This window comes from Vipera ursinii (assembly GCF_947247035.1).
Source record: "Vipera ursinii genome assembly, chromosome: 11".
In the NCBI taxonomy this organism is placed as follows: Eukaryota; Metazoa; Chordata; class Lepidosauria; order Squamata; family Viperidae; genus Vipera; species Vipera ursinii.
The window spans coordinates 5419018-5491106 of record NC_139524.1 but is presented as its reverse complement, the minus strand read 5'-3'; the positions used below and the strand labels follow the sequence as shown (position 1 = coordinate 5491106).

Sequence of the window (72089 nt, the reverse complement as noted above, 5' to 3'; positions counted from 1 at the left end):
GAACTGCATTAGATATTCTTGTAGCAAGGTTGTCTGCTAGACCGTAGGACTTGTGAACTTTCATGATCGAAATATTTGCTTTGGAGCTTGGTTTTTTTTTTACCATTTAACTTACTCTAGACTTCATCCTTTGATCATATGGATGATGGTCATATTCAAAATTAGCTGGTTGCATATGCAAATCAATGGCTGATTCTACAGTCAGACTGACTGTTAAAAGCATTAAAAGTCAACAAATCAAATATTGCATGTGTCTACCCAGAACGAAGCCTCATTGGCTTCAACATGAAGAAGGTTCAGGATTGTACCATGGTATCACAGGGCTGGAAGGGACCTTGGAGATCTTCTAGTCTAATGCCCTGTCCAAAACAGGAGGCCTTATTGCATCCTGGACAAATAGCTGTCCAATCTTTGCTTGAAGACCTTCAGCACTGGAGCACCCACAAAGCCAAGAGGCAAAGGACATTAATAATTAATGATTTCAGATAGTACAAATAATCACTTTATAGGTTTTCTTTTTCTGGCACATCTTTAATCCTGGATGGATGACTGGCTGCATGGATGCATGGATGCATGAGGGTGGGTAGATGAGTGGATGGATGGATGGATGGATGGATGGGTGAAGGGATGGATGGATAGATGGGAGCATGAGGGTGGATGAGTGGATGGGTGGGTGGGGGGGGTGGAGGGGTGGAGGGATAGATGGAGGGATTGAGGGATGGGTTAGGGTTAGGGTTAGGGTGCAAGAGGGGTGGATGGATAGATGGATGGGTGGGTGGGTGGTGGGTGGAGGGATGGATGGATGGATGGGAGCATGAGGGTGGGTGGGTAGATGGATGAGTGGGTGGGTGGGTGGGTGGAGGTGTGGAGGGATGAGGGATGGAGGGATGGATGGTTGCATGAGGGTGGGTGGGTAGATGGATGAGTGGAGGGATGGATGGGTGGGTGGGTAGATGGATGAGTGGATGGATGGATGGGTGGGTGGGTGGATGGGTGGGTGGGCAGATTGGCAAATTGGCAGATGAATGGATTTTGTGGTTTAGCATGTTGTGAGAATCCAATCCTTTGGGTTGTTTTTTGATTTAAGCTATTATACAAACTCAGAAAATGGCTGAATTTAGAAAGTTGGAGAAGCACCTTCCTTCACGACAGCTTGGACTGTGGCGGGGGTAGCTTTATCCTTTTGCATCCCCTACTGTTTGCATCTTTCACATCCTGATTACACTTTACTTACTTCCTTATCCAATTTAGACATTAATGTTGATCAAGGGAAACACAGATTTAAGGCAGGCAGGGGAAATTAGCATGTTATATAGCAATACACGCAGTGTTTTAGATGCTTCTAAACTGAGTTCCTGCAACAAATGCATTCTAAAAATTAAAATAATGGCAGTTTAAGTTCTTTTACAAAAAATGTATTGCAAATTTGATGGAGGCATATCTAAATGGGGGGAAAAAACATATTCCTACCTGCTTTCAAAAGCAATTGAAGCTTATTACAAAAAAAGGAAGTATAATACATCCTAGCTTTTCCTTAATGGCATGGGCTAAATTATCCATTATATGGGAAGGCGGCATAAAAGCCATTTTGAACATGAAGCGATGGATCAAAGTGAGGGGTGATAACTTGTCCATGGGAACAAGCCACACTTCTCAAAGTCAGAGAACAAGGACAAGCAGTCTGCATTTTAAGTACTTCTCCCTGACTTAAAAAGCTACTCACAAGTCTCCTACTGAGATGCAAGTCAAGAACTATAAGCTACATTTTTCTTCTTTATCCACTTTGCTTTTCTCTTAGAAAGAACATTTTCCCCACCGGTTTCAAGTGAATTGAAGTTATCTTTTTTTTTAAAAAAAATCAGCTCTGCCTGTCTCTTTTTATAATACTGAGTAGACAGACATAAGCTACCGTGATGACACTCAACTTATTTTGGGCATCAATACAATGTGGGAAAATCTCTTGAGATTCAGCCACAGCTTGCGGTCCCTCGATTGCAGAGCTATGTTCAAGCTTTCAATCTTTTTATTAGTCCAGCTTCCAAGGAATCTAATCTTCCCACCCATTTTTCCCACTCTGTTTATAGGGATAAGCAAGCTATTGATATGGCTGGAAGCTTGTTAAAGAGAGGTCCAATCTAGAGCTAAGGAGAAATTCCCTGACAGTGAGAAGAATTCGTCAGTGGAACGGCTTGAAGATGGACCTCCAGCGATGGAGCACCCAAAACTGCCTCCTGAAACAATCGGCCAGACAATTGTCGAGGTTGGAGAAAAGTCTCCGATCTTAAGCAGCGGATTGGACTAGAAGATCCCCCAGCATCCCTTCCAGCCCTACAGTCAATGCTGCAAACATTGGGTGTTTTTGCTCTGATAATACAAGAGGCAGCCTTTTCCTTTAAACTGTTTTGCTTTGGATCAAATGAAGCTGGGGGGAGGAGAATGCTAACCCGGTTGTTTTAATAAGATAAGGAATGGCATGCTACAGAGAGGAAGTGAAGCTTTACTTGTTAAACTAATTGGAGAATGTGATTTATGACGTGTAAACTAAGGGAGGGAATTGTGTTTGATACAATGTGTTCAGGGGAGGAGAATTCAGATTCTGGCATCCATCCATGAATGCCGATGCTTCATTCTCAATATTATAGACTTTTTAGAAGAAACAATGCCTGAATGTTCTTTGATCTGTCTCATTATTGGGAACCATGACACCTACACTTCTATTGTGACCCTCACCTGACGTGACCTTCCCATCACTACTGTCCACATGAAGCCTTTACAAGCAGAAGAACACCAAGACTGACGTCCCCTAAATTCCACTGACGATGTTTCCTAGCCTGGTAACAAAATGTTTGGAAACCAACCCACAATCTTGTGGGATGAACCTTCACCCTCATCCTACAATTCTCTGTTCTGTGTAGGATTTAATTTTTATTATATTAGTTGCAGAGACAAGAGATTAAAGCTGTTGAGATTGAGTGGTTCTTCTCCCCAAGCTCCCCCCCCCAGGTCATTTGCTTTCCTGCTTTATTCTTAGGATGCTGGAGAAATCCTTCGAATTTGTCTTCTTGCCACTTTTGACCTGCCTTTAAGAAAACCATATTCGTCAATATTCAGAGGTAAAAATACAGTTTGCAACTCTAACTACAGCTAATCATCAGCTTACAACTGTTTGTTTTGTGACCACGTGAGGTTACAACGGCATTGAAACAGGGGGCATATGACCGATCTTCTTACCTAAGACCATTGCAGCCTCCCCCTGGTCTTGGGATAAAAAAAAAACCATGCAGCAATAGTTGCAATGTCCCGGGGTCATGAAATCGCCATTTGCAAGCTTCCTAGCCAGGTTCTTAAAGGCCAGGTTAATGGAGGAAGATGGAGTGACTTAAGAACTAGGTCAGGGGTAGGCAACCTTGGCTCTTTTATATACTCGTGGACTTCAACTCCCAGAATTCCTGAGTCAGCTACTGACTCAGGAATTCTGGGAGTTGAAGTCCACGAGTCATAAAAGAGCCAAGGTTGCCTACCCCTGACTGATTCACTTAAAAGTTGCAGTTACCCACTTAACAACTATGGCGAGAAGGTCCTACAATTGGGGGTGATTTACTTAACAACCACTCTGCTTAGCAACAGAAATTCTGATCCCAACTGTGGTCTTAAGACACATTTGAACTGAGACGTTGAACTATAATTTGTTATGCAATTCCAAAAGTTGGGGTTTTTTTAAAAAAAATTCTTGAGACTCACTGCCACACTCTTTCTTAATGGTGTTTCAGGACTGGCGGGACTGTTGAAGTTGGCAGATGATACTACTGCTGCAGGGTGGGGGAGGGTAATTTCTCTTGCTACGTAGCCCCCCCCCTCAGCTGAGCACACTTTGAAAAGGCGCCATGGCAGAGTTCCTTCTTGAGGTCTTTCCGTAGCATTTTGGGGGGATTCCTTGGTTGCAGGAATCGGGTAGGTCAAGTCTAGAGAACAGAAGGACTAGGGATGACATGATAGCAGTGTTCCAACATGTGAGGGGCTGCCACAAAGAAGAGGGGGGGGTTCGACCAATTTTCCAAAGCCACCAAACAAAATGAATTGTAGTATGGGTGACATGATAGTAGTATTCCAGTATTTGAGGGGCTGCTACCAAGAATAGGGTATCAAGATACCAGAGATATTCTTCAAGATACCAGAGGTCAGTCAAGAAACAATGGATGGAAACTGGAATTAAGGAGAAACTTCCTAACAGTGAGGACAATTAACGAGTGGAACAACTTGCCTCCAGACATTGTGGATGCTCCATCGCTGGAGGCTTTTAAGAAAGAGACTGGACAGCCATTTTTCTTGAATGGTACAGCATAGGATTCCGGATTCAACATTAAATTAGTTTGGTCAGTGGAAGAACAGTTTACTCGCCCACCCCTCGCCCCAATATATTTCACGAGGGCATTTCAAGTTCAGTTCCTTATTCTTATGATGAAGATCAGACCAACAATGCCAGGTGAAAGATAGAAAACTCAAATACTTTATTTAGTACGTAGAACATAGAATAACAAAGTTGGAAGGGACCTGGAGGTCTTCTAGTCCAACCTATGCTCGAGTAAAGGTAAAGGTAAAGGTTCCCCCGCACATGCATGCTAGTCCTTTCCGACTCTAGGGGCCGGTGCTCATCTCCATTTCAAAGCCGAAGAGCCAGCGCTTGTCCGAGGACATCTCCACGGTCATGTGGCCGGCATGACTAGACGCCAAAGGCGCACGGAACGCTGTTACCTTCCCACTGTAGTAGTCCCTAATTTTCTACTTGCATTTTTACATGCTTTCAAACTGCTAGGTTGGCAGAAGCTGGGACAAGTAACAGGCGCTCACTCTGCTACGCGGCACTCGGGATTCGACCCGCCAAACTGCCGACCTTCTGATTGACAAGCTCAGCATCCTAACCCACTGAGCCACCGCGTCCCTCTGTATGCTCGACTAGGAGACCCTATACCATTTCAGACGAGTGGTTGTCCAGTCTCTTCTTCAAAGCCTCCAGTGATGGGGCACCCACAACTTTTGAAGGCAAGCCGTTCCAACTGGTTAATTGTCCTCACTGTCAGGAAGTTTCTCCTTAGATCTAGGTTGCTTCTTTCCTTAGTTAGTTTCTATCCTTTTTTTTTCTTCTCTTGTCTTTGTGGCACCATCTCAAATATTGGAACACTGCTATCATATCTCCCCTAGTCCTTCTTTTCACTGGACTAGACAAACCAGTTCCTGCAGCCGTTCTTCATATGTTTTAACCTCCAGTCCTCTAATCATCTTTGTTGCTCTTCTCTGTACTCTTTCCAGAGTCTCGACATCTTTCTTTATATTGAGGTGACCAAAACTGGATGAAATATTCTAAGTGTGGTCTTGCTAACACTTTATACAATGGTACTAATACAGTAGTATGGCGTCTCTTAACGTGGCTTTAATTATCTGAAACGTGTGGGAAAGGGGGGCTGGGGATGGATAGAGGGACTGTCCTGTCCTGCAAAGCAGGTGAGCGCCTCGAATTGAATCATTCGGGGTGATGACTTGAACCCAAGATTTTTTTCCAGAATAAAAGCATCGAAAACTCCAGCCTGATCACTTTTGACAAACGCTTTGTGGTTCTCTCTAATTGGAACCATTTGTGCAGCTTTATTAATGTAATGAAACCTATCCTCCAGTGAAAACAGAACCCAGGGGTTGACATCAGTGCTGAAGGGCAAAACTGAAACCGAATCTGCACGGAGATCTCTTAAAGAAAATGGAAAGCTAATGAACTCCAGACGTCTTTCTTCTTCCTTTGTTCCGTCTTCCCTCTCCCCATCTCAGGCCAGTTCTCCCTACCGCCTATCTTCCTTTTGCCCATCGCCACCACCAGATAGAATGAGATGTTAGAACCCATTCCAAAATTGGTGGACAGTTCCTGCTCTGGGAGGCACACCGGGTCCCCCCAAAATGTCAGAGTGTGCTGGAAACCACCACTTTCACAGCCCACGTGCCAAAAGTTTTGCGTTCCTCCAGTCCACTTCGTTCATGTATAGTAGCAAAGCCTGGTTGAATTGGCCATCCTCTTGGATTTTTGCCGAATTGTCGACGAATTTCAACGGACTCCCAGTCAGATTATATGTGTGGGGTTGTCATTTCTGCAGGCCTTATAAATCTCCTTCACCACTCTGAATCTAACTTCAAACGTGATTTTATCCCATTGCTATTAGTTGGAAAAGAATAAAATACAGGTAGTCCTGGACTTACAACCCTTTGTTTATTGACCGAAGTTACAACAGCACTAAAAAAAATAACTTATGACAATTTTTCACACTTATGGCCATTGTAGCATCCACTTGGTCACGTAATCAAAATTCAGACGCTTGGTGACTGACTCATGTTTACGACGGTGTTGCAGGGTCCATGGGTCATGTGATCCCCTTCTGCGACCTTCTGACACCCAAAAATCAATGGTGAAGCCAGATTCACTTGACTGTGGCAAGAAAGGTCGTAAAATGGGACAGCACTCATTTAACAACTCTCTCGTTGAGCATTGGGAAGTTTGGGCTCAACTGTGGTCGTATGTTGGGCACTACCTGTATTTATAATGTATTTTTCTTACGAGAAAGACTGTCTTCGGGTGCAGATAAATATTTCACTACTGCTTGGCTTTAAAAAGCGGCAGCTTCTGGGTTGTCATTTCGCCTTCTCTGTCTCTCCCTAGCAGCTCTAAGAAAGGAACATATCCTAAAATAAGCCAAGTGCTCGTCGCTGGTGGAAGAGGAATCAACTTTGCGAGCCTGCGTTAACCGAGCTTCCTTAGCAAAGAGTTTGAAAGCACCGCGTTTCTCAAAGCTTGCGTTCACATTTCGCGTTCCTGCCCCGGAGGAAGGGGAAAGCCGTGCAGAAAAAATAAAGAGAGATCGCTCCGCATTTTTGTAAGGTCTCGCCTTCCAACTTCTAAAGCAGCAGGTGGAGAGCAGCCAAAAAAGACCCCCGAGGTGAAGAAGAAGGAATTTCAGAGTCCTGTTAACTCCTTACGTTGGAGGGGGGAAATAAAGGATGAAAGGCTGGCTTGGGAAGAATTAAGGAAATACCTAGGCATGGGTTTACAGAGAGAGAGAGAGAGAGAGAGAGGGAGAGAGAGAGAGAGAGAGAAATAGAGATAGATGAGAGAGAGAGAGAGAGAGAGAGAGAGAGAGAGAAATAGAGATAGATGATAGATAGATAGAGAGAGAGAGAGAGAGAGAGAGAGAGAGAGATAAATAGAGATAGATAGATAGATAGATAGATAGATAGATAGATAGATAGATAGATAGATAGATAGATAGATTAGATAGAGAGAGAGATAAATAGAGAGAGAGAGAGAGAGATAAATAGAGATAGATAGATAGATAGATAGATAGATAGATAGATAGATAGATAGATAGATAGATAGATAGATAGATAGATATGTAGGTAGGTAGATAGATAGATAGATAGATAGATAGATAGATAGATAGATAGATAGATAGATATAGATATAGATATAGATATAGATATAGATACAGATACAGATACAGATACAGATACAGATACAGATATAGATATAGATATAGATATAGATATAGATATAGATATAGATATAGATATAGATATAGATACAGATACAGATACAGATACACACACATATATTCTCAAAGTCAAAAGGTTTAGCAGGTTGGTCTCTGCCATCTGGGACAGATTAAAGGCATTGGTAGGGGCAGGTGGCTCTGGGAAAGGGAATCCTTAAAGAGCTTTTAAAGCAGTTTGACACTCGGGCAGCCGGTTTGCATTCATACTTGCCAAAGTCCATTCCGCAAAGAGACGACAGAGATGGTTCCTCTTTGACGCACTTATTCCACATTCTCGGGTTGCTAACCTGTGCCTAAATTCATTGCAGTTCCATCGCAACCTCCTGATGCAGGTTCAACGGCACAACTTTGATTTATAGCGTTTTAACTGAGATCTCGACCAGCTTTTGCTCCTTGCTGGATTTGGTTGGTTTTGCGCTCTTGCCCGCCTAGGTGCACAAAATAACAATGCTGGGTTGTAGGCGTTTGGGCGTTTGTCCAAATATTTTCCCAGCTGTGAATTCTTTTCCCCAGCTTCACTCCTGGCCCATCAGATGTCCTTGGAGACTACTGCTGAGCTATGCCACGTTTTGATCGACGAGATTTTGCTAAGGAACGACGTTTCTTTCCCTTTTCACTGAACTCAGTCTTATGACTCTGCATTGATAAGGGGGAAACAAAAGAATGGTGGTCTTGAAAGGAAGCTGTGCATCAGAACACCAACCAGCTTTGAGAGTTCCTGTCAGAATCCATTTATATCCCATTCATATCATATCCCTATCTGTATGTTCTAAAATCTTGCATCCCTCACTGGATTCTGCCATTCCCGAGGAGGAGAAGAGAAGATGTTAATTGGCCCTCCTCATCCATTTGTTGCAAGGGTGTTTATTTCAGCCTGCCTGGAGGCCGTCATCAGACCAGGGGAAGAACCTTTGAACTGAGAAGAACAAAGAAAGGCAGGGGGGGAGAGAATCTGGTTTGTATCTCCGATTAGAATCTGAAAGGAAGGAGGTAATCGTCATAAAGGCATGGGAAGATCCCTCTTCCCTTGGAAGGTTTGGACACCTGAACCTTAATTGATCTGGGACTGACCAAATGGACTGAGGGGGGGGGTTTCACTCGGGGGCACTTTAAAAGTACCAACCTGTAACACAGTTTTCAGATCCTGTCTAGATTTTCCACTGACAATCATGTTTTAGTAAAAGTTCCTTTTTGGACAATTCTGTCCGCAAGAGTTCTTCTTTCCTAAGACGTGGATTGGGGTGGGACCTTACATTAGACAGGATCTGAAAACTGTGTTACAGGTTTCCTGTGAAACCACTTTCAAATATTTGTAAGCGTTGAAAATGTTGACATGGAGGGAGGTCATCTCTCTTATCTTGTGCAGCTCTACTAAGGGTGTGATTTTGAAAAACATTGTCGCCGACCTTCCCTTTAATGAAACAAAAACAACAAGTGGCAAGCAAACAAAGTCATAACTAGTAGCCGTGTTTTTTTATTAAAAACAGATCATGCCAAACCAATCTTATCTCATTCTTTGATAAAGTGACTAAACTAGTAAATCAGCGAAATGCTGTGGACGTAATGGACTTAGATTTCAGTAAGGCATTTGATAAAATAGACCACAACCTACTCCTGGGTAAGCTAGAAAAAGGTGGAATAAGTAACATCACCACCAGATGGATCTGTAGCTGGCTGACAAACCATATTCAATGAGTAGTCCTCAATGAAGAAAAGGATAAAGTTTTGTCCGCAATTGTTTTTACTGGGCATTATTACTGATACTACTGTTGTGGACACTAAGTTGATGTTGAATTTAATTTAAGACTTAATTTAATTTAAGACTTTTAGTAGGGCAATATTGGAAGAAGGAAGAACTGCCAACTATAGAAGAATGGACTTTAAAAGTTTCCAACCTGGCGGAAATGGCAAAGATCTCGGCGTACTTGAAGGACCATTCGCAACAGAGATATATTGTGGAGTGGAAAAAATGGATTGATTACATCCAGAATAAATATGGGACTAAAAAGTTTCATTTAGCATTTGAATAAGTACTGATGTGATATTTATATGGCTTGTAGTTATTTTATAAGAGTTAAAGTGCGATAGATTTAATAGTTTATTGTTGTTTGCATAAGGTAGATTATGATTGTATTTTTATACCCTGTATTTATTATTTTATTTTATTTTAATCCCATTTATATCCCACCCTTCTCCGAAGACTCAGGGCGGCTTACAATCTAAGCACAAATCAAATGTGCTTAGCAATAGCCCCGGGAAGTCAGGGAGGGGGGAGGGGGAAGGGAGGGAGGTGTTGGGGAGGGTTGGGGAGAGGGGAGGGGGTTGGGAGGGGTTTTGTTTTGTTAAAAATAAAATGTATTGTAAAACTTTTCAATAAAAAAATGAGTAGTCCTCAATGGCACTACATCCACATGGAGAGAAGTAAGCAGTGGGGTACCACAAGGTTCCGTCTTAGGCCCAGGACTCTTCAACATCTTCATCAATGACTTAGATGAGGGAATTGAAGGGGAACTCATCAAATTTGCAAATGACACCAAACTGACAGGAGTAGCCAACACCCCAGAAGACAAACTCAGGATCCAAAAAGATTTTGACAAACTTGAACAATGGGCCCTGTCCAACAAAATGAGTTTCAGTGTGGAGAAAAGCAAAGTTTTATGTTTAGGCAGGAAAAATTAAAAGTACAAGTACAGATTGGGCAAGACCTGGCTTAAAAACAGTAACTGTGAGAGGGGCCTTGGAGTCCTAGTGGACGATCACTTGACTATGAGCCAGCCGTGTGCAGCAGCCGCCAAAAAAGCTAATACAATCCTGGCTTGTATAAAGAGAGGCATAGAATCAAGATCACAGAAAGTATTAGTACCGCTTTATAAAACTCTAGTAAGACCACACCTGCAATACTGCAGCCAATTTTGGTCACCGTATCACAAAAAAGTTGCTGAGAGTTTAGAAAAAATTCAGAGAAGAGCAACTAAGATGATCAAAAGCCTGGAGACTAAAACATACAAAGAACAGCTACAGGACTTGGCTAGTCTAAAGCAAAGAAGAAATAGGGGAGACATGAAAGCAGTGTTCCAGTATCTGAGGGGCTGCCACAAGGAAAAGTGGGGTCACCTTGTTCACCAGAGCACCAGAGGGAAGGACAAGAAACAGTGGCTGGAAACTGATCAAGGAGAGAAGCAACCTGGAATTAAGAAGAAACTTCCTGGCAGTGAGGACAATCAACCAGTGGAACAGCCTGCCTCCAGAAATTGTGGGCACTCCATCACTGGAGATTTCCAAGAAGAAAGAGACTAGAAATTCACCTGTCTGAAATGGTATAGGTTCTCCTGCTTGAGCAGGGGGCTGGACTAGAAGACCTCCAAGGTCCCCTGCAGCTCTAGTCTAGTCTAGTCTAGTCTAGTCTAGTCTAGTCTAATCTAACTGGAGAGGAGAGGGCTCGCATGGTCAATGCTGTGCATCTGAAAACTGGAATTATCCAGACAAGAGTCAAGAAACACAATTAAGGCTTGCGGTATTGGTTGCCATAGATGTTATCTGCTGCTTACCCAGAGTTTTCCAGAACAGCTCTTGCCGCCGGGCAAGGCCATTAAGCCGTAAAGGTTGGAGATCACTAATATAGGGTTGAACTTGAACAGGGGGTTGGACTAGAAGACCTCCAAGGTCCCTTCCAACTCTGTTATTCTGTTATCTCCAATGATGCAAGTAGTTGCTGTAGTTTGGCAAGATTTCTGTTTGTGGGTGAGGAACAATAAACGAAACTGCTCAGATGTCTTCTTTCATGGTTCTTGGGGCCTGACAGTCCTCCAGGTTGAAAGGTCATACCAGCTTCTGAATTGTATTTACTGGAAGAACATTAGAGATCGGAGAGATCATTTCTGTGATTCTCCAGAGTCCTATTTTACAACAACATACTAGGCAGATGCAAGGGACTTCAAGCTGAACACCTTGCCCTAAAAGTTGGGATTTTATCCTACTCTGATGTCCTCAGTCCTTGATTCCTCTCCTTTCTCTCCCCTGCCCCTCCAGTGTAGCAGGAATAATCTAATTTTCCCGTGTCATATGTTTCCATGAATGGATTGCTAAGGGACATTTCATGTGTCAGCATCAGAGGAAACGACTTCTGAAGAAGCTGTGCATCCTCGTAGAAGCATGGAATCCAAATTTCAGTAAAGCTTATGCATCCATATGCTCTGCATTTCACTCCCGCATAATTTATTCCTTTGCCTCGGAGGGGAAAAAAGGGATAATCTCTCATGAATACAGATACCAGCAACCAGCCGAGGGAGGATATGTAAAATTAGGAATATTCAGGTGATGCCCAACCACATTACTAGTGTATAGAACAGCTTAAAATTAGAGCTAGATCCAAACAGGAGCTGCAGAAACTCAACATTTTTATCGGAACGAAATGAAAGTAACCAAGTGGAAAAGAAAAGAAAAGAAAAGAAAAGAAAAGAAAAGAAAAGAAAAGAAAAGAAAAGAAAAGAAAAGAAAAGAAAAGAAAAGAAAAGAAAAGAAAAGAAGAAAAGAAAAGAAAAGAAAAGAAAAGAAAAGAAAAGAAAAGAAAAGAAAAGAAAAAGGGCATCACTAAACAGCAAGGTGGAAGGTGAATCTCCGTAAGTGACTTGAGACTTCAGAAAGTTATTCTCGTGGCTTTTCCTCAAGCAAAGTAACTTAGTTCATCCTCCAGTCAAAAGATAAGAGGAAACCCAAAGTGTACAGATTGAGAGAAAAGATAAGTTCCTCCATCTACATCAGCGTTTCTCAAGCTCAGGAACTTCAAAGTGTTTTTTTTAAAGGCAATAAAGCCTTAGACTGGATCGACAGAGGGATCAAGTAGGAGCTGTGGTGGCGCAGTGGTTAGAATGCAGTATTGCAGGCTGACTCCGCCGACTGCCACAAGTTCGATCCTGACTGGCTGAAAGTTGACTCAGCCTTCCATCCTTTGAAGGCCGGTAAAATGAAGATCCAGATTGTTGGGGGCAAGATGGTGATTCTATAAACAGCCTAGAGAGAGCTGTAAAACATTATGAAGTGCTATATAAATCTAAGTGCTATTGCTATCACGTGAAGTGATAGTACCACTTTATACTGCACTGGTGAGACCATACTTGGAATGCCACATACAGTTTTAGTCATCACAATACAAAATAGATGTTGAGACCCTAGAAAGAGTGAAGAGAAGAGCAACGAAGGGGACCGGAGGCTAAACCATGCAATGAATGATTGCACTAAATCAGCACTATGTCAGAATTACAAAGCTCCGATTAAAGCTTTGTTAAGCTAAAAAAAAAACCTCATCAAAGCCTTGCAGACTCTTAGAGATTATATTGAAGACAGCAAACAAGAAAAGAACAGGAGAAATAATAAAGAACTGCAAAGTCCAAGGTCCAAATTTGGCCTTCAAACAACCTGTCAAATAGCCTTACTCCAAAAAGTAGTGATGAGTAAGGGCAGGATAAAAATTAAATAAGGTTTGAATTCCTTTCCAATGATTGAAAATTAAATCAAGTAAATTTAAGTCTCCAGTTTTATATTAATCTGTCCACCTTTCCTAACATTAAAAAAAAATCTGAACATCTCTGGGAGCAACATCAAAAGTTTTGGAGGGATGCAGACCTCAGATTGTGGATCTGTTTAGCAAGGAAAAATCCATTGGATCCCTTCCTCTTGTGAGGCAGACATTCTGCAACTACAAGATCGTTTAGAAATTTCACCCAATTGTCCCAATTTTATGGAACATCACCCATTTCATGGTGAGGGGAAAGATTTTTACTACCCTAAACTGCCAAGGGTTCTATCTCAGAGTTGCACAGATTAGCTCCTCTCTTAGTAGGAAAGGCACTGTGAGTTAAGTACACACTGGTTGTGTTAAACTGCAGAGCCCATTTTCCTCAACTGCTCTGGCGTGTCCCTTGCAGCTAAAGGATTCTGCAGCTGTAGACTAACGTAGCCAGAGGAAGCCAAATTTTTTAGAGCTAAACTAGATGTACCAGCCATGTGGTCCTTCTGCTTTGGCACTTCTCCAGTTAATTTTCTGATTCAGAGGTGGGGGGGGGAGAGAAAGCCATTATACCGTTGCCAATTATTTGTACTCACTGGATGCATTAGAGGCTGGTCTTAACAGCCTCCCTCTTAAATGACATTGCACGGATGCTATTGATGCATTAGCTGTTTGGAAATCAAGAGTAGGTTTTTAAAAGCAGTTCCATTGGCTTTATGCCTTTATTGTTGTTTGCGGTTGCTATATATTGACTTTTGGGAGGGGGGGTGGAAGAAAAGAAAAGAAAAAAAGGTGAATATAAAAATATTAGTGATGCCAATAATCGATGTCCCTTGCTAGGTTTCTTCTTCTTGCAATTCCAAGTTTTAGTTACATTCTGTTGAGGGGAACTTTGCATGAATTTGTCTAGAGCCAAAACGCCTTATGAATGGTTACAGGAACTGGGTATGTCCAGTCTGAGGAAGAGAAGGACCAGGGGAGAAAGGATAGCAGTCTTTCAATATTTGAGGGGCTGTCACAGAGAAGAGGGGTTCAAGCTATTCTAGAAAGCACCTGAGGGTAGGACAAAAAGTAACTGATGGAAACTTATCAAGGAGAGATCCAACTTAGAACTAAGGAGAAATGTCCTGGCAGTGAGAACAATTAATCAATGGAACAGCTTGCCACCAGATGTTGTGGGTGCTACATCATTGGAAGGATTTGGCAATGGGGCTCCTGCTTGAGCAGAGGATTCATTAAACTAGACCACAGGTCGGCAACCCGCGGCTCCGGAGCCGCATGCGGCTCTTTGAGCCGTCTCTTGCGGCTCCCAGCCGCCCGGTGCGCGCGCACCTCTTCCAACGGGCAGTGGTGCGCGCGCACCTCTCCAAATGGAGAGTGGCACCGCCCGTTTGGAGAGGTGCACGCGCACCTCCCCAAACCTTTGGAGAGGTGCGCGCGCACCTCTCGGAATGGGCAGTGGTGCCGCTCTTTGAGGAAGCTGCCGTGGCCCGTCTGTGAAGCTGCCGAAAGCGGCAGCTTAGCAGACGGGCCGCGGCAGCTTCCGCAAAGAGCGGCGCCCCTGCCCATTCCGAGAGGTGCGCGCGCACCTCTCCGAACGACCGGAGGTGCGCGCGTACCTCCGCGCGAATGGGCAGGGGCGCCGCTCTTTGAGGAAGCTGCCACGGCCCGTCTGCAAAGCTGCCGAAAGCGGCAGCTTTGCAGACGGGCCGTCGCCATCGGGCAACCGGGAACCAGTTGCATCTCATTTTTTAAAAAATGGCAGCCGCGTGCGTCCGCGCATGCGCAAAAAACCTTTTTGCGCATGCGCGTGCATGGACACACGCACGCGGCTCCCTCTTTTTTTAATTTGTGATGGAACCGGTTCCCAGTGGCTCTTTTTCTTTTTTAGGTTGCCGACCCCTGAACTAGACATACTTAGTTCTCTCAATCGTTCATCAGATGCTTTAGCCTCCAGACCCCTTATCATATTTATTTATTTATTTAGTCATTCATTCATTCATTCATTCATTTATACCATTAAAGATGGTGCCGCTAATGGCAGCCTCAGTGAAATCCTCTCTAATGAACGCTTAATTCCCACGGCACCGTCTCATTTCTCATCATTTCTCATTTTCTCATCTTTCCTACTATCTTCTCTTATTGGCTTCTTATGATTTGTTTGTTTGTAATTTATGATTGATTGTAAATATGATTTATGACCTATGACATATTACTTGTTGTTTATATATATACTGTGAGCTTATGCACCAGAGACAAATTCCTTGCATGTCCAATCACTTGGCCAATAAGGAATTCTATTGTATTCCATTCCATTCCATCCCATCATACCACATCACATCACATATATTTTGTAGTTTTATTCTATTCTATTTATTTTGTAAATTCTATTCTATTCTATTCTATTCTTCATTCCATTATTCTATTCTATAATAATAATAATAATAATAATAATAATAATAATAATAATAATAATAATAATAATAATAAAGTTGGAAGGGACCTTCAAGGTCATCTAGTCCAACCCCCTGCTCAGGCAGGAAACCCTATACCATTTCAGACAAATGGTTGTCCAGTCTCTTCTTAAAAACTTCCAGTGTTGGAGCATTCACAGCTTCTGGAGGCAGGTTGTTCCACTGGTTAGTTGTTCTAACTGTCAGGAAGTTTCTCCTTAGTTCTAGGTTGCTTCTCTCCTTGGTGAGTTTCCATCCGTTGCGTCTTGTCCTGCCTTTAGGCACTTTGGAGAATAGCTTGGCTCCCTCTTCTTTGTGGCAGCCCCTGAGATACTGGAAGACTGCTATCATGTATCTGTTCTATTCTATTCTATTCTATTCTATTCTATTCTATTCTATTCTATTCTATTCTATTCTATTCTATTCTATTCTATTCTTCTATTCTATTCTATTCTATTCTATTCTATTCTATTCTATTCTATTCTATTCTATTCTTCTATTCTATTCTATTCTATTCTTCTATTCTATTCTATTCTATTCTTCTATTCTATTCTATTCTATTCTATTCTACTATTGTATTACATTACATTCATTTTGTAATTTCTTTCTATTCTATTCTATTCTGTTCTATTCTTTGTTACTCTTCTCTGCACTATTTCTAAGGTTATTACTTAGTGAGATTATTCCATAGCCATCCTCGGGATGTCTCCTGCTTCTTCATTAGGAGTTCTTGGAAGAAAAAACTCGCTCCACCAGGGAGATGGGATCACCGAAAGCTAACTGTTGATCTTCAGATGGCTCCAGGCCCACAGTCTGTGCTTCGAGTTCTCCTACTTATATTTTCTTTTTTTAAAAAATTAGACAAAAAGATAATATGATACAAGCAACTGTGCCTAGCTAATTAGGCCCTCGTGGGCAACACAGAGCAGGCAAGGAAACAAACAAATACATCTCCTTGCATGATTAAAGTTTAAAAGACGTTTGTCGCCCCAAAGGGTACACTGGAAATTCAGAGGTAGCTTTCTGTTCTAAAGGACTTCGCTGCAGCCAATGGCGTAGCGTTGGAAAAGGGGAAGCGTTTTCATCTTGAAAAAGAGCAATGTGGGGGATTTTTTGCCCCCAAACCTAAGAAATCTCTTAGAAGTTGGTAATTAGCAGGAGCTGTTAATGGAGTTTGGCTGTGATTGCAATGAGGAGAAACATGATTGTTGGTTTTGTCAGTGAACAATACCTGGGAGACAGAGGGGAATTTAACAAGGTTTCAGTTGTCAAATGCACCCAGTGGGCATTACCGCAATTGAACAGCATTCGTATAAGGCAGGGCAAAAATCATGTTAGTGTTGCAAGCAAATCTTCAGACACCATAACATAAAGGAAGATCTTATAATAATAAATAAAGTTGGAGGTCATCTAGTCCAACCCCCTGCTCAGGCAGGAAACCCTATACCATTTCAGACAAATGGGTGTCCAGTCTCTTCTTTAAAACTTCCAGTGTTGGAGCATTCACCGCTTTTGGAGGCAGGTTGTTCCACTGGTTAATTGTTCTAATTGTCGGGAAATGTCTCCTTAGTTCTAGGTTACATCTCCCCTTGATTAGTTTCCATCCATCGCTTCTTGTCCTGCCTTCGGGTGCTTTGGAGAATAGCTTGACTCCCTCTTCTTTGTGGCAGCCCCTCAAATAGTGGAATACTACTATCATGTCCCCCCTCGTCCTTCTTTTCTCTAAACTAGCCAACCCAAATCCTGCAACCGTTCTTCATATGTTTTAGTCTCTAGGCCTTTAATTGTCTCTACATCTTTTTTTTAAAGAGACGCGGTGGCTCAGTGGGTTAGGACACTGAGCTTGTTGATCAGAAGGTCGGCAGTTTGGCGGGTCGAATCCCGAGTGCCACGTAACAGAGTGAGCACCTGTTTACTCGTCCCAGCTTCTGCCAACCTAGCAGTTCTAAAGCACGTAAAAATGCAGGTAGAAAAATAGGGACCACTCCGGTGGGAAGGTAACAGCGTTCCGTGCGCCTTTGGCGTCTAGTCATGCTGGCCACATGACCACGGAGACGTCCTCGGACAAGCGCTGGCTCTTCGGCTTTGAAACGGAGATGAGCACCGGCCCCTAGAGTCGGAAACGACTAGCACGCATGTGCGGGGGAACCTTTACCTTTTACCTTACATCTTTTTTGTAAAGTGGTAACCAAAACTGGATGCAGTATTCCAAGTGTGGTCTTACTAAGGCTTTATAAAGCAGTAGTAATACTTCACGTTATTTTGATTTATACAACCAAGGATTGTGTTAGCTTTTTTGGCTGCTGCCGCACATGGCTGGCTCATGTTTTAAGTGATCATCCACTAGGACTCCAAGGTCTCTTTCACATTTATTGTTTTTGAGCCAGGTCTCGCCTAATCTCTACTTGTAGCTTTGGTTTTTCCTGCCCAGGTGTAAACCTTGATTTTCTCCACATTAAAATTCATTTTGTTACATAGATAGGACCCATTGTTCAAATCCGTCAAGATCTTTTTGGATCCTGAGCTTGTCTTCTGGGCTTGTCTTCACTGATTTATTTTCTAACCCCTTCTCTTGTATTTTTTGCATGTGTTCGGACAACAACTCGCAGAATTCCTAAATATAATCATGGTTAGGAATTCTGGGAATTGGAATCCCATACACATTTGTAAGAGATCTTGTGGAGAAAGGGATACATGTACTTATTAATTTCATTTGGACCTGCCTCCCAGAAATTCAAGGCTTTTTTCTCCTTTTCTTTATGTTAACAGCATTGTTAAACTCTTTAAGAATAAAAAGGGTGGCAGAGGGCAGAGATCTTGTGTTTAATGATACAACCTATAAAAGAGCCTCAAAACGTACAGATCGAGTAAAATACTATAGGGAAAGTTATGACCAAACTGATCTTACTTCATATATTGTTACCCTGGTTACTGATTCATTTCTGAGCAAACACCAAGGGGCTGCTTGCTTATTTTTAAAGCCCTAAAAGCTTTGGCACTAAGATATCTAAAGAAGAAGCTATGCCCATAAGCTCCTTCATGTCAAAGTGATTACAGATTCTACTCTACCAAGGGCAAATTTACGTTTGATGGTGGAAAAGCACAACATCTCTACATTGGGAGCGGACAGCAGAATAACAGAGTTGCAAGGGACCTTGGAGGTCTTCTACTCCAGCCCCCTGTTCAAGCAGGAGACCCTATAGCATTACAAACAAATGGTTGTCCAGTCTCTTCTTAAAAGCCTCCAGTGATGGAGCACCCACAACTTCTGGAGGCAAGCCGTTCCACTGGTTAATTGTCCTCACTGTCAGGAAATTTCTCCTTCGTTATAGGTTGGTTCTCTCCTTGATTACTTTCCCTCCATTGTTTCTTGTCCTTCCTTCTGACGCTTTGGAAAATAGGTTGGCTCCCTCTTCTCTGTGGCAGCCCCTCAAATATTGAAAGCCTGCTATGCTGTCACCTCAGTCTTTTTTTTTCTTTTTTCTTTGTTAGACTACAGACATACCCGTTCATTCTACAGTTCATCCTCTGGTTCAAATGAAGATCAAATCAATACAAATCCAAGGAAGAACATTCGCAAATGACAGCTTTTCTTCCTCAAGCAAATTCTCCTCCTATCCAATGCAAGAGAGAGAGAGAGAGAGGGAGGGAGGGAGAGAGGGAGAGAGGGAGAGAGGGAGAGGGAGAGGGAGAGAGGGAGAGGAAGAGAGGGAGAGGGAGAGAGAAACTGAAATATTAAAATGAGACGGGCAGCTTTTGCCAAAAGCTAGTCCCAGCCTTGGCAGATTCTCAGGTGGAATCTTGGTTGCCTTGAAAGATGAGCAATCCTGTTTCCTCATCCTTCTTCTAACCTGAATCTCCCATTTGTTGACCAGCAGGTGGTCCTGAAAGAAAACAGGTTGTAGAAACTCATTAAGCAGACCATGTTCACACTCTGGCTTCACAATTAGAGCTGCCCAACTGTTGCAGCATTGACGACATGTGATAAACAAAGCTCTCCTCCCATTCTTCCAGGACGTACTGTACTTCTCGGGCATATGCTGTTTCTTGTTTAAAGCATTTATTAGGGTGAGAAAGCAGTGAGAGATGTTCTCAGAACATATATACCCAATAGTTAATCAAACTATTGCACTGGCAGACACAGAAAGCTCTGTTCTGGCCAAACAGCACATGTCCCACACTGCAGAGAGGGACCCCCTTAACCTGTTTATTGGAGATGTGAACCACTGGAGATCCATGGGGGCTTAGTGTGAGATCTTCTTTAATTAGAAATTACAGTTGGTAAATATTAGAAAGAGAGAGAAACAGAGACAGAGAGATAGACAGATAGTGAGAGAGAGAGGTGGAGAGACAAAGAGATAAGAGGGAGAGGGAGAGAAAGGGAGAGAGAGATGGACAGATGGAGAAATAGTGTCAGAGAAAGAAAAAGACAGAGAGATAGACAGGGAGAGATAGAGAGAGACAAAGATAGAGATGAGAGAGATGAGAGAGAGAGATGGACAGATGAAGAAATAGAGAAAGAAAAAGACAGAGAGATAGACAGAGATAAGAGTTGAGAGACAGATTTTAAATTTGTTCTTTTACTAAACAAGAAAAATTTTAAAGAACAAGAAAAATGCAAAAATGAAAACACATCGTCAAGGAAAAAACACATAGGAAGTGTTTTTAAAAGAAAATACAAACAAAAATACCACTAATAGTAAATTATTACAATTCTATATAGAGTAGTATAATGCAATTATTATTCAGGCACATATGCAGAGTCATGTTCAGTGGCTATATAAATGTATTAAATAAATAAAATAAAGCTAGTGGATCTGGGATGACCATGAAATGGCTATAAAGAGTTAGATTTTCCCATATCTTCCATCTAGTGTGTCTGGATTTTTGCAGCCCTGATATAGAAATTTAACAGATATAATTTCAATAGATGTAATTCAAGTGATCCTCCTCATACGTTGTATGCAAGATTAGTAGTTTAAGAACTGAATGTACACATGGTGCAAAGCCATGGTGCAAAGTTGTAACTTACTGGGTTTACTGTACATGACACATTCACATCCCTAAGCAAGGAAAGTTTGCAGCCACAATGGATAGTTTGCATAACAGGCTAAGCTCATTAATATATATAAAAGGTAAAGGTTCCCCCGCACATGCGTGCTAGTCGTTTCCAACTCTAGGGGGCGGTGCTCATCTCTGTTTCAAAGCCGAAGAGCCAGCGCTTGTCCGAGGACGTCTCCGTGGTCATGTGGCCGGCATGACTAGATGCCAAAGGCGCATGGAACGGTTATTCGGGTTTTTCCCCGCGTAGAACTAAAGGTGTAGGGGCGACATTTCGACGGAATCCCATCCATCATCATCAGGCTGGAGGCTTCTGCTTCCTTCTTCTGGGAGAAGCATGTGGCTGTTTGTTCCTCTTTTTTAAACTGCCAGAGGGGGTGTGTTCTGTGGGTGGAGGTTGCTCTGATTGGGTGGGGGAGTAAGTGTGTTCTGATTGGATGGGAGTGTGTTTTGAATGGTGGGTGTGTTCTGATTGGGTGGGGGTGTGTTTTGAGTGGGTGGGCTGGTCTCAGCTGCCAGCCTTAGACCTGAGCTGGTGAGTTGTGCTGCTTTTGTTCGGCTTCGTGTTTGTGGTGGTGCCATGTTTTTATAGTGGGTGTCAGTTTGCTTATTGTGTGGTTTGGAGGGGTTTAAAGTGGCTGATGTTGCAGCTGTGGTTAGGTTTCTGTTTTGTGGTTGTGCCTCGTTATCATTGTGGGTTCGGATTTGCTTTTTGAATGGTTGTGTGGTGGTGATGTCATGTGTTATCATGAGTTTGGGTCTATCATTCTTGGTGGTTGGGACTCGTCTGTCAATCAAGGCGGGTTTCCAAATGGTTGGTAGGCGAGAGGTATCATCTCGTTTGTTTATGCTGTGGGGGCGTTTTTCTATCTCAATGGCTTCTCTGATTATTCTGTTGTTAAAATGTTCAATTTTGGCGATAGTTTTGGTTTTTTTAAAATCAATTTCATGTCCCGTGGCTTCAAAGTGTTGGACCAGGGATGAAGTTTGTTCTCCTTTTCTGAGTGAGTTTTTGTGCTCTTCAATGCGTGCACTTATTCTTCTGTTGGTCTGTCCGATGTATGTGGTGGGACAGGTGGAGCATGGGATTTCGTATACTCCTTGGTTTTCTAAGCCAATTATGTCCTTGGGGTTTCTTAGGATGGTGGATATTTTTCTGTCTGTGTAGAATGCTGTTTTGATGTTGTGTTTTTGGAGGACCTTGCTGATTCTGTCTGTGGTCCCTTTTAAGTATGGGAGGAGGGCTTTGCCATTTTCTTGTTCTCTATCTTGGGTTTTTGTGGGTGTCTCTCTTCGGATTAAGTTGGTAATCGTGTTTCTTTGGAATCCATTGGCTGTTAGTACATTAGTGAGAGTGTGTAGTTCGGTTTTTTGGTGTTGTTCATCAGCTAGGTGTTTTGTTCTGGAGATGAGTGTCTTGGCTACGGAGTTGATCTGTGCTGGGTGGTGGTGTGAGAGTGCATTCAGATAGCGGTTTGTGTGTGTGTTTTTATGGTAGATAGTGTGTCCTAGGGAGCCGTTGGATTTCTTGTAGACTAAGACATCAAGGAAGGGAAGTTGATTGTTAGCTTCTGTTTCCATGGTGAATTGTATTTTGGGGTGTAGGCTATTGAGGTGTGTGAGGAAGTCATCCAGTTTTTCTTTGCCGTGTGGCCAGATTACGAAGGTGTCATCTACGTATCTGAGCCAGAGTTTGGGTTTGTGGTTGGATTTTTCTAGAGCGAGGGTTTCAAAGTGTTCCATGTAGAGGTTTGCGATGACAGGTGAAAGGGGTGATCCCATGGGTGCTCCTTCCATTTGTTTGTATCTTTGTCCATTGTAGATGAAGTATGTGTTAGATAGGCAGTGGTTGGTCATATCTAGGATGTGTTTTGGGGGGTTGTATTTAATCCGAAGAGAGACACCCACAAAAACCCAAGACAGAGAACAAGAAAATGGCAAAGCCCTCCTCCCATACTTAAAAGGGACCACAGACAGAATCAGCAAGGTCCTCCAAAAACACAACATCAAAACAGCATTCTACACAGACAGAAAAATATCCACCATCCTAAGAAACCCCAAGGACATAATTGGCTTAGAAAACCAAGGAGTATACGAAATCCCATGCTCCACCTGTCCCACCACATACATCGGACAGACCAACAGAAGAATAAGTGCACGCATTGAAGAGCACAAAAACTCACTCAGAAAAGGAGAACAAACTTCATCCCTGGTCCAACACTTTGAAGCCAAGGGACATGAAATTGATTTTAAAAAAACCAAAACTATCGCCAAAATTGAACATTTTAACAACAGAATAATCAGAGAAGCCATTGAGATAGAAAAACGCCCCCACAGCATAAACAAACGAGATTATACCTCTCGCCTACCAACCATTTGGAAACCCGCCTTGATTGACAGACGAGTCCCAACCACCAAGAATGATAGACCCAAACTCATGATAACACATGACATCACCACCACACAACCATTCAAAAAGCAAATCCGAACCCACAATGATAACGAGGCACAACCACAAAACAGAAACCTAACCACAGCTGCAACATCAGCCACTTTAAACCCCTCCAAACCACACAATAAGCAAACTGACACCCACTATAAAAACATGGCACCACCACAAACACGAAGCCGAACAAAAGCAGCACAACTCACCAGCTCAGGTCTAAGGCTGGCAGCTGAGACCAGCCCACCCACTCAAAACACACCCCCACCCAATCAGAACACACCCACCATTCAAAACACACTCCCACCCAATCAGAACACACTTACTCCCCCACCCAATCAGAGCAACCTCCACCCACAGAACACACCCCCTCTGGCAGTTTAAAAAAGAGGAACAAACAGCCACATGCTTCTCCCAGAAGAAGGAAGCAGAAGCCTCCAGCCTGATGATGACGGATGGGATTCCGTCGAAATGTCGCCCCTACACCTTTAGTTCTACGCGGGGAAAAACCCGAATAACCAAAGATCCACATACGAACACCCGCGAAAACCTCAGAAAACATATATATATATATATATATATATATATATATATATATATATATATATATATATATATATATATATATATATATACATATATATATATATGTGCAAATTATTCAAATTGCTAATAAAGAATTTGGGAGGCTAAGATGATCATTTCGAACTCATTTATGTTCTCATCAGTTAGTCATACCCTTTATCTGAGATTCGAACCCGGGCTGATTGTATATCAGGCAGTGTTTTAACCTCCTGAGCCACGGGGTTCTTTCTCTCTTATATTAGCTGGAAGGCAAGGCAAATGTATGTTTAAGTATTTGTCAAGGCTTTTTGAATGGACCTTGCTAATTAACTCTTTCATTCCTGTTTTGGCCCGGCTCAGGGCTTATCTACAGGAACTAGTCAACTTATGACAGCTCATTATTTGTGCAAATTATTCAAATTGCTAATAAAGAATTTGGGAGGCTAAGATGATCATTTCGAACTCATTTATGTTCTCATCAGTTAGTCATACCCTTTATCTGAGATTCGAACCCGGGCTGATTGTATATCAGGCAGTGTTTTAACCTCCTGAGCCACGGGGTTCTTTCTCTCTTATATTAGCTGGAAGGCAAGGCAAATGTATGTTTAAGTATTTGTCAAGGCTTTTTGAATGGACCTTGCTAATTAACTCTTTCATTCCTGTTTTGGCCCGGCTCAGGGCTTATCTACAGGAACTAGTCAACTTATGACAGCTCATTATTTGTGCAAATTATTCAAATTGCTAATAAAGAATTTGGGAGGCTAAGATGATCATTTCGAACTCATTTCGAATCTCAGATAAAGGGTATGACTAACTGATGAGAACATAAATGAGTTCGAAATGATCATCTTAGCCTCCCAAATTCTTTATTAGCAATTTGAATAATTTGCACAAATAATGAGCTGTCATAAGTTGACTAGTTCCTGTAGATAAGCCCTGAGCCGGGCCAAAACAGGAATGAAAGAGTTAATTAGCAAGGTCCATTCAAAAAGCCTTGACAAATACTTAAACATACATTTGCCTTGCCTTCCAGCTAATATAAGAGAGAAAGAACCCCGTGGCTCAGGAGGTTAAAACACTGCCTGATATACAATCAGCCCGGGTTCGAATCTCAGATAAAGGGTATGACTAACTGATGAGAACATAAATGAGTTCGAAATGATCATCTTAGCCTCCCAAATTCTTTATTAGCAATTTGAATAATTTGCACAAATAATGAGCTGTCATAAGTTGACTAGTTCCTGTAGATAAGCCCTGAGCCGGGCCAAAACAGGAATGAAAGAGTTAATTAGCAAGGTCCATTCAAAAAGCCTTGACAAATACTTAAACATACATTTGCCTTGCCTTCCAGCTAATATAAGAGAGAAAGAACCCCGTGGCTCAGGAGGTTAAAACACTGCCTGATATACAATCAGCCCGGGTTCGAATCTCAGATAAAGGGTATGACTAACTGATGAGAACATAAATGAGTTCGAAATGATCATCTTAGCCTCCCAAATTCTTTATTAGCAATTTGAATAATTTGCACAAATAATGAGCTGTCATAAGTTGACTAGTTCCTGTAGATAAGCCCTGAGCCGGGCCAAAACAGGAATGAAAGAGTTAATTAGCAAGGTCCATTCAAAAAGCCTTGACAAATACTTAAACATATATATATATATATATATATATATATATATATATATATATATATATATATATATATATATATATATATATATATATATATATATATATATATACACACACACATATATACATACATATATATATACTATAGTTGTGTTCATGCAACATACAAAACCCAGCAGCTGTATTCTCAATTCAATCTAAGATTGGTTAGTTTCAACGTTTATTTGCTCTAACACTTAGCATGTTGTGTTTGGCTAGCCAGCTTGGCTAGTTTGTGATTCAAGCCAATGCAGAAAATGGATTAGTTCAGTTAAACAGGTCCAAAGTATTGAATGAATTCAGTGCTATGTGCCAGCCCTGACGCTTAAGTCAAAATGGAGGGAATCCACTTGAATCAAGCCATGGGTGGAAGCTCATCAGAGGGACATCCAACCTAGAGCTAAGGAGAAATTCCCTGATAGTGAGAACAATTAATCAATGGGACAGCTCGTCTCCCAGAGTTGTGGGTGCTCTTTCACTGGAGATTTTCAAGACAAGATTGGACAGTTATTTGTCTGAGGTGAAATAAGGATTCCTGCCTTGGGCAGGGGTTGGAAATGTGCGCCCTGAGATGCCAGCAATGTTTCCCCAACTTGGCAACTTTAAGATGCCTAGATTTCAACTCCCAGAGTTCATGCTTGCTGGGGAATCGTGGGAAATGAATCCAGGCCTCTTAAAACCACCAAGATTGAGAAAACCAATCCAGAGTGCTTGCCAGGTGGTTTTTTTTTTTCAATCCACTCATAAAAATGCCAACAATTGAATTTGGGCCATGCCACCTATACGACAGTTGCTCCACCACAAATCATGGTTCAATTCTTCCATCATTTCTCATCTTTGCCCAGAATAAACGTTTAGTGAAAGCAGGAAGGAAGAAAATATAATATTCCTCTGAGGTTTTGAGGAAATAAAACAGCAAGTGGCCTGAGCAGCATGCATTGATGCTAGATGGACACCAGGTGGCACTTCTCTGCAAGGAAGGTTGACCCAGTTTATGCAGAACTAGCCAACCTGATTTTGTTTTTCATTTAGAAATAAAATTAACCCGATTTTGTCGGGATTATGCACACCACCACATGCAAGAACCGTATCTTCAAAGCAATATTAGGGCCAGAATTTGGGATTTGGGATTGACAGCAGAGTTTTCAGAAAGGAAAGAAAAGGAAAGAGAGAGAGAGAGAGAGAGAGAGAGAGAGAGAGAGAGGGAGGGAGGGAGGGAGGGAGGGAGGGAGGGAGGGAGAGAAAGAAAGAAAGAAAGAAAGAAAGAAAGAAAGAAAGAAAGAAAGAAAGAAAGAAAGAAAGAAAGAAAGAAAGAAAGAAAGAAAGAAAGAAAGATTTTTTTCCTTTTTTATATATATAACTTTTATTTATTCCAAAAAATAAAATAAAAACTGCAAGAACAAAAAAAACCTACAGAACAAAAAACAAAGGCGAAAATGACAAAACAACCACAATAATAGTAATAATTGTGCAGTTATGGGGCTGATTTGATTGATAGACATCAGAGTTCTATAACATATTTTTCAAAGAATTGTGATGTAAAATAGCAATTGAATAAATACTGCAAGTATAAATATGAAATTTTACAATTATTTGTAGACCCACTGTGTAAGGGGGAGACTCTATTAGATTTCTTAGGGGGGGGGGGGGAAATGATAGCAGTGCTCCAGTATTTGAGGGGCTTCCACAAAGAAGAGAGGGGGTCAACTTATTCCCCAAACACCAGAAGGCAGGGCAAGAAGCCATGGATGGACAATAATCAAGGAGAGGACCCTAGAACTGAGGAGAAATTTGCTAACAGTGAGAACAATCAACCAGTGGAATGGCTTGCCTCCAGAAATTCTGGGTGCTTCATCACTGGAGTTTTTGAAGAAGAAACTGGATTTCTACTTGTCTGGAATGATATAGGGCCCGCCTGCTCAATCAGGGGGTTGGACTAGATGACCTCCCAGGTTCCTTTCAACTCTGTTATTCTATGATATCTTGAAAAATATCTCTCAACATTCAACCAGGGTGGGTGATGTATGTTTAATGTTGGCCTTATACAAGAGAGTGTGTGTTTTTTTTCTAATGGCAGGCTGTTTTTCTTTATTCAGGAGCAGGAAGGATGGGAATCAGACCTACAGATCGGTCATTCCCGTTCATTTGTGCCTCTGAAACGTAAGAGAATTTCAAAAGCCCATATGGTGCCCTCAATCCTTGCACAGATTTTGCTCACCGATGTGCGTGGGAACTATGTGAATAGATCAAGGTTTGTTTGTTTTTCAGATCACTTCAATATTTTAGGAAGAAAGAGTTTGTATAAAGCCAAGGAATTTAGAATCCTTTCAAAAACAATGCTCTTTTTCAATTAATGGGGAACCTTTAGAGGTCACTTTAGCATTGATGATGAAGGAAAGGAGATGATGGGGGGGATTTAAAAAGCCAATCCAAGAATCTCTAAGGAGGGTTAGAGAAAGTCTTGTTTGAAATCCTGATGTGCCGTGGTTAGAAATTTAATAATAATCACAATCACAATCATAATCATAATCATAATCATTTAATTTAATTTAATTTAATTTAATTTAATTATGGGACTTATATGCCGCCCTATCTCCCGAAGGACTCAGGGCGGCTAACAACAATAGAACAACAATAGAACAATAAATACAAATATTTAAAAGAGATTAAATTTACAAAGCCCCACTAAAAACCAATAAAAGTTAAAAACAAAATTATAACCCCCGTCTTCAGTCCAGGTCGGTCAGTTGGAAAAGATATATCTTTAGGTCGCGACGAAAGGACCGGAGATCTGGGGCCATCCGAAATTCTCGGGGGAGCTAGTTCCAAAGGGCAGGCGCCCCAAAAGAGAAGGCCCTCCCCCTGGGGGTCGCCAGCCGACATTGTCTGGCTGACGGCACTCTGAGGAGACCCTCCCTGTGTGAGCACACAGGGTGATGGGAAGTCGTTCCTGGCAGCAGACGGTCCTGTAAATAATAATAATAATAAAGTTGGAAGGGACCTTGGAGGTCATCTAGTCCCAACAGTGAGAACAATTAACTAGTGGAAGGGCTTGCCTTCAGAAATTGTGGGTGTGCCATCACTGGAGGCTTTTAAGAAGAGACTGGACAGTCACTTGTCTCAAATGGTTTAGGGTCTCCTGCTCAAGGAGAGGATTGGACTAGAAGACCTCCAAGGTCTCTTCCAATTTCATTATACTATGTTCTGTGTGAAGGAAATGAATGTTTGTTCTCTGGAGTTCAGACTTTTCAGAGTCCCCTACTACTGATCCAGGGCCATTTGCCACTGAAAAATGAAGAGGAATTCTCATTGTAAGAAGCATGCAGGGTGAAAATAACAACAACAACAAAAACCTGATGATCCATAACTTGCTATCACAAACTAAGAATGGTAGCCGGCCAAAATTGCTTTCTGTAAGGTTGCATGTTAGCAGGGCCACACAGGCAGTGAAAATGTGGGGTCATGTCCTATTAAAAATAAAAGCAGGGATGCCATTATTTTATTTAATGGAATGGCAATGCTCTCCTTCTCTTCCTTAACAGTCCAGGGGAGGTGATTAAAATGTGGGCGAGGAAAGAGAGTGGAACAATTTGCCCATTAAAAAAAAAGAGGAAGGGCAAAAAGCCACCAATTTTCATTAATCCCCCGATGGCAAATTGTAGGGTTATCAGCAGCATCCTGGCCACCACCATCAGTAATGGCAAGAGCTGAATGCTTGAAGCCACTTGTTCCCAAACCCTTTCTCTGTGCCTATGGCTGGCTGGTGTGTAATACCGAGATATAATATAATAACTTTGATTCTCTTTACTGGGGCAAACAACCAGTGATGAATCTACCTTCCATAGGTACGTTCATGTCTCTTCGCCAGCAATGAGTTCCACCGGTAATTTTGTTGTAGCATTTCCTCCTTGTCTGTTGTTAGTTGGTATGCTAGCCACTGTGCACCTGGTACGCTTGCAATTCTCTTTTATCGTAAGGAAGTATGGATCCCATTTCTACAGGCAGTCCTTGACTTAGTAAGCTAAAGGTAAAGGTTCCCCCGCACATGCGTGCTAGTCGTTTCCGACTCTAGGGGCCGGTGCTCATCTCCGTTTCAAAGCCGAAGAGCCAGCGCTTGTCCGAGGACGTCTCCGTGGTCATGTGGCCGGCATGACTAGACGCCAATGGCGCACAGAACGCTGTTAGCTTCCCACCGGAGTGGTCCCTATTTTTCTACTTGCATTTTTATGTGCTTTCGAACTGCTAGGTTGGCAGAAGCTGGGACGAGTAACAGGTGCTCACTCTGCTACACGGCACTCGGGATTCGACCCGCCAAACTGCGGACCTTCTGATCGACAAGCTCAGCGTCCTAACCCACTGAGCCACTGCGTCCCTATGTCCTTGACTTACAACAGTTCATTTAGAGACCATTTAAAGTTACAGTGGCACTGAAAGAAGTGACGTATGACCGTTTTTCACACTTACGACCATTGCAGCATGCCTGTAGTCATGTGATCAAAATTCAGATGCTTACCCACTGACTCACATTTATGACGGTTGCAGTGTCCCAAGGTCATGTGATCTGGGGGAAACCAGATCCTTAACTTTTGTTACTAATTCAACAACAGCAGTGATTCACTTAAAAACTGCGGCAAGAAAGATCGTAAAATGGGGCAAAATTCACTTAAGAAATGTTTCACTTAGCAACAGAAATTTTTGGCTCTATTCTATTCTATTCTAAATTATATTATATTACCGGTATATCCATTCCCTTTTCTATTCTGTTCTGTTCTATCCATTTCCTATTCTATTTTATTCTATTGTATTCTATTCTATTCTAAATTATATTATATTATATTATATTATATTATATTATATTATATTATATTATATTATATTATATTATATTATATCCATTCTCTTTTCTATTCCTGTTCTGTTCTATCCATTTCCTATTCCTATTCTATTCTAAATTATGTTATATTGTATCCATTTTCTATTCTATTCTATTCTATTCTATTCTATTCTATTCTATTCTATTCTATTCTATTCTATTCTAAATTATATTATATTATATCCATATTCTATTCTAAATTATATTATATTATATCCATTTCCTATTCTATTCTATTCTCTGGTGTTGGGGTGCAATACCCCTCAAAATCATTTCAAAAATGGCTCACCACACAACTGGCAGCCAAATGTGACACACTTGAGCTTTCGTTTTACCAAGAGCTGTGTAAACAGCAGCTTAACATATAAGGCTGAGAAATGGAAACGCTTGCAGATGCTAACAGCTGCACAAGCAACTTTGTACGTTTAAAATCACATAGTTAAATCATCAAGGATGGGGGGAAGCATTTATTTTTGTTTTTAATCTACCACAACACAGCTGGCAGCATGAAATTATCATTAAAACATTGTATTTAAGATGATTTAATGAGTTGATTGCCAAGTGAGAACTATAGCAGTTTACTCAACTACTGACTATAAAAAAGGGTGTGACAGTATAAGAGGGTTTGAGTGAGAGAGATGATTTTCTAAAAAAAAAAAGTAAGAACAGGCAAAGTGAGTTGGGATAGCTAATTTTTATTCTTTCAGAAATGGCTTTCACTCAGGGATAATCTGTGCAATGTGAAGAATCAGAGAACGTCTACGAAGAGTCACCATCTTCTCCCGCCCTTCTGACTTGTTGGTACCCTTTTCCAGCCCAACATTCTTTTTTCACTCCTTCGCCCTCTTTTTCCTGATCCAACGGGGCGGGGGGGCAATAGATTGTTTTCACCAGAACCCAGCATTTTCAGAAGGGATCAGATCCAGTGGTGGGATTCAGCCGGTTTGCACCACTTCGGCAGAACCAGTAGCTGTTGCCCAGGCCCAGAATGGACTCCCAGAAGCGGCATCCACCCAGAGAACCGGTTTTTCATGTATTTGAATCCCATCACTGATCAGATTGTCTTCCTCCTTCCCTTAGGTATTCAAGATGGACAGTGAATAATATTTATATGTTACTTATATTTAAGGGTATATGTCTATACATATGCTGTATACTGTATGTTTTAAATGTGTATGTGTATACTTTGAAAGGAAGCAACTAAATTTCATTTTTAATGTGTGCCATTGTGCCCACAGGAAAAAAATGACAATAAAGATTATCTATCTATCTATCTATCTATCTATCTATCTATCTATCTATCTATCTATCTTCCACTGTGGGAGGAGGAAGGGGGAAGAGGGAAGGGGGAAGGAGGGGGTAAGGGGGAGGAGAAGGAGAAGAAAGAAAGAAAGAAAGAAAGAGAGAGAGAGAGAGAGAGAGAGAGAGAGAGAGAAAGAAAGAAAGAAAGAAAGAAAGAAAGAAAGAAAGAAAGAAAGAAAGAAAGAGGGAGGGAGAGAGAGAGAGAGAGAGAGAAAGAAAGAAAGAAAGAAAGAAAGAAAGAAAGAAAGAAAGAAAGAAAGAAAGAAAGAAGAAGAAAGAAAGAGAAAGAAAGGAAGGAAGGAAGGAAGGAAGGAAGGAAGGAAGGAAGGAAGGAAGAAAGAAAGAGAGAGAGAGAGAGAGAGAGAGAGAGAGAAAGAAAGAAAGAAAGAAAGAAAGAAAGAAAGAAAGAAAGAAAGAAAGAAAGAAAGAAAGAAAGAAAGAAAGAATTGCATCCTTGGTAGAGTCACAGAGACAGAGAACAGGTTACCAGTATTGGTTTCAATCAAGTCAGAAGTTAATTAAATACATTAAGCAAAATTTTTGCTTAATTTAGCCACGATTACAAGGCTAAAATCTAAAAACAACAAGCCCTAACAGTTGCATTGCCCCTCAAATCTTGAAAGTGCTTATTGTGCATTGGGAGATACTATTCTCACAAAAAGGGCACAGAAGTCAATATTATTACTGGCCCCAGAGAGGTTTCTGGCCAAGTTTTTCCATGCAATGCGTATTTCACAAAGCATAGCAAAGAAGTCAAGCCAAAGCAATAGATTGCAAACATTACTTAATAAACTGAAATACTTCTGCATGATAGGACAGTTTCAACACTTAAACATGAAAGAACATACGTTGTCGCTCTACGAGCACCTAACAGACAATTTCCAGTGCCAGGGACTGACAGACAGAAGGGAAGAGAAGGAGGAAATTGACCCCGAATATTCTAGCAAACAATCGCTGCTCCCCACTTCTTCACACTGATAATATTAAGGGTTCAGTGAGTATGTGTGATCCTTCAAGTCATTTTTTTTAACTCCTGGCCTGGACAAGTCCCTGTTGTTTCTTGGCAAGGTTTTTCAGTTGTTGTTTGCCATTGCCTTCTTCCTGGGGCTGAAAGAGAGTGGCTGGCCCAAGGTGACCCAGTCAGCTTTGTATTTAAAGCAGGCTTCGAACTCGACATCTTCCCCTTAACCACGACACCAAACTGGCTTGATATGAATATTGAACAATATTAAATGATCTAATAAAAGCATGCCCCTAGCTCAGGGGTAGGCAACCTCGGCTCTTTTATGACTCATGGACTTCAACTCCCAGAATTCCTGAGTCAGCATAGCTGACTCAGGAATTCTGGGAGTTGAAGTCCATGAGTCATAAAAGAGCCGAGGTTGCCTACCCCTGCCCTAGCTTAAGCCCAACAGGGGTGGTTAAACTCGGTCTCTCCAAATGTTGAATGAATGAACGAACCTTTACTGTCAAAGTACAACCATGTATACATTGAGATTGGCTGAGCCTCCCTTCGTGCCCCCTCCCCCAACTCACAGTGACAACAACCCCTCCATCTTGTTACACCATGTGAGCTAATTGCACAACACACCGGCCTCGCAAGTCAATCATACATAACATAATAAAATTATTTCCCCTTCAAGAGCCTAACAGCCCATGGATAAAAGCTGTTCTTCAGCCTGTTGGTACGCCTGGCTATACTCCTGTATCTCCTACCCGATGGTAGGAGAGTAAAGAGATACTGACCAGGGTGTGAGTCATCCCTGAGAATTTTCCTCACCCTTCCAAGGCAGCGGGCCCTGGCGAGGTCATCCAGTGGTGTCAGGGGACAGCCCACAATGTCTTCTGCTGTGCTCACCACCCTCTGTAATACTTTCCTATCCGCGGCTGTCAGCCCAGCATACCAAACCACAATACAGTGCGAGAGGACGCTCTCTATAGTAGACCGGTAAATTGATGGGTTCTGCTTCCTACCATTCCTTAACGCTGATCAAAGCCCCCGCACTTCACAAGTCAACTCAACTCAACAACATCTGCACAGCAGTGGTTTCACCAGCCTTGGCTCAGCAGTCAGGCATCCGTATGGATACCTACTGAGTTTACAGCAGAGTTGAATGTTGCAGTTCACAAAAGATACCTGCTGAAATTTTTTTTAAAAAAAAGAAAAGAAAAGAAAGACAAAGAAAATTAAAAACAATGCCTTCAAAATGGGGCTCTTCTCTTTGAGCGCTGGGGACGTTTGCAATCCATTTTATAATCTTTTCATTAACTTTGAGATACGTTGAGGGCAGGCTGGATGGTAATCTCTTGGGGTTTTTTGCATTCTAAAATCAGCTTTACTTTTGCCGCAAGAACAAATCCCGGCCAAGATTAAAACAAGCGAAATTCAGCTCTCCAGCCAGTTACCTAATATTTGTCTTTCGAAAGAGGGTGCGTACCACTCACCGGCACAGTCTCTTACATGCAGCATGTTGTTGACAGGCAGGGATCAGAATCGGAGAGCATGGTGTGTTGGCCCCAGCTTTGAAAAACAGCCCTTCTTGGCTCCTGTGTTCAAATGTCACCTTGCTTTTCCGAGTAACAACCCACTGCTCTTCTCAGTCTTACTAAATAAAACCAAGGAATTTATTTATTTTTTATTTATTTTAATTCCATTTATATCCCGCCCTTCTCCGAAGACTCAGGGCGGCTTACAAGCTTAGCAGTAGCCTTCATTCTATGTATATGCCTGCTTATTAGGGCTTTCACACACACACACACAAGTGGCATTATTACAAAGTCAGCTTATTGCCCCCAACAATCTGGGTCCTCATTTTACCTACCTCGGAAGGATGGAAGGCTGAGTCAACCTTGAGCCTGGTGGGATGCGAACCTGCACTAATTGCAGGCAGCTGGTGTTACTTAAGGAGGCATTAGCCCACTGCTCCACCAAGGCGAGAGAGAAAAAAATCCCAACTATAGTGTTGTGTAGTGGGTTCTGGAGAGCAGGAAGGACGCCAGGCCGATGAGTACGACATATTTGGTGGAAGTGACTGTACTGGGGAATAGGGGCTAACTGCACTCTTATATATACCTGGCCAGTACCTGGCCAGGTACTCAACCAACCAATCAGATTGAACCTCTGTTTCCCACCGAAAACGCTTCCCGCCAAAACAGTTACAGTTCAACGCCTCCTGGTGGTGACTCTTATACAAGCTTTAGGTGTTCCAATAAAGCCTAATACATAACATATAGCACACAAAAAAAATGTTGAGACCCCAAAACAGCATCAAGAAAAGCAACGAAGGTGATAAGGGATCTGGAGGATAAATAGTGCGATGAACAGCTGAGGATGAGAGCACAATAGCAGTCTTTCAATATTTGAGGGGCTATCACAGAGAGGCAGGGTCAACACGTTCTCCAAAGCACCTGAAGGCAGGAGAAGAAGTAACGGATGGAAAGTTGTCAAACCTATCCCCTAGAATTTTCAACCGAGAAATTTCCTGTCAGTGAGAACGATGAATCAGTGGAACGGCTTCCCTCCAGAAGTTGTGGGCTCTCCGTCACTGGAGGTTTTCAAGAAGAGATTGGACAGCCATCGGTCTGGAATGGTATAAGGTCTTCTGCTTGAGCAGGGGGGGTTGGACTAGAAGGCATCCAAGGTCCCTTCCAGCCTCATGTTTCTATGATTTTATGATTCTATTTTCCAAAGCACCAGAAGGCAGGATGAGAAGCCATGGGTGGAAGCTCATTAAAGAGAGATCCAGGCTGGAAAGAAGGAGGAATTTCCTACAATTTCCTGCAGGAATTGTCCTACAGAACAATTAATCAGTGGACCAGCTTGCCTCCATAACTTGTGGGTGCCCCATCGTTGGAGGTTTTCAAGAAGAGATTGGACAGCCATCGGTCTGGAATGGTTATAGGGTCTCCTGCTTGGGCAAAGGGTTGGACTAGAAGACCTCCAAGGTCCCTTCCTATTATTCTATGTTCTATGTGTCTAAGGAGCTACTTCTTTTAGGCTATGCTGTTTTCCAATAGTCAGATCCAATCAATGGCTTCTTCTACAAACTTGCTTTCCTGCCCCCCATGGCTGGAAACACCACTCCGTTTCCAATCCTCCCCTGACAGCAGTGGCTCATTAGAAAAGATGTCTTCTACCAGAAAAGCAGTGCTGAGCTGAAGCAGCCTTCCGTTACAGAATCAGCCAAAGAGCTCTTGGCAAAGTTGATCCATCAATCTAAGGCAGCATTTCTCAAGCTCAGCAACTTCTAAGGTTGGGAATTTCAACTCCCAGAATTCTCCAATCAGAGTGAATCTGATCCTTCGTCAGAGGAGCAACTGATTTTTCCATCCCTTACCTCGCCCTCTGCGCTTTCTTCTTCGCTCTCCTGGAAATGATTTCAGTTGCTTGCAACACATCTATTTCCACATTTTTCCACTTCCTTTTTTTCCTCTCTCTGCCAACTGATCTCAGATGTTGTGCCATTTTGCAATGAATTCCTTTTGCATGCATCTAAGATTTCTTCCTTCCTCTCCTTTCTTTTTCTCTTTCCTTTCACTTCTTTCCTCCCTCTCCTTTTTGTCTCCTTTCTTTCCCTGCTTCCCTCCCTCCCTCTCTTCGCTCTTCTCCTTTCTTTTTCTCCTTTCTTTCTCTTCCTTCCTTCCTATCTTCCTTCCTTCTCTTCCTCCCTTCCCTCTTCTGGTTCAATTCTCCAATGTACTTGACCAAACGTTCCTTTTTTTCTTAAGCTTCAATCTACCACTCTCCGCCACTTTCAGAGATAAATTCCTTCCAGTATCTGTCACCAATCTGGTGCACTTGTGAGTCTGCTGCAGCAATGTATGTAAGAACATGTAGCATTTACAGGGTTAAACGTTATTTCCTCAAGAGATGCCTTATGGGAATTGTAGTCTAACTGTTTAGTGAATACCATGCTTACTTGGTTAAGTGGGTGGAGTTTTAAGTTTTATGGTAGGACTTCCTGCCTTGGTCTTTGTTCTACATCTCTTCAGGGATGCACGCAAGGAGGCTTCGCTCCAAACAATATGGGGTAAATTTACCTTCAATCTTTTACACTGTCAGGATGGACAGATATGCATATGTTGGAGGATCTTAACAGCAAACGTAAGTCTGCCTAGGATGCCTGACCAATAAAATTTGCTTAACACCATTCTAAAAGGGACGCAGTGGCTCAGTGGGTTAGGACGCTGAGCTTGTCGATCAGAAGGTCGGCAGTTTGGCGGGTCGAATCCCGAGTACCGCGTAGCAGAGTGAGCGCCTGTTACTCGTCCCAGCTTCTGCCAACCTAGCAGTTCGAAAGCACGTAAAAATGCAAGTAGAAAAATAGGGACCACTACGGTGGGAAGGTAACAGCGTTCCGTGCGCCTTTGGTGTCTAGTCATGCCAGCCACATGACCACGGAGAGGTCCTTGGACAAGCGCTGGCTCTTCGGCTTTGAAACGGAGATGAGCACCGTCCCCTAGAGTCGGAAACGACTAGCACGCATGTGCAGGGAATCTTTACCTTTACCTTTACCTAACACCATTCTGCACAGTTTATGCTATTTCGATCAATAATTATAAAGCATAATCCTTAGCCATCCTGGAATGGCCCAATTTGTCCCAAGGCTAGTTTTCACAAGTTGGCAGTGGCTCTCTGGCTCCAGACACAAACCTTTCCCAGGGCCTCTTAGCAATAAAGGACACAGCCTGATTTGGAGCCTAATTTTATTTGATCTGCAACATAAAACATAGAAGGGACCTTGGAGATCTTCTAGTCAGAAGGAGACCCCGGACCATTTGTTCTATGGTTCTACCATTTGTTCTATGCAAAAAAAAAAACTTTCCTTGATACAGCAAAAATTTATGTTGCCTCCGCTCTCCGGACCCCAGCCACCCCCAGCCCTCCTTGCTGTGAAGAGTGCCCGAGGGAAGCACCTGTGTTGCCACCTGACTTCTCCTAATTTTATAGCTGGAAGAGCTAGACTTCAATTCCCCAAATTCTGATTGCAGAAACAGCTTGAGCAGCAGATGAGGGGCACATCTGGAAACTCACACTGTCTTTCTTCCCATAGGTAAAGGTAAAGGTTCCCCCGCACATGCGTGCTAGTCGTTTCCAACTCTAGGGGCCGGTGCTCATCTCCGTTTCAAAGCCGAAGAGCCAGCGCTTGTCCGAGGACGACTTCCGTGGTCATGTGGCCGGCATGACTAGACGCCAAAGGCGCACGGAACGCTGTTACCTTCCCACCGTACTGGTCCCTATTTTTCTACTTGCATTTTTACGTGCTTTCGAACTGCTAGGTTGGCAGAAGCTGGGACGAGTAACAGGCGCTCACTCTGTTACGCGGCACTCGGGATTCGACCCGCCAAACTGCCGACCTTCTGATCGACAAGCTCAGCGTCCTAACCCACTGAGCCACCAAGTCTCTCTTAAATACAATCCTCTGTCTCCAGCCTGAGATAAGAAACAGTCAAGCTCCAATTCTTTTTAACTTACACGCTAACATTCACAAGGCTTGAGAAATGAAAAAAGAAAAAAAACAAACAGTTCAGGTCAATCCAATTCATTCCTGAGCTTTTGCCCTCTATTCTTTTCTCAGGGACAGCCCAAATGGGAACAATGCAGGGGGAGAGATTCCATCAAAGGTATAGAATGTTGCGGTTGGGGTTTTAGCACGTTCGTCAAGAATGCTTTGTTATGTTACTCTGGTATTTGTTTTCTTACCCTCTGGAGTTTTTAATCTCTGTCTTGTTTTGTTTTTGTTTTGTTTTGTTTTTTTGCCGTTTTGTTTCTGATCTCATGCTTGACTGTTGCTCTTAGGAAAAGCAAACAAACAAGCAATAAATTATTAATTCTATTCGACGTATAGCGCAGATTCTTTTAAGTTTCCGTTGGAAACTTTTCTTTTTTAGAATTGTTCACCGGAAAGGAGTAAGACAAATATTGCAAACCAACTAGAAGTGAGTGATGCCCCTTTTTATCCCTTGTTAGTTTCAGGCCTCCAAATAAAAGGGCAGGTTGTTTGAAGAGACCCTAGTCATTATGCCTAGTAATTATTCTTCTTCCACTTATTCAGAAGATCCTAGCTAGGCTGTGGAGAGGTTAGAAAAATGGTGTTAAATTTCTTTCTTTAGAAGGGAAAAAAAAGAGTTGAGAGCTTTTGTAACTGTGCATGCTGGTTACCATGTAGTAAAGATAAGCCTAAGTTGATAAAACCACATAGTAATGTATTTTACTGGCTCAATTTAAAAACAAAAACAAAAACAAAATCTGCTATCTCCAGTTCTCTACAATTACCTAGATTTGTTGGTCCAATACACCATTTCACCACTGCGATCTTGGGGATGGAGAGCATGCCGTCTTTCAAAATAACTTCTCCTCCAAGACTAGACTTGCCACAGTGAGGTGGCCCATCTTCAATGGCACACAAGGAAGGACCATTAAAAGCGAAAGATAGGTAGTGCTTTAGGCTGTGTTTTTGTAATATCACTTTGGCTGTGTGGATTTGCTCAAGGCATCAAGTTCTCAAGGATTATCTGTGGGCTCCTTGGCGCTCTCTGAGCTTGGTGGTTTTCGCGCAGACGTTTCATTACCCAGCTAGGTAACATCATCAGTGCTAGGAAGGGGTTAGGGTTTTTGCACTCTCTTTATGTACAAATGGTTTGCCTCTCCAGTGTTTGGGGAGGGGGCGTTTCTCTTTGGTAGTTCCTTGATAAGGGAGCTAACTAATTAGAGGACTTTAGCCGAGGGGTCCTTGGTGCCCTTGTTTCCTTGCAGACGTCTCATTACCCAACAAGTTAACGTCATCAGCGCTAGAAGGGAGTGGATTTTTGCGTACAAGTGGTTTGCCTTGCATGAAAGGTCTCGAAATTTTAATATTGAAATTTAAAACTGAATAAATATGCTCCCGTGGAAATTTACTAGGTGAATGGAGGAGATGAGAAGCAGGAAAGGAGGGCACAAAGAAAGGATGTTAAGTGAAACACGTAGGCAAAAATTAGCTGGGCCTTAAGAGTGGGAAAGGCAGAAGACAAGCTATCAATACATCTGTAAGAGAAGACAAGTACAAGTAGCAAAACAGGAAAGAACCTATTTTTTCTAAAAGGTCGTAAAAAGGGGGCTAGAACTCAAGCAACTGCGCAGGTGCCATTAGCTGATTAATATTAACTGACACACCTGACATAAATTATCTCTTAATTTTAATGCACATGGGATGTATGGTTTAGTATGTAGCAGGAAATATGTAGGAGGCGGTCGGAAAGAGTGTAACCTCGTAGTACCTCAGCCAATGGGGAAAGAGGAGGGATGTGCGGCCGGGGCCAGGGATCTACAAGAATGGGAATATTTTGGGTTGAAACTTTGGAGAGAAGCAAGTTTTGATAGCTCCTCTGCCCGCTTATTGCAATAAACGAAACAAAAGGCCTTCACTGTGTCTTGGCTGACTATCGGTCAGGCGAGCTTGTCTCTGGTCATGAAGGAAAGTGGCCAGGAGCGCATAAGATGTGGTTTTCTCTTTGGTAGCTCTGATTGTTTGATTGCCACAAAGAAGAGGGAGTCAAGCTATTCTCCAAAGCGCCCAAAGGCAGGACAAGAAGGAACGGATGGAAACTCATCAAGGAGAGAAGCAACCCGGAACTAAGGAGAAACTTCCTGACCATTAAAACAATTAACCAGTGGAACAACCTGCCTCCAGAAGCTGTGAATGCTCCAACACTGGAAGTTTTTAAGAAGAGACTGGACAGCCATTTGTCTGGAATGGTATAGGGCAGGGGTAGGCAACCTCGGCTCTTTTATGACTCGTGGACTTCAACTCCCAGAATTCCTGAGTCAGCATAGCTGACTCAGGAATTCTGGGAGTTGAAGTCCATGAGTCATAAAAGAGCCGAGGTTGCCTACCCCTGGTATAGGGTTTCCTGCCTGAGCAGGGGGTTGGACTAGATGACCTCCCTGGTCCCTTCCAACGTTGTTGTTGTTATTGTTATTGTTGTTGTTGTTGTTGTTGTTGTTGTTGTTGTTGTTGTTATTATTATTATTATTATTATTATTATTATTATTATTATTATTATTATTATTATTATTATTATTGGACTACCTCATTAGTTTTATTTTCCGGGATAATTTAATCTTTTATTTGTCTTTTAACTTTGTATTTTGTATTGGTATGATTTTAAAATGCCCTGTAAACCGCCCTGAGTCCTTCGGGAAAGGGCGGTATATAAATCTAATAAAATCTAAAAATCTAAAATTAGGGGACTTGAGGTGAGGAGTCCTTAGCGCTCTCTGAGCGTGATTATTTTCTTGCAGACGTTTCCTCGCTCAACCCGCGCTAAAGAGGCAGCGGGTCCTGCTCTGCGTCCCAGCATTGCTGGAGTCCTCGGAGAGCGCCCGGTTGGGGAAGGTTGCCTCACGCGGCGCCTAGAGACCGCCCCTCGCGCCCTTCCTTGGGCTCCGCCCTCTCCGCCCTTCCCTGTTTACCAGCCCGTGGCACATGGCTCGCGCCCGCCTCCCATTGGCCCCGGAGGCTCAACCTGCCGCGCCGGGGGCCAATGGCGGCGCGGTCCAGGGGCGCTCGCGCGGGGGAGGCGGGGCGTGCGGGGAGAGGCGGGGCGCCTGCGCGGCGGCGGCGGCCAGTCCGTCCGAGGCGGCGGCCATGGCGGGCGGGGTGCCGCTGCTCTCCGTGGCGCTGGGCGAGGCGTCCGGCGGCGCGCAGGGCTTCTGCGGCGGGCAGGCGGTCTCCGGGCAGGTGCTGCTGGAGCTGGCGGCGCCGCTGCGGCTGCGCGCCCTCCGCCTCGAGGCCCGCGGGGGCGCCCGGGCTGCTTGGACCGAAGCGCCGCCGCCCATGCAGCCGCCGCCGCCTTCCCCTCCGGCGGCCACCGGCACCCGTCTGGAAGCGGAGGTGCCCTACCTGGACGCCCGGCGGGAGCTGCTGCTGGCAGGCGAGCAGAGGGGAGGGTGGGGGAGGGAAGCGCGGGCGTGGCGGGCAGGGACCGCCGCCCCCATCATCCCCGGCCGCCTCTTGACAAGTTGCCCCCTCGGAAGAGGCAGGACTACAGTCCCCATCGTCCGCCACCAGCCGGCCCAGGACTGCAGTCCCCAGCGAGCCGGGCGGGTCGAGCTCCTTTTCCTCCAAGCAAGCTGATTTGCCCCGCGCCAGAGACGTCGGGTTCTGTCTCCCATCATCCCCAGCCGGTCGTGGTCCGATGTCTCCGGAGAGTGCCTTGGCCGGAAAAGCTGGAGTGGAAGGCGGGGAGGGGGGGGGAAGGGCTTGGCTGGGCATCGGAGTCCCTGGAGTCTTTTATTCGTCCCTGTTTTGCCAGCTTCTGCCCTGCTGGCTGTGCGCTTGTTTGGGGGATGATGGGCCTTGCAGTCCAGGAGACTGCAGGATGACAAGCTGATCTCCTACGTCCAGTAGCTTCAGTGGAGCTTTGGGATAAAGAGAACAGGATTGTTTAATTTCTGCTTCAGAATCAGAATAGAGCAGAGTTGGAAGGGACCCTGGAGATCTTCTAGTCCAACCCCCCTTCCCCCCCCCTACTCAAGCAGGAGATCCTACACCATTTCAGACAAGGGACTGTCCAGTCTCTTCTTAACAAAAACCTCCCATCTTTTTCCAGCAGTCTTGGGGCTGCAACTGAACCTCAGTTCCGAGCGTCCTGGCTGTGGATGATGGAGGCTGAATTCATAGGGGAGAAGGAAAACTGTTCTAAGTGCACAGGCCTGTGTATCCACGGGCGCTCCTAAAGGCCATTTCTGAGCCCAGCTGTGTTCAAAAAAGAAGATCAAAACGGAAACATTCTGTTCTTCCAGCTTGCCAGGCTTATTTATAGGCGCAGAGAAGGCAATAAATCTCCTCGGGAGAAGTGATAGTCTGGTGGGAACTCCGGTTGTTGAGGCCGGAGTCTGCCTAATCGAGACTCGGGGGAGCTTCACAGGGGCAGGAGGACGACTCTTTAGCATTTTAATTTTAATTTTTTTTATTTTAGTTGCCTGCTGCTCCGTAAACAAGTTGTGTGGCTCTCTGGAACAGTTAGGTTCCTGGTTTCGAAGTGCACACAGTCAATCATGCCCCCCCCAGTTAAATATGCAAAAGCCATTTAAAGAGCAGGCAGCTAAGATGAAGCCGCTTGGTGAAATAGAACAGATACGGGATGAGTAAGTGAAATGTCAAATGGCTTCGTGTGCAGACTCAGTTAATCAGATGTGAAGTAGAGAGGAGTGGAAGAGAAACGATTGGGGGATAGAGGGACGGCTTGGGTGAGCTGGGATGGAGCAGAAAGAGGCAAAAAATGTTGGTGGGTCTTTCTGTCAAAAAGCTTCCAAAATAAGAATAATTGCAGCAGCCTACAACACCATTTTATGCTGCAACCTTTTTTTTTTCTCTCTCTCTCTCTCAGAGGCTCTCTAGATAAGGTGCAGCTGAGCCAGGAAGGAAATGAAGAGTCATTCAAAAGTGCACACGTGCCCCTATTATTCAAGAAGTGGAATCTGCAGTTCTGAAAGGGGGAAAGGCAGACCGTTTAGTTCCTTGGGAAACTGGCTGAAGCCAGGCTATGTTTGAGGAGCAGGAGTTGGGGATAAAGTCTGCCTTTTTCTTTCTGAAGGAAATCATTATGCCAAGGGGATGGGGGTCTTTTCAGAGGATAGAATGAAGGCTACTGCTAAGCTTGTAAGCCGCCCTGAGTCTTCGGAGAAGGGCGGGATATAAATGGAATTAAAATAAAACAATAAAAAATAATAATCCGCAGAGATACACTAGGACAGGGGTAGGCAGCCTTGACTCGTGGACTTCAACTCCCAGAATTCCTGAGCCAGCCAAGGTCGTCTACCCCTGCACTAGGAAGATTGGGGAGATCTCTTTAAATGTACCCAATTTTGTTATGTTGTCTGCAACAGTAGGTAGGTTTTGACTGCCCATGGGCAGTCAAAGGGCATGATGAAAACATGTAGACAGATTTCACCATAGTTTCAATTGGGAAAATGTGACAATCCTAGACCAGGACAAATCCAAAAATGCCAGGGAATTTCTAGGAGCCTGGCACTCTGACAAATCAGCCATCAACAGACACATAGACATTAACAACCTCTATAGACTGCAAAAGAGACAATCAACCAGTCCAAAAGAGAAAAAGACTCCAGCACTTCTCCGCCAGGAATCAGCACTCAGCTCAGCATAGATTAACTCCAAGGTCAACTTCAGACCAACAATCAAATAAGCAAGGAACTGCCAAAGAGTCATTACTAAACAGCCCAACCAAAGAGTCCCTCAGACAGCCCCCACCCACCCAGACAGGCGAGATACCAGAATATAAACCAACAGAAAACCCCACTCCTTACTAGCACTGATGATGTTACCTAGTTAGGCTAATGAAACGTCTGCAAGAAAACAAGCAAGCTCAGAGAGCACTAAGGGCCTCCCATCACTAATTGCAATATATTATCTTGTCTTTTTTATGGTTATTGTCACATGAAGTATTAGTACTTATAAAGTGTCAGTCCTTGGAACATTGCATCCAGTTTTGGTCACATTACAAAAAAGATGCTGAGAATCCGGAAAGAGTGCAGAAGAGCAACAGAAACGATTGGGGGCTGGAGGCTAAAACATACAAAGAACGGTTGCAGGAATTCTGCTTGTCTAGTCTAGTGAAAAGAAGGACTAGGGGGTGACATGATAGCAGGGTTCCAATATGTGAGGGGCTGCCAGAAAGAAGAGGGGGTCAACCTATTTTCCAAAGCACTAGAAGGAAAGACAAGAAACAATGGATGGAAAATGGAATTTAGAATAGAATAGAACTGGAATGGACCTTGGAGGTCTTCTAGTCCAGCCCCCTGCTCAAGCAGGAGGACCTATACCATCTCAGACAAGTGAATGTCCAGTCTCTTCTTAAAAACCTCCAGTGATGGACCGCCCACGATTTCTGGAGGAAGCTGTTCCACTGGTCGATTGTCCTCACTGTCAGAAAGTTTCTCCTTAATTCCAGGTTGCTTCTCTCTGATCAGTTTCCAACCATTTTTTCTTGTCCTTCCCTCTGATGCTCTGGTGAATAACATGACCCCCCTCTTCTTTGTGGCAGCCCCTCAAATGCCGGAATACTGCTATCATGTCTTCCCTGTTTCTTCTTTTCTTTAGACTAGTCAAACCCAAGTCCTGCAGCCGTTCTTTGTATGTTTTAGTCTCCAGGCCTTGGATCATCTTAGTTGCTCTTCTCTGAATTTTTTCCAAACTCTCAGCATCTTTTTTGTGATATGGTGACCAAAATTGGCTGCAGTATTCCAGGTGTGGTCTTACTAGGGCTTTGTAAAGCAGTACTAATACCTCATGTGATCTTGATTCTATGCTTCTGTTTATGCAACCCAGGATTGTATTAGCTCTTTTGGCTGCTGCTGCACACTGCTGGCTCATAGTCAAGTGATCGTCCACTAGGACTAATCAGTTATTCAAAGAGAGAAGCAACTTAACCTAAGAAATTTCCTAACAATGAGAATGAACCAGTAGAACAGCCTTTAAAAGTTGTGGGTGCTCCATCACTGGAGGTTTTTACAAGAGAATGTTGGACTAGAGGAGTTGGACTAGAAGACCTTCAAAGCCTCTTTCAATTTGTTATTCTATGTTCTAATGCTGGTCTGTGACCATAATAAAATGTACTTACTAGGAAGATTTGAAAGGAATGAATGTAGACAAATTTATTGCATTCTTTGACCAAATGACAAAATTAGTGGACCAGAGGAATGCTGTGGATATAATTTACTTGGACTTCAGTAAGGCATTTGATAAAGTAGATCACAACCTTCTACTTGATAAGTTAGGAAAATGTGGGTTAGACAGCATCACCACCAGATGGATTCGTAGCTGGCTGACCAGCCGTACTCAGTGTGTGGTCCTCAATGGAACTGCATCTACATGGAGGGAAGTGTGTAGTGGGATTTGGACGAGGGGATAGATGGGGAACTCATCAGATTTGCAGATGACACCAAGCTGGCAGGAATAGCCAACACTCCAGAAGACAGGCTTAAGATAGAGTAGGAACACTGGGCGCTATCTAACAAAATGAAATTTAATGGTGAAAAAGTAAGGTTCTACATTTAGGCAGGAAAAAGCAAATTTACCGGTATATTATAGGTCAGACATGTCAAACTCATGAGATCACGTGATGTGCAATGTATAGGGACAGTTTTGCCATTGCCAGCAATGGGGTGGGCGCGGCTTCCGCATGACGCATCCGACCTGTGGGCCGGCAGTTTGACACCCCTGGTATAGGTGGTTCCTTGCTCAATAGCAGTAACTGTGAGAGGGATCTTGGAGTCCTAATGGACAATCACTTAAATATGAGCCAGCAGTGTGCTGCAGCTGCCAAAAAAGCCAACACAGTGCTAGGCTGCATTAACAGGGATAGAATCAAAATCACATGAAGTGTTAATATCACTTTACAATGCCTTGGTAAGGCCACACTTGGAATACTGCGTCCAGTTTTGGTCACCTCGATGTAAAAAAGCTATTGAGACTCTAGAAAAAGTACAGAAAAGAGAACAAAGATTATCGGGACTGGAGGCTAGTACATACAAGGAACAGTTGCTGGAACTGGGTATATCTAGTTTAATGAAGAGAAAGACGAGGGGTGGCATGATGGTAGTGTTCCAATATCTCGGGCTGCCCCAAAGAATAGGGAATCGAGCTATTCTCCAAAGCACCTGAAAGCAGGACAAGAAGCAATGGATGGAAACTAGTCAAGGAGAGAAGCAACCTAGAACTAGAGAAATTTCCTGACAGAACAATTAACCAGTGGAACAACCTGCCTCCAGAAGTGGTGAATGCTCCAACACTGGAAGTTTTTAAGAAGAGACTGGACAGCCATTTGTCTGAAATGAGCAGGGGGTTGGAGTAGATGACCTCCAACTTTATTATTATTTCCCATGTGGTTTACTGTTATTGATAGATCCTGTGTAATTCCAGATTGTAGTAGAAAATGTCTGAGATTTATGAGAGGATCCCTGGTGCAAGGGAGAAGGGCACGTGCCAAGGAATTAAAAGGCTTTGTGCCAGCTGAATTGAACGAATAGTTGTTGGAATTTCTAAAAGAAAAGTACAGGTAGTCCTTGACATACGACTACAATTGAGCCAAAAATATCTGTTGTTATGTGAGACATTTAAGTGGGTTTTGTCCCATTTTACAACTTTTCTTGCCACAGTTTTAAGTGAATCACTGCAGTTGTTAAATTAGTACCACGGTTGTTAAGTGAAGCTGGCTTCCCCCCATTGACTTTGCTGGTTAGAAGCTCACAAAAGATGCTCATATCAACCTGGGACTCTGCAGTGGTCATAAATATGAGACAGCAAGCATCTGGATTTTGATCATGTGGCCATGCAATGGCCATTAAGTGTGAGAAACTGTTGTAAGTCGCATTTTTCAGCATTGTAACTTCGAATGGTCTGTAAGTGAAGCATTAATTAAGTCGAGGACTTCCTGTAACGATTCCCACAAGAGGAGTCTGATCCCTGCTAACTACACACAGATTTCTACATAGTTTACCTGGTAGCAGTACAAAAGTGGTAATAACTTTAAGTTTTGTTGTTGTTAGCCGCCCTGAGTCCCTCGGGAGATAGGGCGGGATATAAATCCCATAAATAAATAAATAAATAAATAAAATAAACTTATTCCTTCTTATTTTATTGCTATTACTGCCCAGACATTATTCCAGTGGGTGCTAAAAAAGGCCCTGTTGAGACTGTCTTCTGCACAACTATTAAAAGCACAAGAGGCTTTAGCATCTGGGTTTTTTTTGCCAAAATAACTTCATTGGTCTTTTAGGGTCCTATAGACTTTTACTGAATTTTCTTCCACATGTTAATCTGGCTCCCGAACAGAAATTTTCAGGATTTGCTGGCAGAGAGACGTGGGAAGGAGCAAGCAGAGTTCTTCGGAGTCTTTGATTCTGAGCAGCTTCTATTTTAAGGTTGTGTTCTCACTGGCAGCTATATCTGGTGAAACCAGGCACGTTTTGCATCCCCAGCAGTTATAGCATGCTTTAACATATCCTTGCCTCCACTGGAAGCTTGCCGTTAAGTGACTACAAGAGATTTTGAAATTCCCTGCCTATGCCTAGAAAATAGGGGAAAAAATAGAACTGTTGTGTTTTTTTCCTCTGGAGGAAACGGAATTAAAAATAATACAATTTATCCATTTAAAATTGCAATGTATGGATGTGAAAGCTGGACCATAAGAAAGGCTGAGCGCCAAAGAATTAAGACCTTTGAACTATGGTGCTGGAGAAGACTCCTGTGAGTCCCTTGGACTGCAAGGCGATCAAACCAGTCAGTCCTAGAGGAGATCAACCCTGACTGCTCTTTAGAAGGCCATATCCTGAAGTTGAAACTCAAATACTTTGGTCACCTAACGAGAAGGAAGGACTCAACTGGAGAAGAGCCTAATGCTGGGAAAGGTTGAGGGCAAGAGAAGAAAGGGACAACAGAGAATGAGGTGGCTGGATGGAGTCACTGAAGCAGTAGGCGTGAGCTTAAATGGACTCCAGAAGATGGTAGAGGACAGGAAGGCCTGGAGGAACGTTGTCCATGGGGTCGTGATGGGTCAGACACGACTTCGCAGCTAACAACAACATCCATTTAAAAAGAGGGTATTATATTGCACGAATCTTGCTTTTAATTCCATGCCAGCTTCAGCCCATTTTTTAAAATGGAATAGCAAATCTTAGAGCCAATAGCAGTGGGCATCTGCGTCAAGCAAAGCACTAGATTTGGGGCATGGTGCCAGTTTCCCTCCCTCCCTTTTGTAGAGGTTTTTTTTTCAACACAGGAGGAATGAAACTCTTTCAATATGGAGCCCCTTTATTTGCAGCTTTAATCCATGAATAAAGTTTGATAACAGGTAGTCCTCAACTTGCCACCACAGTTGAGCCCCAAATTTCTGTTGCTGAGACATTTGTTCGCTTAGATGTTTGCCTCATTTTGCCACAGTTGTTAAGTGAATCGCTGCGGCTGTTAGTAACACAGTTGTTAAGGGAATCTGGCTTCCTCACTGACTTTGCTTGTCAGAAGGGCAGGAAAAGTGATCACATGACTGCAATCATCATAAATATGAGTCAGTTGCCAAGGATCTGAATCTTGATCACATGGAGCACCGGGATCCGCAAGGGTCGTGTGAAAAGTCATAAGGCCCCTTTTCCCAGTGCCATTGTACCTTTGAGGAGTCACTAAATCAGGGGTCTTCAAACTTGGCCCTTTTATGACTTGTGGACTTCAGCTCCCAGAATTCCTCAGCTGGGTAAGGAATTGTGGGACTTGAAGTCCACAAGTCATAAAAGGGCCAAGTTTGAAGACCCCTGCACTAAATCAACCGTTGTAAGTCAAGGACCTCTATAACGTGAGGGAAGATCCCTTTGGCGTACACCGCCCTTCCCTTTGAACAGCTTGGAAAACAAACCCGCAAAAGAAGAAAAATTCTCAGGCAAGCCAGGATTCCTGGCTTGTAACTGACTTTTTTTTTTAGATAAAGTTTTTCAACTGCTGGGCTACCTTACTCACATTATTGCAGTTGTGCAAATCACTGGCTTGCTTCCATTCACATATACTCTTGTAAGGCATAGTACCCTATCCAATTTAACTTCAGTGAAGTCCATTGCTTTTTTTTAAAAAAAACAAAACCTCTCTGCATAAAGTGACATCACAAATGTTTCACCTTTTGAAATTACAAAACACAAAGACTCACACACACATTCCCCTGTTTCCGCCAGTCTGTCTTCTATCCAGGATTCAGGAGCTCATCTCTTAATCTACGCAATTTGGTTATTGATAATAGAAAATACAAACCCGGCACACCGTGCAAAGCATGGAAGAACTTTCTGTAATGTTAATTCAGTTCTGGAATGTTTCTGCTTGCGTCGTCCGGATTGAAGGAGCTGTGCTCTTCCAGTTGTCGCAGAACTACCGTAGAATGTTGCGTTCCTCGGCACAACCCGTCCCAGCACTTCTCAGTTGCTGCTGAGAAGTGGGGCTTAGCAATTCCTGAAGGATCTCCGGGTTTCTTGCCTTTGCTCAATTGGATAGGGGTAGGCAACCTTGGCTCTTTTATGACTCGTGGACTTCAACTCCCAGAATTCCTGAGCCAGCCATGCTGAGGGGAAAGGGAGAGGTTTCCAAGCTGAGCCAGGTTGGCTCAGGAATTCTGGGAGTTGAAGTCTGTGAGTCATAAAAGAGCCAAGGTTGCCTACCCCTGACCTAGGCCTAGGCTGCTTTATGACTTGTGTACTTCAACTCCCAGAATTCCTGAGCCAGCCACGCTGAGGGAAAAGGGAGAGGTTTCCAAGCTGAGCCATGGCTGGCTCAGGAATTTCGGGAGTTGAAGTCTGTGAGTCATAAAAGAGCCAAGGTTGCCTACCCCTACAATAGGAAAAGGTCTACAAAATGATTTAGTTCCTGCTCACTGACCATGCAGAATTTCCTGCCATTCCTTTTTACTCTGCTCTGTCTCACTCCAGTGGCCGTGCCTTTTGAGGATCTTGCAAGAAATAAAAGGGCAGGCAGTCCTCGACTTACGACCGCCACTGAACCCGCAATTTCCATTTGCAATTTCCATTGCAAAATTGCCATTGTTAAGTGAGTTTTGCTCCCGTCTTAATGACCTTTCTTGCCACAGTTGTTAAGCAAATCACTGCAGCTACTAAGTTAGTATCACAATTCTGTTGCTTCGATGTACACAGAGCTTCGGCACCAGAAAAGAATTCCAGTGAAGGAGAATATCTGTCACTCAGGGTTGAAGTGAGGTTCTTGGTGGTGCTCTCTGAGTTTGCTTGTCTTCTTGCAGATGTTTCATTACCCTTAGTAACATCATTATTGCTAGTAAGGAGTGGGGTTTGCCCTTGGTTTATATTCTGGTGGCTTGCCCTGTCTGGGTGGGGACGGTCTTAGACAGTTTTAGACATTTAGACAAGAAAAACCACATGCACAGGTATAGTATAGGTGGTACCTTGCTCAATAGTAGTAATTGTGAGAGGGATCTCAGAGTCCTAGTGGACAATCACTTAAGTATGAGCCAGCCGTGTGCTGCAGCTGGCAAAAAAAGCCAAGACAGTGCTAGGCTGCATTAACAGAGGAATAGAATCAAGATCACGTGATGTATTAATACCACTTTACAATGCCTTGGTAAGGCCACACTTGGAATACTGCATCCAGTTTTGGTCACCACAACGTAAAAAAGATGTTGAGACTCTAGAAAGAGTACAGAGAAGAGCAACAAAGATGATCAGGGGACTGGAGGCTAAAACATACAAGGAACAGTTACTGGAATTGGATATGTCTAGTTTAATGAAGAGAAGGATGGGTGACATGATAGCAGGGTTCCAATATCTCAGGGGCTGCCCCAAAGAAGAGGGAGTCAAGCTATTGTCCAAAGCACCTGAAGGCAGGACAAGAAGCAACGGAGGGAAACTCACCAAGGAGAGAAGCAACCTAGAGGCTTCCGGTTTGCCAAGCCAGCCGACATGGACGTCTGGAGGACGGCTCTCGTCTTCCACGTCCAGTTTCAAATCGCTGGGGGGTCCTAAAAGGGCCGAAGAGTCTCCTTGGAGGGGTGACCAGAAAGAAGGGGCTTTTGCAGAAATGCAGGGGAGCTGCAAACCCACCCACCCCCGTTAGTGTCTGCATTCCCTTCGTACCGGCGGGTGAAAAGACTGGCCATAGTAATATGGCCAGTTACTAGGCTGCAGACAGCCGAAGTCAAACTTACCACCAGGCAACATTAAAGCAGCGTGGAAGAGATGGGGGTAAGATTCCTCTCTTATACCTTAATCTTCTTCTTTTCACCTAAATAAGCTGCTAAGTACCTTCCCCCCTGTGGAGAGGGAGGGGGGATTCAACCCTCCCTTCAAATAAGTGGCAAGCAAGCTCAGGGGTGTTTTTTTAAAAAAATGTTGAAAAAAGAAACGGACTAAAAGAAAAGAACTTTCAAAGTACTTGGGGGACACCCAGTGGTTAAACCTGAAATTGCAATATGACTTTCTCTTTTTAAAAAAATCAAGAAAATATTTAAGAAAAACAAGATAAGATTAACCTTGAACACCAGATGTGAAACTCCACCATGGAAGAGTTTCAAAAACAAATCTATGCTATGTGGGAAATATCAAACTTATCAGTTCATTTCTACAGCTGGCAATGAAATAAGAGCTTTTGGGAAAGAATTAGAAAGCATCTCGAAGAAACAAACTCAAACTGTGACTACAACTAATATTTTATCAGGACAGAAGAAATTGAACAATCAAATACATTGGCAGAAGAATTAACTATTCAATGAACACAGACTTTTGAAGACCATAATGGGAAACGGGTGGGGGGAAAAATATTCAGTCCAGGACAATTATATCAAAAGGTGAAAATAATGAGAAGATTTGGCACTGTTAACAGACTCCTCAATCCTTCAAAAATGGAGACTGGAGGGCTACTTCAATATGATATAACAACACAAGAATGCTTTGATGACCCTGAGGCAAAGAAGCGAAAAATGACATGGCAAAGGAAAAAAGCAAGAATAAGATTGAAGAAATATGGACATCCTTAAGAGGCCTGAAATAGATAATACCAAAATAGACAGGATTGTACTTGGATTACGAGAGATTGTTTTGATGAGTAGATAAAAATACTGACTAATTAAAAAATAAATAAAACACAGATGTATGAATATTAACATTGAAATATTGAGCTCTTTAAATGACATGGATTAAGATGTATATATGTTAAGAATGATAGAATGTAACTAATATAGTTGGATGTAGTGACATGAAAGGATGTATTAAATGTTGAAATTTTGGTTAATTTTTAATATGTGGAAACTATAAATGAGAAATAAGAATATTATATTGTCCTTCTCCTCTTTCTCCTCCTCGCAATTGGTATCCTAATGACTACCATTCTAATATTGTACTACTAACATTGATATGGAAATGAGATAAATAAGTGTATTTACATTACTAGGTATTGGAGAAAATTGTGTAAAGGGAAAGGAGATTATTTAGCAATATGAAAATGAGAAACTTTAAATGTTTAATTTTAATATCAATGTAAAAGCTGGAAAAATATATAAGGTGTTTGATGTTTTAAAGATGGAATGTTAAAATATAAAATATACCAAAGTATTGACAAATATAAGAAAACTATTAAATGACTGATGGATAGCAATGAGAAGTAGTTAATAAGAGATAATATGTATTAAAGGAAACAAGAGAGAGAAAGTATTGGCTACAACAATTTGGAGATTTGTAATAATATGTATTTGTCTGAAATGGAACTATTGTAACCCAGACACCACGTTGCTTTTTAAAGATACTATTGTAATATTGGAAAACTAATAAAGAGAAAAAAGAGAAGCAACCAAGAATTAAGGAGGAATTTCCTGACAGTGAGAACAATCAACCAGTGGAACCGCTTGCCACCAGAAGTTGTGGCTGCTCCAGTAGGGGAAGGTTTTTAAGAAGAGACTGGGCAGCCATTGGTCCGAAATGGTATAGGGTTTCCTGCCTGAGCAGGCGGTTGGACTAGATGACCTCCAAGGTCCCTTCCAACTTCATTGTTGTTGTTGTTGTTGTTATTTGTTTGGGCTGTTTGCTGTTGGTTCTTCTGCAGCTTCCTGACTGAGGTTCTGCTTACTTGATTGTTGGTCTGATGTTAACCTTGGAGTAAATCCGTGCTGATCTCAGTGTTGATTATACTGGTCTTTGTCTCTTTGGGGCTAGTTGTCTCTTTTGCAGTCTACAGATGTTGTTAATGTCTATGTGCCTGTTGATGGTACCGGGCCGCGGCATGTTAGCAAATGGGTCGTACAAAGAAGCAAAGCCCCATCCACAAGATGCAGGCAGCACACAATACTCCGGTCCATGGGGAAAAAAACCTCTCTCCATGGAACCGGTCCCTGATGCCCAAAAAGTTGGGGACCTCTGTTCTAGTGAATCTCATTTTTGTTGACAACGATTCACTATTCGAAAGCAGAAATGTTGTTTTGATGTTTTAGGTTTTTTTGAAAAGAAGATCTAAAACAGGGGTCTTCAAACTTGGCCCTTTGATGACGGGTGAATTCTGGGAGTTGAAGTCCACCCGTCATCAAAGGGCCACGTTTGAAGACCCCCTGGTATAAAGACTGGCTGTACAGTTTCCCTTCAGAACAATGAAAACAATGGCATTATACTTAAAAGCACTATTTTTTGAACGACTCCGCTGTGGTTCACCAGGTGTGAGGATGGTCTTCAGAGTGCATTATATCATATTGTATGAAGGGCTGTTGCAGCAGTGAGACATCTCAAGCTGGGGTGGGTGGGTGGGTGCAGAAGCAGTATAATGGCCCGTTGTTCCAAAAGTGCTTTTTTCCAAAAGGCAACTGGACTTTCCTGGATTTCAATTTCGCTTCTCATCTAAGAAGCATTTTCAGTTCTGAGCAGGGGGTTGGACTAGAAGACCTCCAAGGTCCCTTCCAACTCTGTTATTCTGTTAAGATTCTTGGATGAGAAGCAAAATGCTCTCAAGAAGAAGAAAAACCAAGAAATTCTACTTGACGTTTGGAAAAGCACCTGTGGAACAACCGTGACCTGGGTGATTGAGAATCTCCATAGGCATAATTGTCAATTATCTGCCAGGATGGGAATTCAGACTATTAAATATCTTATACAAGGTAGAAATGGACAAGAAGTTGATAGGGCAACACGATACAACCCTTTTCAAATCTATCTGAAATACTTAAACTCTATGCTCTCTGATTTATAACTCTTTTAAACATAGCATTCTATGGTTACATTCACATGTAATACCATTATTGTTAATCGTGGTGTATTGAGCAAGCTGTTGTGGTCGAGTTTCCGCCTAATATATGAAAATCAAAATGGATTTCAACAGTTTTCTAGGTAAAACAAATGGTGTGAATTTGGCTGTCATTAAGAAGAAGAAAAATTCTTTCACCTATCGTGGGCTCTTCTCACATTCCATAATAAAGATATTTGGCAAAGATATGATAGAATAGGATGGAAAAATAAGCCTTCTGTTTCAAGAACTGAAGATTGATTAAAGGCCTTACTGTATGTTTTTCTGTTGCATTGTCTGAAAATTATTTATATGGGGGCAAAAGACATACAGCACATGCCCATGTTCCAACCACCCCCATCCACCCAAAATTGGAATACTGTATTCTCAACATTATATTTTGTATCTGGCCAAAGTTAATTTTAGCTCCATCATAGTTATTGCCTGTCAGAGGAAGCAAACAAAATTTTATTTAATAAACACGTAAGTTTCTTACTGATTTCACTGTTTGGGGTTGTTTTTTAATAATGGCTATGATTAATAAGATGATTCTAAATAATAATATTTTTTTTCTCTTTTCTATAGGTGATGAGGGCTTCATCCTTTTAGAAGCTGGGAAATACGAATTCCCTTTCAGTTTTCAACTTTCTCTCCAGTAAGTGATGCAACCTAAACTGAAATATTGGTTTCCATTGTAAAAGTTCTTACAGAATCTCTGAAAACATTTTACCAACGATATAAATAAAGCAGATTAAACATAGTATTCTCTTCTGGCATTTTGATTTGCATTACATTCCATCTGATTTGCATTATTATATTGATTTTTTTTTAAAAAAAGCTAATGGTGAGTAACTGCTATATCCTTAAGTGCAAAAAGTTGGACTTTAGTACTGTACAAACCTTGTCCTCGACAATGACAGCAAGAAGTGGGTGATGCACACCACACTCTCCATGTGGAAGAGGCATTATAGAATACAGTTAAACTGTGCTGAGAAAAAGATGTGGCAGAAAAGCAGATGTAACAAATCTACCTTTGGTAGTTTGAATAAAGAAGAAATCCTTTAATGCCAATTCTACGAATAGCTGTAGCTTTAAATAAACTTGAATATCATTTGCATGGAATAGGCTGATTGAGAAACCTTGGGGGGGAGGAGAAGAAGGAAAGTGTGATTAGGACAGTGGCTCAAGGCTGACCAAATTTGCTGCTAGCGGTAGCATTTTTTGAATTCTGCTATTGGCTAAGGTTGATGTTTGATGAGTTAAATAGAGATTTAAATGCCAGTAGTTGGAAATATACACCAGAAAGTGTACATTTCCCCACCATTTAGTCAGAGCTGAAGAAGCTTCTTGGATGAGAAGCGAAATGTCTTGAAAGAAAAACGAGAAAGTCCAGCGGCCTCTTGAAAAAGTCAACCATCATCTGGATGACTTTGAACCTCCATAGACAGATAGGCCAGAAAGTTTTCTGCGCATCTGATGTTTTAATATATATATTTTTGCCAGTTATGAAATGAATGAACTACGGTAATGTTGCAGTAACTTGCATTTTACTTGACCTTCAGTATGCATTATGAGTTCAAAATAACTTGTGTGAAGCCTTCGTGAAGCTACCACAGAGAACAGTTGCCTTTTGGGGCATCATACTTTATCTGGCCCCACGTAAGGGGTCAATTAAAACAGCCTCCTGAGCCTTCACAATGTGCCAGAAGCTGAATTCTGTTCAGCGTAATTTGTTCACGGATAGTCATGTAGAATGCAATGCAGCTTGTGACCTGAGCATCTCTTAAATACACCTGCCAGCATCACAAGGGACCTCACAAGGTCCCTTGTGGTGGTGGCATCTCAGAAGGAAAGTTGTAAACCAGGGGTCTTCAAACTTGGCAACTTTAAGAACTTGTGGACTTCAACTCCCAGAATTGTGGACTTCAACTCCCAGAATTCCTCAGCCAGCCAGGGCTGGCTGAGGAATTCTGGGATTTGAAGTCCACAAGTCTTAGTTGTAAACAGTTGCCTTGGACAAGTCGGCCTCTGCAAAGGGAAATGTGCTAACGTTGCCGTTTCTTGTGTCTTGTGTTCAGCCCCCTGGCGACCTCCTTCACGGGGAAGTTCGGCAGCATTCAGTACTTTGCGAACGTAACCCTGGAAAGCGCCACGGCCCCCCCTCAGTTTGCATCGAGAGAGTTTCAAGTGATCAGCCACGTTGATGTCAATTCTCCTGCTCTCCTGGTAAGAGCAGCGCATGTCAATCAGGAGATTTGGGCCCTTCAAATGAGTACAGGCAGTCTTCGGCTCACAACAGTTCATGTAGTGACCATTCAAAGTTACGACGGCGCAGTATAAAGTGACCTACGACCCTTTCTCATGCTCAACGACCGCCGCGGCGGCAGCAGCAGCCCCGTAGTCACGTGATCAAAATTAGACCATTTGGCAACTGACTCTTACTTATGACGGTGGCAGGTCACGTGTTGCCCTTTGGAGACCTTCTAACGAGCAAAGTCAATGGGGAAGCGAAATTGTCTTAACAACGGCATTACTAACTTATATAACTGCAGGGATTCCCTTAGCAACTGTGGCAGGAATGGTGGTAAAATGGGGCAAAATTCACTTTAACAAGTGTTTCCACAAGCAACAAAAATTTATTTATTTTATTTAAATCCCATTTACTATCCCGCCCTTCTCCGAAGACTCAGGGCGGCTTACAAGCTTAGCAGTAGCCTTCATTCTATGTATATGCCTGCTTATTAGGGCTTTCACACACACCCCAAGCGGCATTTTTACAAAGTCAGTTTATTGCCCCCAACAATCTGGGTCCTCATTTTACCTACCTCGGAAGGATGGAAGGCTGAGTCAACCTTGAGCCTGGTGGGATGCGAACCTGCACTAATTGCAGGCAGCTGGTGTTACTTAAGGAGGCATCAGCCCACTGCGCCACCAATGCCTTTTTTTCCCTTTCTTTTCCCCCTTTCCACCCCACATTTTCTCTTTTTCCCTTTTTTCCCCCTCCCCCCCCAGTTTTCCGTTACTTTTTTCTCTCTCCTCTGTGTGGGCTCAATTGTTGTAAGCCAAGGACTCCCCGTGTGAAGGTTTAGTGTCGGCACGCAGGGACTCATGACTTTATGGCGTGTTTGACCCCTGCCTCGGATTTGGCCTCGTCTCCTGTAGCGTATTCACACAGTCCTTTGTGCCTAGCTACCGCTTGGCCCTTGAGATTTCAGGCTGTTCCTCTGCTGACTTTTCAGCGAGTTCCCTTCTTGGTTTTCCCTTATAAATAGATGGCCCCAGGAATGCAAATTGCACCGAGTGCTTGCTTCTCTTCCCTTTTTTAAATGCTGCTGATCGCCTCGCAGCTGTCCTGCCAGATCAGGCTCCAGGATGGGTGTTGAGTAGCGGCAGCCCCGAATGAAATGGATTTAGCTTTATCAAGAGCAGTGTGTGGGGCAGAGTTCGAATCCTCCTCAGGGAATGGTAATTAGAATTGGTTACTTATCTTCCTTACAGGTAGAACAACTTACTGCCGTTCGTTTAGTGGCCGTTTGACCGCCCAGCAGCACTGGAAGCAGTGACTTGCCGCCGGTTTTCACACTTACGACCGTTGCAGCGTCCCCGTGGTCACGTGACCAAAATTCAGCTGACTCATGACGGTCGCCGTGTCCCGGGAGGTCCTGTGATCCCCTTTCGTGACCGTCTGACAAGCAAAGCCAACAGAGAAGCCAGATTCGCTTAACAACTCTGTGACTGACTTAACAACTGCAGCAATTCCCAACCGTGGCAAGAAAGGTCGTAAAGTGGAACAAAACTCACTTAACAACTGTCTTGCTTAGCAGCAGAAATTTTGGGCTTGGTTGCGGTGGCAAGTCAAGGACTGCCTGTTATAGGTGTAGCCGCAGAAATAAGCCTGAGAGCCCACTTCAGACCATTGCAGCATCCCCACAGTCCTGTGATCAGAGTTGGGGTGCTTGGCAACTGGCCAGTATCTGTGACAGTTTCACACCTCGTGTGAAGGTAAAGCTAAGCAGAGTGAGCTAATATTGGGCAAAGATAACCTACACCCCTCTGGTAGCACAGAATTGCAGAGCTCTTGCAAAAAAAAAAAGGCTTTTACCCCTGCAAAATATAGAAAAGCCGATGATGATGATGATAATGATGTAATAATAATAATAATAATAATAATAATAATAATAATAATAATAATAATAATAATAATAATAATATTGCTGTACCAGGAGATGCCAGAGTCGAAGAAAAAGAACTGGAAAAAAATTACGAAATACCGCAACCTGGCCATCGAAACTGCGCAATTATGGATGAAACGTGTAACAGTGATACCCATTGTCATCGGGGCACTGGGAACTATGTCCAAAACCTTTGCAAAATACACCAAAAAACTGCAGCTTCCTGCCATAACTCCAGCAAAGCTACAAAAAAACTGCGCTACTCGGAACATCTTACATTTTAAGGAGGTACCTGGTTGATACCTAGGATGCTGGCAGCAACCCGTGTCAAACATCAGTGCCAGTCAGTTTGAATGTTCAGTTGACTGAGGTTCATGTTTAATGAAAAAAAGATAAGATGATGATGATGATGATGATGATGATGATGATGATGATGATGATGATAATGTTGGAAGGAACCTTGGAGGTCATCTAGTCCAACCCCCTGCTCAGTAGCAGATAAAGTCTCTTGAGTTAGCTTGGAAACTTCCCAGCCATCCCAAGCCACCAAGAAAGAAAACAGAACAGTAACATTCAAAATAAATAAAGTTCCTATGTTTTCCTTTCCATTCTAAAAGAAAAGTAGCATTCTTCCATAGGATAAACTTTTGTTTCCATTTCAGTGAAAAACAGGACCCCTAAGCTGTGAAAACCACATGCTACTTAGGAAGGCGTCCGAAGCAGAGTGCATTTCCTGCCACGGAGAAAAGAGCAGGGCCTGTCTTTTCATAGAACCATACAGCTGGAAGGGACCTGGGAGGTCTTCTAGTCCAACTCCAACCCCCCCACCCCAAGCAGAAGACCTCCTTCCTATGGCCTCAGTTCTGGTCCCTCTGAAAAATCAGAAATCCCAAAATCTGCAGAGTCACAATGAGTTCTTTTCATGCACTCCAGAAATGTTGCATTTAATATTCCACAGTCCTTGCATTAATATCCTTTCAGGGTTAATAATAGCCAAGATTGATTGCCAGTCTGAGCTATTTGCTGCATCAGAGGTCAAGGAGCTAGTACGTGGTGCTGCTTCATGGATGTACGCGTGGGTGCGATTGTGTATTCTTCAGCAGACTGCAACTGGGAAGGGTGGAGAGGGCTACCTATCTTTTCCCAAAAGTGTTACAGATAGTCCTTGACTTATGACCACAATTGACCCCAAAATTTCTGCTAAGTACGAGACAGTTTTGCCCCATTTTACGACCTTCCTTGCCACAGTGGTTGCTAAGTGAATCTGGCTTCCCCATTGACAGACGGTTGCCAAAGGAGATCACATGTCCCCAGGACATGCTGCAACAGTCGTTCAGTGTGAAAAATGACCGGAAGTCACTTTGTTTGGTGCCATTGTAACTTTAAACGGCCTGTAAATGAACGGCAAGTCCCTTGGACTGCAAGGTGATCAAACCAGCCAGTCCTGGAGGAGATCAACCCTGACTGCTTTTTAGAAGGCCAGATCCTGAAGCTAAAACTCAAGTACTTTGGCCACCTAATGAGAAGGAAGGACTCCCTGGAGAAGAGCCTCATGCTGGGAAAGATTGAGGGCAAGAGAAGAAGGGGACAACAGAGAAGGAGGTGGCTGGATGGAGTCACTGAAGCATTAGTGAGCTTAAAGGGACTTCAGAAGATGGTAGAGGACAGGAAGGCCTGCAGGAATGTTGTCCATAGGGTCACGATGGGTCGGACACGACTTCACAGCTAACAACAACAAAATGAACGACAGGAGGACCACCTCTACAGCCATTCTCAAACTCAACTGAGAATATTTGACAGTTGGAATAACATGCCTGATGGAAGGAGAGAATAGAAGCAGACAAAGGTGCCTCCTTTTGATTCCATGGCTTTGCCTGCCTTTTAGCGCTCTATTGGTACTTCGGTGACAAATTGACCATAGTCACCGGTCATTTCACAGATCCTTATTCTTGCCCCTTTTTTTTTGCAGAGTCCTGTAAGACAAACTCAAGATAAAATGGTTGGGTGCTGGTTTTTCACTTCAGGTCCCGTGTCTTTGAGCGCCAAAATCGATAGGAAGGGGTATTGCAATGGTAAGTATATTCCGTTCACACGATTACGTTTGGCTTTGGAATATCCCGAATTTATAGAAATCCTGGCTTCTTAGCAGAAACGGATTTAGAAAGAGAAATCTAGTAAGCCCATATGTGTGAGACTAAAACAATTTAATTTCCATCGTAACAAGTATGTGCTTAGGGCCTACTGTCATAATGGGCGCTAACCTTTTAAAATGTGTTAGCTTAGCGCAGACATGTCAAACACAAGGCCTGGGGGCCGGATCCGGCCCGCGAAGTGGTTTCATGCGGCCCGCGAAGCCAACCTGGAACGGCCCCCACTGCCTTGGCCCTGGCCCAGAGACCCTCCTGCCAGAGACCCTCAGATCTGTCCCATTCCTGCCCAGACCCCCATAGGCACCCTTGATGTGAACGATGTAGAGCTGGCCACGCCCACCCAGTAGGCCATACGCACTCTAGCCACGCCCACCCAGTAGGCCACGCCCCACCCGGCCCCTTGAGGGCAACCACAATGCTGATGCGGCCCTCAATGAAATTGAGTTTGACACCTCTGGCTTAGCGAGAGGAACTAAAACGAGGAAAAAAATAGCCAGAGGGAGCTGTCCTCAAAATGCAAACCTTTTTCATCATAATAGGTTAGTTTACAAATGTGGGGGGCGGTGTTGTTTTTTTCATGTTGCCTATTGCAGAATTATAACTTTTTTCCCTGACTTGAATTGAAGGTTATCTAACAGTGACTACCTTCAAAGGCATATTTAAGAAAGCATCGCTCAGTGGAGAAGGAGGCTGTCACTGGCATAGGTACGTTATAACTTACTCGTCGTTCCTGGGTTCTTTTTCCGTAGGTGAAGTTATACCAATTTACGCAGAAATTGAAAATTGTTCTTCTCGGTTAATTGTGCCGAAAGCTGCCATCTTCCAAATACAGACTTACGTAGTTAGAGGGAAAACCAAGACTTTCCGTCAAATGGTCGCCAACGTGCGGGGAAACCACGTTGCCTCAGGAAGCACAGATACCTGGAATGGCAAAACTCTGAAAATCCCACCTGTCACCCCTTCTATCCTTGACTGCTGTATTATCAGAGTTGAATATTCCTTGGCTGTGAGTATGGCTTTCATCCAGTTCAATCAGTCGTGATCCCTAGAGTGTAATGCAAGAACACCTAGCTGATTTTTGCTTAGAGTTAGAAACCAAGAGGAAAGTGGCTAGTTGGACTTCAGTAGGAGACCATCAGAAGATCTCAGAATGATCTCCATTGGGTTGGAAAGGGCCTTGGAGGTCTTCTAGTCCAACCCCTTACCATTCCAGACAAATGGTTGTCTAATCATTGAAATCCTCCAATGATGGAGCACCCACAACCTCTGTAGGCAAGCTGTTCCACTGATTGCGGTCATTGTTCTCCTTAGATCTTGGTTGGATCTCTTTTTAATAAGCTTCCACTCATTGCTTCTTGTCCGCCTTCTGGTGCTAGACTTAAGTTGTAGCTGAAGGAGATGACCAGGCTGAGCCCAAGAGTTGAGTTGAGTTCAGTCTTGAGTCCTTTTGTTGCCCTCAAGAGATCCAAGTCCAGCCCTCCTTGAATTCCACTGAGTCTTTTCTAATGCCAGTTTGCCTTGAACGTTAGTAGTTCAGATTTTTGTAGGGAGCTTTAGCCATATATTCATATATGTCTCTGAACTGCCTGGACTCCTGATTTCCTGTACTTGATAGTAACCTTAAAAAAATATTCCCCCCAAAAGATTGATTGATCGCCTGCTTTTATCATTTTTGCAAATAATTTAAGATGGCAAACATATCTGACACATCTTATTCTTCCCTATTTTCCCCACGACAACAACCCCGTGAGATGGTTTGGGCTGAGAGAAAAGGACTAGCCGAAAGTCACCCTGGTGGCTTTTGCATCTAAGGCAGGACTTGAACTCGCGGTCTTCTGCTTTCTATCTAGCCCAATGCCTTAACCACTAGACCAGACTGGCTCCTTTTTCTCTAACTACTTTAATGCTGCTACCTTGTTGTGTCCATGAGGTCAGCAGGTCCTTAGCTCAGAAAAGATTCGACATTATAAAGCAACTAAATAGAATGAGTGGGGGGGGGGGAAATTCTTCTGGAATAGACCAGAAGGCTTCATGATATGGCTTGGAGAGGGGATTCCTGTTGCAAAACTCTTAGGGCTTTATCCAAAATTGCTGTGTTTGTGGGAATGACTTTGCAGCTTGGAAAATCACAAACTTGGGTTTCCCCCCTGGCAAATTGTTTAAACTGTCTTCTCTCTTGTCACAGGTATATGTTCATATTCCCGGTGCCAAAAAGCTGATGGTTGAACTGCCTTTCGTCATTGGCACCATTCCATGTACTGCTTTTTCCAGCAGGAACTCAAGCCTTATCAGCCAGTTGGCTATGGATATGAGGTGGTTGGCTCAGACCCTGCCTGATCATCCAGAAGGTGCGCATGCACACACACACACACACACACATACACACAGCAGGCTATATTTTTCTCATTGTTTGGGGCTGAATTTGTTTTTAGTTCCGAGGGAAAAACAAATATTGAACAAGTTTCAGAAGGAAAGCTAGTAGAGTGAGGAAAGCATTTGACCTGGATTGGAGTGAGTGGAAGTGATAAATAATCAATTTTATCTATAAAAGTCTTTTTTGGAAGCCTAGATGAGTTGCTGTCTTTCACTTAAATAATGTTAAAAAATAATGCCAAGTTTTCTTGGTATGCCTTTGAGACTGGATGGGATATTTTATGATAGGTTGGATGAAATCAATTATTTTACTTAAAATATGTACATTTGAAATCATTTTTTTAATGTTCAATCATCTGATGATGGTAGCAGTAGAAGAGAGTATTTGCATTTTAGGCTTGAACTGCGGAATCCTTGGTGTTCTATGAGCTGGGTGATTTTCTTGCAGATGTTTCATTACCCCAACTAGGTAACATCATTAGTGCTAGAAGGTTTGCACGTTCCTTCTAGCACCGATGTTACTTTAGCTGGATAATGAAATGTCTACAAGAAAACAACCAAGCTCAGAGAGCACCAAGGACCCCACACTTCTGATTATGGTTTTTTTCCAGCTGAAATAACAGCTTTGTCAGGCTTATCCCAACTTGAACATTTACGAATGAAAGACCTTTGTAGCAAAAGATTTACTTTCACTAAAGTCAAGTGTTTACAGCAGAAGCAAAGCTGGATCTGAATATTCCCGTGCAAAGTCTGCCTTTTCCCCTCTTCCCTGGCCCTCCCCCACACTTGACCAGTTTGTGAGTATACAGTGGAATTCGAATTAGGTGTTTTGGTAACAGCTTTAAGGTTTGGTACCTCTTCACTGGAGTTTCTCATTCCATTATCATGAATGGCTCAGTTCCCTAATCGGCCCACCTCTGATTCCTGTCACCCTGTCATTACCCCTTCTATTTCCCCATTCTCTCTCTCTCCCCATTTTACGGCAGGATGCCAGTGAAGTAGGCTGAAGATGGGAGACCTGGCAAGCTTTTATTCTGAAATAAGTGGGCTTGCAGTGTTATTTCTGTGACTATACCTATTTTCACAAAGTGCGAGCTGAGTAGAGTATTGTTCCAAGCTTGCTTAATGTGAAACTGGGCCTAGCATGTTGGTCATGGGGGGAGGGGGGTAAATGATTCTTTGGGAAAGGAGAGAAATATACTAGAAAGGGGGTAGAGATTTTTATTGTAATAATTTATCCAAGGCTGGATGTAAGAGGCAAGTACTTGTGTCAATATCAAGGTCTTAAAAATTGTGTAAAATATACCCTCTTATGTATAAATGATGGGTTTAGCTATTCGATTTGTACCGTTGCTTAAAAAAATATGGAGAGAAATGATCAGCAGCAAACTTTATTTAAGTCAATGATTTCAGGTAGGGCTTTCTGTAATTTTAATTGCTCTTGATTGTTGTTAAATCATTTCATCCAGGCATGGATCATCTGTTCTTTGAATTCAAGCCACTCTTTTAAGGGCTGATGTTACACTAAAATGATCAGGGCTGTATTTTGGATCGTCAGTTGCCATAGTTACAGCTTAGGAACGGATTGATGTGCAGAAGAAAAATCACTGTAGCATGATTTCACTTTGATTGAGATAAAAGAGTTACATGTCCATTGTACCTGTGTCTGTTTCCAGCACCACCCAATTATGCTGATATAGTGTCAGAGGAAGAATACGCAAGACACGTCACTGTTTATCCGACTTCAGCAGATTGTGATGAACAGCTGCATTGTCCTGTGCTCGCCTACATACAGGAATTCCGATTTCAGCCACCTCCTCTCTATTCAGAGGTAATCGACCCACTCGTCTGCAATCTTAAAAGCTTCTCAACAGCTTTATGTGAATTCATGAATCCCAAGCAGTAAATACTTTTTTGTTTTTCTGTGCAGATTGACCCCTTCCCCGCTGAAGTGCAAGACAATCAGCCAGTTTCACTCATGGATTAAGGGTGATCCCAAAAAGCCTCATCTTGACGAGAGAAAACACCTTCGTTTGGGGTTTTTTCCTCCCGCCTCCTTCTCCTTCTCCTTCTCCTTCTTCTCCTTCTCCTTCTCCTTCTCCTTCTCCTTCTCCTTCTCCTTCTTCTCCTTCTCCTTCTCCTTCTCCTTCTCCTTCTTCTTCTCCTTCTTCTCCTTCTCCTTCTCCTTCTCCTTCTCCTTCTCCTTCTTCTTCTTCTTCTTCTTCTTCTTCTCCTCCTCCTCCTCCTCCTCCTCCTCCTCCTCCTCCTCCTCCTCCTTCTTCTTCTTCCTTAAATAAGTCAGGGCAGGCACCAGAAAACTTAAGTCAAAGCAAATCGTGAACAAGAAAGGAAGTGTGGAAGAATGTGTTAGTGAAGTCACTTGACCCCAAAGATGCCTGGACATTATAATTTATTAGATTTTTTTTACCCCGCCCATATTCTCTACGAGGCGACTCTGGGCCGTATCTGAGAAGAAAGTAAGCGTCGGTTTGGAAGGAAAAATCCTCAACTCCATTGGGGAACTGAAAGGTTCACTTTGACCAAGTTCAAGCAGAAGCAAAGCTGGATCTGATTATTGCCACACAAAGCCTGCACTTTTCCCATTTCCCTGGACCTCCCCCCCTCCCCACATCAGTGTCCCAACAGTATTCATTTTTTATGTTTTTAGGAACCGCTCTATGGTTCGGCGCCTCTTTGGGGGAGTCTCGCATGCCTTTTACACTCTCCGTCCTTGATCAGCCCTTCTGGATTTGACGCCTCTGGTTCCTGTCACCCTGTCATCTCTCCCTTTTCCTCCCTGTGTCCATTCCCTACTTCCCCAATCTCCTCCTTCCCTCCCTCCCCCTGCGTTTTATAGCAGGATGCCAGCGAAGTCGAGGTATCCTGAAGTTGTCAGGCCCAACAGTAGGTCTAGGTCTGGGGTAGGCAACTTTGGCTCTTTTATGACTCGTGGACTTCAACTCCCAGAATTCCTGACCCAGCAGCTGGCTCAGGAATTCTGGGAGTTGAAGTCCACAAGTCATAAAAGAGCCAAGGTTGCCTACCCCTGGTCTAGATTGTGCTGCTGCTTCTCAGCAGTGGTCAGGATATTTGAGAGAGCAATAAGACAACAGCTACAGAAGTCCTGCCTTTGGGAATACAAATATTTGCATCTGCATACAGATAACGAGGATTTCTGCTTGGCACTTTTCAATCCTCGACCAAGATTATTTTGACTCCTCACATTCTTTCTTTTTCTCTGTTAAACACACAGCCGTATCATTCCTAAGATTAACGATCGTGGAGTGATAAGTGTGTTATTTTTACCGAGTGATTGATATTAAAAATAACTCCATGCCATGTTGCATAGGTGGAAGCTTAGTATCGTTGACAGCTTTGGCATTTGTAATTTCAAGAGTCGCTTTGCTCCGCACTTCAGATAGTTAGATTTCATTTCTGTTTTTTTCTTTTTTGCTTCTCCAGCAATGGGGCCTGATTTGGCGAGGGGGCCAGGGGTGCCAAACCTTCAATCAGGACTCTTTCGGCAACTTGAGTTGCTGCCGCTTTGGCACTTAAGATCAGCTACGATGAACATAACATGGATGCTTTTGCACTCTTTAAAACCTTGCATAAAGAATGATGAAACTTTACAGGAATATATCTATAGAATGATAAAGACCCTGTTTAAAAAAAACCACCACCATCCCTCCTGGAATGGGAGCCAAGACCAAAAATAATTTCCACTGAGGCCAACTTGCCCTTCTTAGGATTAACAGAATCCAAACAGAGAGTATTATTAACAGACCTGGATCACTTTTCTGTGAAATTTTATAAGAAATGAATTATAGGTACTGTGATAGGTGGATTTGAGATTTAGGATGAAATTATTACGGTGCAATTCTTTGTTTCTCAGGTCAGCGTGCTTTGCTCTGAGGGTAAAGTCTTAATCTTCTTTCTTAATTCCTGGAAAATTCCGTACTGTAACCGTTTAGCCTTTGCACTACAACTCACCTCCAGAAGTATTGCCCACTTTTCCATCCGTAACGTGGTAGTCCTCGGCTTACGAGCACAATTGAGCCCAGGATTTACGTTGCCAAGCGAGACGGTTGTTCCATGAGTTTTGCCCCATTTCACAACCTTTCTTGCCACAGTTCAGCGAATCACTGCAGGTGTTAAATGAGTCACCCGGTTGCGAAGGGAATCTGGCTTCCCCATTGATTCTGCTTGCCAGACGGTCACAAACGGTGATCACGTGATCCTGGGATGCTGCAACCATCCTAAATAGGAGTCGGTTCCCAAGTGTCTGAATTTTGATCATGTGACCACGGAGATGCTGCAACGATCGCATGAAAAATGGCCATAAGTCACTTTTTGCAGTGGCGTAACTTCACATGCTCACTAAATGAATGATTGTAAGTCAACACTTACCTGTACTAAAATCAAAGAGTTCTGCAGGACGACAAATGCCCTATTTTCTTTATTGCGAGGCCACGCTGGCCATCTGCACTATGGCACTCCTACCTTGTCTTTCGGAAGTACTGGGTATGGACTAAGACAATCTGTACCTCAAAAGCTCCATTGTTGCACGTACGCCCCACATTTTTGGATGGAGCTCTATGCCACGAAAAACAAGGCTTGGGTGATGGCACAGCACGTGTCCGCTTGCAAATGTTGACACCCCTAAACAGAAGCGCCTTATTCTGACCTGGGCATAATGACTCTCCATCGAGAATGTATGTTTTACCTATTACGTCCCTACCTTTCGTGACATTTGAAGAACAGAAAGGAGAGGGGGACTCTAGAGCTGTGTTTCTCAAGCTTGGCAAGCCTAAAGCTGGCTTGCTGGCTGGGGGATTCTGGGAGTTGAAGTCTACCTGTTTTCAACCACCAAGCTTGAGATTAGACAGTGGAGTCACCAGTACAAGCTTCTTTTCTGCCAAAATTGGAGCCTGGTGTTCTGTTTAAAGAGGAGCCCTCTGGGAAAAAGAGAATCAAGTTGTTTAGAAAGCGTTTTCTCTCCCCCTCTGTCCCTGTTAAATAACTTTTGTTAACCCCCAAGCCCATCCTCCAGGCTTACTTTTGAACTGTGGTTAACTAAACAGGGATTTCATTTCTTCCAAAAAAAGGGAAATGGTTTGAAGGGATATTATAGCCTCTTTGCTTTCTGCAAGATGTCAAGGAGCATTCAGGCGACGGTCTTCCAAGGAACCAAGTTGTACAACTTAGTGTTGCAAACATGTCTTGCTGGCTTTTAAGCAGTCTTCTAAAAGGGGCAAAAAAGTGCATTTCAAATCCTGCCTCTTGCTCTTTAAACCATTAATTCTGTTTATATCTTTGAAAGATTGTCCAAAAGAGGGAAAACAATCTTTTGCTTTTTCAAGTCAAAATGTAGAGGAAACCAAGTTTCCTTGCTAAACTCTTTTTTTATTGTTATTTCTTGAAGAGCAATAATACAATGGTACAAAATGCATGTCTTAAAAGGTTGAAGCCATGATAATTATTTGGTGCTTTCAGGGGCCGATTAAAATACTAGTAAGAGCTGGCTATTGATATTATGAGGATCATATAACAAAAGGAGAAGATCGGCACAAATCAAGATGATGATCTTGAGACCATGTATACCAGGGGTGTCAAACGCGCAACATCACATGATGTGATTTTTTTTTTGCCATAGCCAGCAATGGGGTGGGGGCAGTTACACTATGATGCATCTGGCCCACAGGCCGGCAGTTTGACACCCCTGATGTATACCATACAAGTCAAGTGTGGCCTTATATTGTTAAAACAAGATAATATTCCTAAAAGCATGCTGTGCCTCTGTATAAAATTGAATAAGCAAAGTTTTGCATTCTCTTCTCAGGACACATTTTGCTTCTTAATCATATATGTATTGCACAACGATTGTTCAATAATGAAAGAGTATGTTTTGTTACGTTTTCAGTTCCTGTGCAAAGCAAGCAAAATAATTAAAATTATTGTACTTGGTATTAAAAATGTGAGCCCTATGGGTTTCTTAGTAAAGAAAAAAAGGTGCATTTTTGTTGTTGTTGTTGTTGTTGTTGTTGTTATTATTATTATTATTATTATTATTATTATTATTATTATTATTATTATTATTATTATTTTAAAAAAGTTGCACATCCAGGCATAGGATTGTATTAGGTGGCATAATCTTTTGTAAATTAAAAGCTATTTCACCACATGCAACATGTTCTCCTGAGTTAGCATATGTGAAAAAGGCAAAACAATGTAGTCAGTGAGATTTCAAAGAGAAATGCAAGGCATAAATCCCCTAAAAATTCCATTAAGTTTTAAATTGGGTCCTTGGAGTCTAGCCCAGGAATTGTGTTATGTATGACTTAGATAAATGTCAAGTTTCCCAAAACTTTCTTTGTTTTACTATGATAAGCCCTCTGGAAATTTTCCTAGGCCTAATTGAAGTGCAGTTTTTGTTTTGTTTCTAGCACACCCAAGATGCTGACTCTGTAAACCACTTAGAGAGGGCTGTAAAGCACTATGAAGCGGTATATAAATCTAAGTGCTATTGCTATTCTATTGCCATGATGGCGCAGTGGTTAGAATGCAGTATTGCAGGCTGGCTCTGCCGACTGCCAGCAGTTCGATCCTGACTGGCTCAATGTTGACTCAGCCTTCCGAGGTCGGTAAAATGAGGACCCAGATTATTGGGGGCAAGAGGCTGACTCTAAAGCACTTAGAGAGGGCTGTAAAGCACTATATACGAAGCAGTATATAAGTCTAGTGCTATTGCTATTGGAATACTTTAATGTAGTCTACGCTGTATAATGAAGAATACAGTTAGAAGGAAATGCTTGCAATTTATTAAGTTTCCTTCTGATCTCTATGCAAGTTTAATCAAGCAGAACAGATGCCGTTATCTCAGATAAGCCAAATGTTATGTGGTTCCAGTGCTTTTTTTGTAAAAGAAAAAGGTGCCGGAACTCACACATGTCATACAACCTGCCTTGCCTACCCTACAAGGTTCCATCCAAAAAAGGTGCCGGAACTCCGTTCTGAGCGTTCTATGAGAAAAAAAGCCCTGTGTGGTTCTATATAAAAGACTATAGGAAAACCCAGCAGAAAATACTCAAAAGATCTGCATTTTATGAAGAGTGTGTTTTTAACTTTGAACTCTAACCAAAACTGGTAGAAAAGAAAATATCCCTTCAACCTGCAGAACGTGCTGCATTTCTTCATTTAAACTCTTTCGTTAATTCTGCCTTGTCTATTGTTAATATTTTTAATATTTAGCTGCAATCATTTCCTTCACTGCAATAGATTTCTGAATTGTGGACTCTTCTAAGCTATATAACTTATTTCATTCTAAAGACCTGTCCTTAATGCTTTGGGGATAATGACATCTTTTTCAGCCTCAGGCTGAAAGAACTCTAAAAATGACTATCTCACCATTGCTTACTCATCAGAGATTGTAGCAAATTAACATGGGAAAGAAAGAAAAAATTCCAAAGGCTCATAGAAAGAGAGCAGGCAGGCAAGGCTATTGATAACACACATGAGTTTAATCTAAAGCAGGCAAGCCCAGTAAATATTCCTTTTGAGATAAAATCACAGGGAAGAGCTGATAAAGGTAAACACATTTTTAAATATTTCTGCAAGTTTGCAAAGCACAATCAAGCATGTGTATGTGTGTTCTGCCACTGCTGACTACAGTATGTTTAAACAGCAAAGCACATAAGCTTTGCCTGATCTAAAAATAACACAACATCCCTACTGCAAAGCAGCTGTACGGTTTTGACAATATCTTAAATTTGCTCTCCACGCTGAACCAACATGCGTTCTTTTTTTTTCTTTGTTTAAATGAATTTGAACCTGGCAAATCATAACTACTTAGGATAGCGCAGTTTAGCAAAACGTGTGAATCCAGCTGCTAAAAGGCAGCTTCATAAGAGTATGATAGATTAAAAAAAAATGAGCAGCTTCAGATGAAATATTAATATGGAAGATTTCATCTTAATAGCTTGCTCCAGAAGTTGTGGGTGCTCCATCACTGGAGGTTTTTAAGAAGGCCATTTGTCCAGAATGGTGTGCAGGAGTAGGCAACCTTGGCTTTTTAAATGACTCGTGGCCCAGCCATGCTGGCTCAGGAATTCTGTGAGTTGACATCCACGAGTCATGAAGGGGCCATAGTTCCCCCATGCTGGCTCAGGAATTCTGGGAGTTTGTTAGGCATATGGTGATAGCCTACATAGTTGGGTTGAAAATATATAAACTATGATGTTGTGACTTTAAGATGTTAATTGGCCAATGGGTGTGTAAGTGTTCTCATGGCCATAAGAGGGAGCTAGGAACGTAGCTTCTTTCTCTCTGAATTTACTGCTCTCTCTACTATTGCTGTTTTTGCTGTACTGTTGGTTTACTACTGTGATAAACCTGAACAACTGTGTATTGACTTCTGGACCGGTAAGAAGACTTTGTATTTGGAATACTCCTTGGACAGTTGCTATTGTGTATGACCTGGACTGTTTATTTTTTGACCGCACATTTTTGTTTTTACACCACCTCAAAGTAAAATACTTTCTGTTTTCACAACTCAGTGTACTCTTGTGGTTACTGTGTGACTCTTACTGCTCTCAGTACTCTTCCTTGTCTGTGCAACTCCTTGGTAGCACAAGGAGACCTCTGCACAACAATTCCCTAAGATTGGTTATGGGCCCAGCCCTGTACTGAGAGTTAGTACACGCAGTATCCTAGCTGAGTTTGTATTAGCTATCTGGTGTAACAATGGCACAAGAACGTCCACGAGTCATAAAAGAGCCAAGGTTGCCTACCCCTGGTGTAGGATCTCCTGTATGAGCAAGGGATTGAGGACCTCCAGAGTCCCTTCCAACTCTGTTATTCTGTTAAGCATTCCTCAAACTCCAATTGGTTTCACGTTAAGCTGCTTAGCACATTTTGGCCGAGTGTGTTAGATGAACGTGCCAGTGTGGCTGACAACATTAAGCAAAAGCCCAGCATCTCAAAGTCATGCCAAGCAATGCTAAAGAGCTAGCAAGGGCATACGTGCTACCAACCTGTTTCCTATCACATGAGGCTAGATAACCTAGCTAGCACTTTACCTAAGGCCATTTATATTGTGGAAACCAAGAGCAGCTACTTTTGTCTATCTGTACAAAACGTGATTTGAAATTTTTTGCTAAAGCCTGGTGTCAAA

At 42.8% G+C, this 72089-nt stretch overlaps 1 protein-coding gene across 1 annotated transcript; it reads left to right on the top strand.

Annotated features, from left to right (window-relative positions):
• Window positions 1-40926: 40926 nt before the first annotated feature.
• ARRDC4 (arrestin domain containing 4) lies at window positions 40927-65850 on the top strand (the record flags this gene model as incomplete). Its single annotated transcript, XM_083371719.1, has 8 exons — window positions 40927-41374; window positions 54811-54880; window positions 56304-56451; window positions 60367-60469; window positions 61297-61553; window positions 62733-62895; window positions 64597-64751; window positions 64851-65850. The coding sequence occupies 8 exons, from the start codon at window positions 40927-40929 to the stop codon at window positions 64905-64907; spliced, it is 1401 nt and encodes a 466-aa protein (XP_083227845.1). The 3' UTR covers window positions 64908-65850.
• Window positions 65851-72089: the final 6239 nt, after the last annotated feature.